Source organism: Hyperolius riggenbachi, chromosome 1 (assembly GCF_040937935.1).
Source record: "Hyperolius riggenbachi isolate aHypRig1 chromosome 1, aHypRig1.pri, whole genome shotgun sequence".
Classification (NCBI taxonomy): domain Eukaryota; kingdom Metazoa; phylum Chordata; class Amphibia; order Anura; family Hyperoliidae; genus Hyperolius; species Hyperolius riggenbachi.
Genome location: NC_090646.1, coordinates 593,566,042 through 593,626,989, shown reverse-complemented (window position 1 = coordinate 593,626,989; position 60,948 = coordinate 593,566,042). Strand labels below are relative to the sequence as shown.

General features: G+C 45.6%; 1 protein-coding gene across 2 annotated transcripts; it reads left to right on the top strand.

Moving 5' to 3' along the window:
- Positions 1-9,631: 9,631 nt before the first annotated feature.
- Positions 9,632-45,106, top strand: LOC137528037 (granzyme A-like). Of its 2 annotated transcripts, none has more exons than XM_068249274.1 (5): positions 9,632-9,959; positions 20,753-20,906; positions 32,745-32,886; positions 35,271-35,534; positions 44,734-45,106. In XM_068249274.1, the coding sequence occupies exons 2-5, from the start codon at positions 20,809-20,811 to the stop codon at positions 44,917-44,919; spliced, it is 690 nt and encodes a 229-aa protein (XP_068105375.1). In that variant the 5' UTR covers positions 9,632-9,959; positions 20,753-20,808; the 3' UTR covers positions 44,920-45,106. The 2 variants fall into 2 exon arrangements, with proteins under 2 accessions (XP_068105375.1, XP_068105367.1); XM_068249266.1 differs by lacking the exon at positions 9,632-9,959 and adding an exon at positions 17,904-17,985.
- The last annotated feature ends 15,842 nt before the right edge of the window (positions 45,107-60,948 follow it).

The window sequence follows — 60,948 nt, the reverse complement described above, 5'->3', positions numbered from 1 at the left end:
AGCCTGCGATTTGCTTCTGATCGCAAATCGCAAGGTACATTAAACTAATGGAAACTGCAACAGCAATTTCCATTAGTGCGATCCGATTGCGATGCGATTTTGGTCAAAGCGCAATCGTTGTCCTGCCGCGTTTTTTATGCGATTGAGCTGGACTATAATGAGTATAGTAGCTCAATCGCATGGTGGAAATTGAAACGCGATTGCGATCGGAATCGCGATCGCAATCGCGATCGCATTTCATAGTGGAAAAGAGCCCTAAGACTTTAAATGGGGCCCTCTCCTCTCCCCTCCTTTTCTGCACAGGTAAACCATTGTTATTCAACTGACTAGTGCACACTTCAATGTGTTTTCTCCATGCAGATAAAGTCTGAAAGCAGTGAACCACTGCAGGCATTTTCTCTATCAGCTTCTGTGATAAGCGTGCATGTTCACACATACAGACACACATGGGGTTTGATTCACTTAACCGTGATAACTGATATCACTGTTGCGCTAGCATTTTGCGCACGTTATAACACGTGTAACAAATTTGCGTGCAAATACGAATTTTTGCACAAAAATGTGCGTATGCGTGTGAAAAGCCCATGGTGTGCAGAAAAACGCATAAAGAAAATGCACACAGGAAAACGACAGAGGAGTCTTCTCCCAGCCACAGCTTCTTATTACACTCACTATGTCCTCCTCTGGTGGAGCATAACTGGCTCTGCAGATTTCTCCAGCATCACTACAGTACACAGCACTTGGGGAGTGGTAGAGAGGTTGGTACATAAGACACACAAGACTCTGCTGCACATTGAGTAGGGACTGTATACAATTTTTTGTCTACAAAACTTTGTATGATTTCTTATCAGTGACTGAGCAGATGCAGTCATTAGAACAATTGTGCAGAAAGAAGAGAGTTTTTTTCTCTCTGCGTCCTTAGTTGTCAGTCTCTCAGGACAGGGAGAAGAAATGTCTCATTCCATAGGACCTCCTGAGGCTTCTAGCCCCCCCCCCCCCCCTTTTCCCCGCGGCTGCATCCCTTGCAGGGTCTATTGTTATGCCCCTGGTGTCTCTTATTTGGAATTTGCCTCTAAACAATGCAGATTGCCTCTAATACTTTTAGCCATAGACCCAGTACAAGCATGCAGATCAGGTGCTGTGAAGTCTGACTGCACTAAGCACAAGCTTGTTCCAGGTGTGTTATTCAGACACTACTGATGCCAGAGAAATAAGCAGGACAACCAGGCAACTGGCATCACTATTCTACCTGTGCATTAGGTGAGGTTGCCTACAAAACATGCACCGTTGGGGAGTCACAAGGACAGGTTTGAAAAACACTGCCCTAGATGAAAACTCAGGTGAAAAAATGAATTGCATATGGACCTTAACCACTTGCCAACCGCCCACAGCCGATGGGCGGCAGCAAAGTGGTGCGCAGAACGACCGCAATACGCCCATCGGCGGCGGCTCGTTCTGCGCTCTCTGGCCGAGGATCGCGCACTCGTTGCGCGCGCATCCGCCGGCAATAGGCTCCGCCCACCCATGACGTCAACCCGCCGACCGTTCGGAAGTGCCGGCGGGTTGTTAACCGCCGCACAGTAAGCGTATAATACGCTTTGTAATGTATACAAAGCGTATTATACAGGCTGCCTCCTGCCCTGGTGGTCCCAGTGATCGAGGGACCACCAGGGCAGGCTGCAGCCCTCCCTGTCTGCACCCAAGCACCCCCCTAATCACCCATCAATCACTCCCTGTCACTATCTGTCAACGCTATTTTTTAGGTTAGGTCCTAAACTGCCCCCTGGGGGCTCCTGATCACCCCCCAAACCCTCAGATCCTCCCCAGACCCCCCAGACCCCTCCCCCTGTGTACTGTATACATCTATTCTTCCCTGTAATCACCCACTGATCACCTGTCAATCACCTGTCAATCACCCATCAATCACCCCCTGTCACCACCTGTCACTAACACCCATCAGATCAGACCCTAACCTGCCCCTTGCGGGCGCCTGATCACCCGCCCGCACCCTCAGATCGGCCGCAGACCGCCCTCAGATCGCCTCCAAAGTGCATTGTTTACATCTGTTCTCCCCTCTAATCACCCACTAATCACCCATCAATCACCCATCAATCACCCCGTCACCACCTGTCACTGCTACCCATCAGATCAGGCCCTAATCTGCCCCTTGCGGGCACCCAATCACCCGCCCACACCCTCAGATTGCCCTCAGACCCCCCCCCCGTATCAATTTGCCAGTGCATTGCTTGCATATATTCTCCGCTGTATTCACCTACTGATCACCTATCAATCACCCCATCATCCCCTGTCACCACCTGTCACTGCTACCCATCAGATCAGACCCTCATCTGCCCCTTGCGGGCACCCAATCACCCACCCACACCCTCTGAACGCCCTCAGACCCCAGCCCTGATCACCTCGCCAGTGCATTTCTTGCATCTATTCTCCCCTCTAATCACACCCTGATTACCTATCAATCACCCCGTCATCCCCTGTCACCACCTGTCACTGCTACCCATCAGATCAGACCCTAAACTGCCCCCTGCGGGCACCCAAACACCCGCCCACACCCTCAGATCACCCTCAGACCCCGCCTGAACACCTCTCCAGTGCATTATTTGCATCTGTTCTCCCCTCTATTCACCCATCAATCACCCATCAATCACCCCCTGTCACTGCTACCCATCATACCCATCAGATCAGACCCTCATCTGCCCCTTTGCGGCCACCCAATTACCTGCCCACTCCCTCGGATAGCCCTTAGACCCCCCCCCCCCTCGATCACATCCCCAGTGCATTGCTTGCATCTATTCACCCCTCTAATCACACCTTGAGACACCCATCAATCACCTCCTGTCACCACCTGTCACCCCCTAGCACACCTACCCATCAGATCAGGCCCTAATTTGCCCCGTGTGGGCTCCTGATCACTCGGTCAAACCCTCAGATCCCCCTCAGACCCCCTTCCGATCACCTCCCCAGTGCATTGATTGCATCTATTCTCCCCTCTAATCACCCCCTGAGACACCCATCACCCCACCAAGTGACCCAATTTTAGAAAGAAGACACCCCAAGGTATTCCATTAGGTGTATGATGAGTTCATAGAAGATTTTATTTTTGTCACAAGTTAGTGGAAAATGACACTTTGTGAAAAAAAAAACAATAAAAATCAATTTCCGCTAACTTGTGACAAAAAATAAAATCTTCTATGAACTCACCATACTCCTAATGGAATAACTTGGGGTGTCTTCTTTCTAAAATGGGGCCACTTGTGGGGTTCCTATACTGCCCTGGCATTTTAGGGGCCCAAAACCATGAGGAGTAGTCTAGAAACCAAATGCCTCAAAATGACCTGTGAATAGGACCTTGCGGCCCGTTAGCGCACCTAGGCTGCAAAAAAGTGTCACACGTGTGGTATCGCCGTACTCAGGAGAAGTAGTATAATGTGTTTTGGGGTGTATTTTTACACATACCCATGCTGGGTGGGAGAAATATCTCTGTAAATGACAATTGTTTGATTTTTTTTTTTACACACAATTGTCCATTTACAGATTTATTTCTCCCACCCAGCATGGGTATGTGTAAAAATACACCCAAAACACATTATACTATTTCTCCTGAGTACGGCGATACCACATGTGTGACACTTTTTTGCAGCCTAGGTGCGCTAAGGGGCCCAACGTCCTATTCACAGGTCATTTTAAGGCATTTGGTTTCTAGACTACTCCTCACGGTTTAGGGCCCCTAAAATGCCAGGGCAGTATAGGAACCCCACAAGTGACCCCATTTTAGAAAGAAGACACCCCAAGGTATTCTGTTAGTAGGATGGTGAGTTTAATCTTCTATGAACTCACCATACACCTAACGGAATACCTTGGGGTGTCTTCTTTCTAAAATGGGGTCACTCGTAGGGTTCCTATACTGCCCTGGCATTTTAGGGGCCCTAAAGCGTGAGGAGTAGTCTAGAAACAAAATGCCTGAAAATGACCTGTGAAATCCTCATAGGACGTTGGGCCCCTTAGCGCACCTAGGCTGCAAAAAAGTGTCACACATGTGGTATTGCCGTACTCAGGAGAAGTAGTATAATGTGTTTCGGGGTGTATTTTTACACATACCCATGCTGGGTGGGAGGAATCTCTCTGTAAATGGACAATTGTGTGTGAAAAAAATAAAAAAAATCTCATTTACAGAGATATTTCTCCCACCCAGCATGAGCATGTATAAAAATACACCCCAAAACACATTATACTATTTCTCTAGAGTACGGGGATACCACATGTGTGACCCCTTTTTGCAGCCTAGGTGCGCTAAGGGGCTCAAAGTCCTATGAGCACCTTTAGGCTTTACAGGAGTGTGTGATGATCCGCTCAGATGGCTGCACTGGCAGACAGCTGTTTGACCATTCCTCTAGTCTGTGGGCTGCAGGTCTCTGGAAGAGAGACCTGTCTTTCCATTGCAAATTTCTGGTCTGTTCTGCTGCTAAGGAATTTGCATACATTCGTTATGCAAATCCCCTACCTGCCTCCTTTGATGACTGGCAGTATAAACCGCATACCGCGCCACGAACAAACGCTGCCACAGGGGGAGGAGGGCAGGTGCCCGAGTGAGACTCAAGAAGAAGGGCCTACGCTCTCCCATCCCTGCTATCCTCCTGGCGAATGTGTGCTCACTCCCGAACAAGATAGACAAACTGCTCCTCCTACTCGGCAGCAAGCCCTCGATCAGCGGGAACATCCCGGTCCTCTGCTTTACTGAAACCTGGCTGAATGACAGTATCCCTGACAACTCCCTGCAGGTGCCAGGTCACGTCATCTTTCGAGCAGATCGGGACCAGGCCCTCTCCGGAAAAGAACGAGGAGGAGGCATATGCTTTTACATAAACACTGCCTGGTGCACCAACAATACTGTCCTCAGCAAGACCTGCTCCCCTGACGTCAAGCTACTAGCGATCAACTGCAGGCCTCGGTACCTACCCAGGGAGTTCCCCTCCCTTGTTATCATCGGAGTCTACATCCCCCCGATGCAAACACCAAGAATGCCCTGCAGACTCTCACAGACAGCATCTCGCAGTGGGAAACGGCTCTCCCTGAAGCCCTCCTCATCATCCTGGGGGACTTCAACAGCGCTAACCTTCGCCAGGAACTGCCTCGGTACAAGCAACATATCACCTGCCCCACCAGGAATCAAAACACACTGGACCACTGCTACACAGTCCAAAAGAACGCATACAAGGCCATCCAGGGAGCTGCTCTGGGTAACTCCGACCACTGCTTAATTCACCTGATTCCCACCTACAGGAGGATCCTTGAAACCACCAAGCCTGTCATCAAAACTGTAAAAAAGTGGACAGATGATGCGAAGCTGACACTGCAGGCATGCTTGGACTGCACGGACTGGTCGGCCCTAGAGGCACCCTCCTTGGAAGAATGGACAGAGAAAGTAACCTCCTATGCCAGCTTCTGTGAGGAGTCGTGCATCCCTACTAAGACCTTTAACCCTCCTGGCGTTATAAAAAAATTCGCCAGGAGGGAGCGCAGCAGTTTTTAAAAAAAAAATGTTTTCCTATATCGTGTAGCAAGCCCAGGGCTCGCTACATGATAGCCGCTGCTCAGCGGCATCCCCCCGCCCTCTTCGATCGCCTTCGGCGATCTCCGAACAGGAAATCCCGTTCAAAGAACGGGATTTCCTGGAGGGCTTCCCCCGTCGCCATGGTGACGGGGCGGGATGACGTCACCGACATCACTGACGTCAGGACGTCATTGGGAGTCCCGGGCAACCCCTCGGCGCTGCCTGGCACTGATTGGCCAGGCAGCGCACGGGGTCTGGGGGGGGGGGCCGTGCGGCGCGACGGATAGCGGCGATCGTGCACGGTGCAACGACGATCAGGGTGCTGGCGCAGCTAGCAAAGTGCTAGCTGCGTCCAGCAAAAAAAAAAAAATTAAACAAAACTACGTTTTGGGGTTACCGCCAAGGAGGTTAAGGCCTTCCCCAACAATAAGCCCTGGTTCACCAGCAAGCTGCATCGGCTCCGCGAGCTCAAAGAGGAGGCACACAAGTCCAGCACTCCTGCTGAGTTCAGGGAGGCCAGAAACACCCTGAACCGTGAACTAAGAGCAGCAAAGAGAGCCTACTCCGATAAGCTGAGCCTCTGTTTCCAGTCCAACAACTCCCGAGAAGCTTTAAAAGGCCTCAGGGCAGTCACCAACTTCAAACCCACCCACTACCAGGTGACCCCTAGCATCCATCTGGCTGAGGAACTTAACAAGTTTTATTGCAGATTCGAACACCTCCCCTCACCGACGGACATTCCCCCCCTTCCACCCCTCCTTAAGGGGCACGAAGCGCCGATGGTTATCCAGGAGGGGGATGTACTGTGCCAACTCCGTAAACTCAACAACAGGAAAGCTGCAGGCCCAGATGGAGTGTCATCGAGCTGCCTCAAAACCTGTGCGGCACAGCTAGCTCCCATCCTCACCTCAATTTACAACAGGTCCTTAAAGGAATGCAGGGTCCCCCCCTGTCTCAAAAAGTCTACAATCATCCCAGTCCCCAAGAAACTGGGAAACGCTGAACACAATAACTTCAGACCTGTAGCCCTCACTCCCATCATCATGAAGGTCTTTGAGCGACTGGTCCTTGCATTCCTCAAGAGCTCCACAAATGCCCTCCTCGACCCCCATCAATTTGCATATAGAGCAAATAGGTCAGTCGAGGATGCCATCAATATCAGCTTGGCATACATCACGGAGCATCTCGACAACCCTGACTCCTACGCCAGGCTCCTGTTCTTGGACTTTAGCTCGGCCTTCAATACAATTCGGCCAGACATTCTGCTCGGCAACCTCACGCAACTCGGGATCGATCCATCCCTCTGCAGGTGGGTGGGGGACTTCCTCTCAAACAGGACACAACGGTTCAAGCTCAGGGACTGCTCCTCCAGCGTGAGAATCACCAACACAGGGGCACCACAGGGGTGTGTTCTGTCCCCACTCTTGTTCTCCCTCTACACCAACAACTGTATCTCAAATTCTGACTCCGTTAAGGTCATCAAGTTTGCGGACGACACAACCATCATCGGCCTCATTAGCAAGAAGGAGGAGCAGGCCTACCGCAGCGAGATAGAGAGGATCTGTAACTGGTGCAAAGACAACAACCTTGTCCTCAATGCGGCCAAGACTGTCGAACTGATTGTGGATTACAGGAAACTCCCTCATGCCCTCCCACCAGTCTGCATTGGGGAGACCGAAGTCACCAAGGTACCGTGCGTTCGGTTTCTAGGCACCACCATAACCAGCGACCTCAGGTGGGGGCAAAATACCACCAAAACCCAGAAGAGTGCCCAGCAAAGACTATTTTTCCTGCGCCAGCTGAAGAAATTCAGCATCCCACGGGAGCTGCTCACTAGTTTCTACTCTGCCACAATTGAGTCCATCCTGTGCTCCTCCATTATTGCCTGGTATGCAGGGGCAACAGCTAGCGACAAGTATAAACTACAGAGGGTAATAAGCGCTGCAGAAAAGATCATCGGCATGCCCCTGCCCCCCTTGACCTTATTCACACCGCCAGATTGAGGAAAAGAGCCTGCAAGATCGCACAAGATCCTTCCCACCCAGGTAGTCGCTTCTTTGAGCCACTCCCACTAGGCCGCCGTTTCAGAACAATCCACACCAGAACCACAAGGCGCAGGAACACCTTCTTTCCTCAAGCTGTTCTCCTGCTGAACACTTGTCCATCGGAGCCCCTATGGTTTTTGTTCACGGTCCACCCAGCTCCCTTTTCTGTCTCTTGAATCACTGAAATGCTCTGTCTATTGTAACTATTGAATGTCTCAAATGTCTTAATGTCTTGAATGCCTTAAATGTCTCACGCTCTCCTGCCTTTGCCATGTGTACCACAACCAATTCCGGGTATGTCTACAGCATACTCGGCGAATAAACGGATTCTGATTCTGATTCTGATTCTATGTTTCCCAGAATGCTTGGCTGGTCATTCCTTCAGGGTTTGTAGTAAACACTCCTAGAGTGTCAGCCATGCTACTTCTTGTTAAAGTTATCTTAGAGTAATTCTTTGGACTGCACTAGGCAGTTTCCCTAGTGCAGTTAGGATTGCATATCTGTTTGTTTGTCTGTTGCGATCGTCCTGTCCCAGCGGTGGTCGACAGGAAATCGTTCTGTTTGTCTGGGGTGCTAACCGGCACTGCGGTAGTTACTGGTAGCCCCTTCTGATCTGTCTTGTCTGGATCGCAGTAGCCTCTAGCGGTAGTGGCTGTGGATCCTTCTGATCTAGTTTCTGGAGTGTAAGCTGGAGCTGTGGTCGCTTCTAGCTACCTCGTCTAATCTGTCTTGCCTGGATCACAATAGCCTCTAGCGTTAGTGGCTATGGATCCTTCTGATCTAGTTTCTGGAGTGTAAGCTGGAGCTGCGGTTGCTTCCGGCTACCTCATCTGCAGTGGCGTAGCTAAGGAGCTGTGGGCCCCGATGCAAGTTTTACAACGGGGCCCCCCAAGCACTCTATACATAACAATTGATATGGTGCACCAAAACCTGCCAATGGCAACTACAGTGTCAGAGATGCAAGAAGGGGATGGGGAGCTGTTTGTTAATGATTACCACTATTCAAAGTATCTATAGAAGTGATTATTATGATCACAGGGCTAGTAGAGAGCTAATAATGTAGTTAAGGAAGGGCCCTTTGGGGCCCCTCTGGCCCAAGGGCCCCGATGCGGTCGCAACCCCTATTGCTACGCCCCTGCTCATCTGATCTGTCTTGTTTAGATCGCGCTAGCCGCTAGCGTTAGCGGCTGTGGATCTTTCTGATCTGTGTTCCTGCTTGGATCACACTTGCTCTGGCGGAAGAGCGGTGGATCCTTTCTGCCTAGTTCCTGTTTCTCGTTTGTCTGTCTTGTCTGATACGGGCGCTTGCTGTAGGCTCGGTGAGGTAACCATTAAGCAAGTGTTCATGTTCTTTGTTTCGCGTTTGTCTGTCGATGGTTAGTTAGACGTGCTTGTCTCTGTTGTGCTTAACACGCGGAGACCGCGTTATAAATGCGTTCGCTGTTGCGAATGAGTGCGGTGTTCGCGTTTAGTTAGCGTTTGTTATTTTCTTTATCATTCTCATTGTATTATTTGCTGTGCCTTTGCTCCTCTTGTGTTCTGTTCTAGTCTGTCTTGTGTCACTTCTGGCGATCGCCTTTCTCGCGATCGCATTCCTACTTTTGTTTCTGCTCATGTGTGTTCACCATCGCAGGGTAGCGACTAGATTGGTGAACACACATTCGTCCTGTCACTGTGCTCTTTCTCTTTATGGGCTGTTCAGCCCCGCATTGTCTTGATCTGTACAATCCCCATCTGGCATCTGTGGCCGTGCAGCGATTGTACTCGTCTGCACTTCACAGCGCCATCTGCCAGTGGGAATTGCCCTCTGCTGGTGCATTGCACCTAGCCTGGGTTCACCCAATTATACGCTTGTGGAAGGTTTTCGCTGTGTCAGTGCGCATCTCGTGCGCTGACCACGAAAACGATTCCGCAAACGTTACAGAGTGCTTACAATTTAGCACCCCTGGGGGGGGCGTGGCTTCCGCGCTGGAAGAGACAGACATGGAGTAGTTAAGCTCCTGCTAGAAGGCAGACAAAGCGTCCCAAACCAACAGTGCCCGGCGATCAAAAAATGTCCCAAACAGAGGAGGAGATGGTGCTGGAGACTGATGTCTCAAAAAAAAAGGAAGCAAGCCCCACCACAACCTCGTAAATTAACAGACTTCTTCCACCCCCGGCAGATGGAGCAGCTCCAAGATGGCGACGGACGAGTAGCAGATGCACAGCTCATTCAGGTAAACAGCTCCCACAGCGAAAACAACAGCTACTCACAGGAGGCTGAGCAGAGCAACACGCAGAGCGAGACCTCCTCTCCTTCAGGCAGCCCAGCTAAATCAAGACCGATGAGAGAATCTCCAGACCTGGTAAGCGAGGCAGCACAACCCTCCCCCATCACAGACAGCTCATCCATCTCAATAGAATCCTTCCCAGCAGCAGACACAGCAGCTACGCAAGCCTTTATCAAGGACATTCTACTAACATTCCGTTCCTCCCTCATGGCAGACTTTGCCTCACTTACTGCTAATATGCAAACAGAACTGGCTTCTCTGGGGAACAGAGTTAACATGATAGAAGATAAAATGGGAGAAGTGATCACTGAACATAACACTATGGTAGAAGCTTCAGCTGCCAATACCTCAGATATACAATGGCTGAAAGCCAAATCGGCTGACTTAGAGGACAGAAGTCGCCGAAATAATCTAAAATTCAGGGGCATCTCTGAACAAATTCAAACAGCAGAACTGAAACAATACCTGCAAAACCTTACTAAATCTGTCCTGCCTGACACCGCAGAAATCGAACTTACTATTGACAGAGCCCATCGGCTCCCTAAACCCCCTCATCTAGCTGACTCTGTGCCTAGAGATGTGATTGCACGCTTTCTGTTCTTTCATGTAAAAGAGGGTCTTGTGATGGAAACTTGCAAAGCAGGCGGGCTGCCAGAGCCATACAATCATATCCACTTATATGCCGATCTGTCTGCTACTACTTTAAACCTTAGAAGAGACCTGCAATCTTTCACTAAGGCGCTCCAACATCTGAAGATTCCATATAAATGGGGATTCCCCACGAAGCTCCTTTTCTCCTTTAAAAACAAACATTATTCGGTGACCAACACAGAATCAGGATTTAAACTGTTTAAACAACTACAGATCCAAGCACAACAAGCCCAGACACCACCTCACCCTTCAACTAGAGCCAGCAAACTGACACCGGATTGGCGCAAACAAGGAAAACGCTGAGTAGCTTATGTCAGGGCCACTGGACTTTAAGAGTCAATCTGCAGTCTGCTTTCCTTTGCTGCCAGCAGAATTCTTTCTTTCTCCCCCCACCACTGCATGTGGGCCTGGAACTATGTCTCACATTACTTACTGAAGGCGTCTAAGATGTCATTTGTGTTAAATCACTTGAGTTTTATTCTGTTATTAATGTTAAGGTTAATGTTATCTAGCTCTTCTATAACAAGTTCACTAGTACAAGTTGTTATACTTCTGAGTGTTCTACTTGCCCTCAAGAGGTTCAGACTCATGTATGCTTACCGTAGCTTTAATGTATGCTCAGTTCAATACCTAAATCCTATTAATGCACTTCCTAACTTGATATGCCTTTAAAAATTACTTCTTTGAATGTTCGGGGCCTAAACTCCCTATACAAGAGACATCTATTGTGGAATGAAATCACAACACAGAAATCGCAAATTCTGTTTATTCAAGAGACCCACTTATTAGGGAAAGACACTCACCTCTGCTCTAACGGTAACTTCCCGCTAATTTACCACAGCACTTTTACGAAAAAGAAAAGAGGTGTGATGATGGCATTCCACAAAGATATAAAAGTAACACCTGAGTCAGTTAATATTGATCCCAATGGCAGATTTATTATATTTGTTGGGCAGATTAATGACATTCCCTATACGCTAGTTGCAATATACAGCCCTAACTCCTCGCAAAAAGCCTTCCTGCAAAAGCTGTGCACAAAAATCAAATCATTACAGAAGGGTCATATACTCCTAGGCGGAGATTTCAACGCTTGCCCATCCAAAATGGACTATTCGTCCAGCTCTAATCACCAACTAATCGATAAACAACTACATTGGAACGAGCTATTCGACGCTTGGCGAGTGTTTCACCCTTTTGAACGTGATTACTCCTTTTTCTCCCAGGTCCACCAATCCTACTCCAGGATTGACCTTTTTCTCACTGATAAATTGCTTTTGCAGAAAGTCCTAGACACCTCTATCGGTACAAAGGTGTGGTCTGACCACGCTCCAGTCCACATTATATTAGAAGACAGTATAATGGTAGATAAACCGTTTATGTGGAAACTCAATTCATCTCTACTAACGAACAGATCATTTACAGACAAATTTATATCTGAGGTCCAAGAGTTTATAAAATCTAACTCCACCCCCAATATGAAAGCTTCCACCATATGGTCAACACTAAAGGCCTTCTCAAGGGGCATTCTGATCAGGCAAGGCTCCTTTATTAAAAAAGATAGAACTGCAAAGATAAATGCATTACTAGAACAAATTAAGAGCCGGGAAATTCTTCACAAACAATCCCCAACCCAAGAATTAGGAAAAGAGCTCTTCCTTCTAAGACAGGAGCTCTCTGCCATACTCCAGGCTCGGTACGACTTCATTCTCCAAAAAGCTAAAATGAACATCTACTCCCAAAACAACAAAGCGGGTGCATATTTAGCAAAGCTACTAAAACACAAGCAGATGAAAACCAAAATCCACTCGATAATCCATCCTACTACAAAACAAACAACCTATAACCCAAAGTCGATTGCTGATGCATTTTGCGATTATTACACTCAGCTTTATAACTTAAAAAATGACGATCCCCTAGTTCAACCTACAGACGAGACTATTTCCACCTTCCTAGACACAATTAAGCTCCCTAAACTTAACCAATCTCAACTAGAGCGATTGAACGCCCCCTTTAGTATGGCAGAGATATTCAAGACAATCCAATCCCTTAAAAGAAACAAGCCCCCCGGCCCTGATGGGTTCTGCAACGAGTTCCTACTAACATTAAATTCGACTATATCACCTCTCCTTGAAGAAGTGTTTAATGAGTTTGCCCTCTCTGGCCAGATCCCGGCAGAATATCTGGAAGCGACTATCACTGTCATCCCCAAACCAGGGAAAGATCCCAACCTCACCTCTAATTACAGACCCATCTCACTACTAAATGGGGATGTAAAATTATATGCTAAACTTTTAGCCAATAGACTTATGGTAATCACCCCATTACTCTTAGCCCATGACCAGGTAGGCTTTACTAAAGGCCGTCAAGCATCTGATGCCACTAGACGAATGACAACTATTTTGAGACACATTGAGCTCTGTCGGACGCCTTCACTGCTTCTCACTTTGGATGCGGAGAAGGCGTTCGACAGAGTTTACTGGCGATTTCTCAAGGCCACTTTGGCTAAATTTGGCTTCTCTGGTACAATTATTACTGCCATTATGGCGCTATACGCTGCCCCATCTGCTCGAGTGAATGCTGCAGGGTTCATCTCCAAATCCTTTGCCATAACCAACGGCACCCGCCAAGGATGCCCCCTATCCCCAATAATTTTTGTCCTACTAATGGAAACAATAGCACAAAAAATAAGATCCAACCCTAATATCTCTGGAATTAAGATAAAAGATACAACACATGTAATCAGCATGTTCGCTGACGATGTAGCATTACTAATAACCAACCCTGAAACATCACTCCCATCTCTACTATTAGACCTTCAAAACTTCTCTGAAGTTTCTTTATACAAATTGAACCAACACAAATCGTATATCCTAGCACTAAATATCCCCCCTGCTACTGAAATATACCTAAAGTCACAATATACATTCTCTTGGGCAGATGGGGCAGTGACATACTTAGGTGTGCAACTGACAAAACGGGCCACTGAACTATTTAAACTTAATTTTGTCAACTTATTATCGGATATTCGGAAAGAATGTGAAACTTTTAACAACTTCTGGCTGTCCTGGTCAGGCCGAATAGCGGCTTTCAAACTATTTTTGTTGCCTAAAATTCTGTATTTGCTCCGCACCTTACACATATTGATACCTAAATCATGGTTCTGTGACCTTAAAAAATGTATTAGCAACTTTGTGTGGAAGGGGAAAAAAATTAGGACTGCATATCAAGTTATGACTCTAGCCAAAGCTTTAGGGGGCATGGGACTCCCTAACATTGAAATATATTACCAAGCTTCCATATTAGAAATGGTGAGAAGTTGGTGGAATCCTACTTCAGATAAACCCTGGGTAAAACTGGAATCCCAGATTCTGGGCGTAAAGCTTAGGAACTTATTGTTAAGCATTGCCATGGGTGCAAGAATCCCGTCCAATAACTATCCCTCAATCCAATCCTCTATAAAAGCATGGGAATATTTTTTAAAACACCCCCCACCCACAACAGATGTCATTTCTATCCCAACTCCAATAGAGGTCCTCGAACATTTTACTCCTAACCTTGATCTGAGAACTTGGAGAGATGCTGGTATTGAACACCTGCAAGACATTATAGACGAGACACAAATCAAGACCTTTGCAAAACTAACCAGCCAATTCCTGCTACCACAATCTCAACTGTATACATACCATAGAATCTTCCATCTGTTTAAATCTCTAAAAATTACCACTCCGACTCTCCCCCCCTCCATCATAACAATGTTAAATTGCAAAGGCCCATTTTCAGGCGGCATCTCTATATGGTATAACTATCTCTGCCTAGAACAAACCTCCCCGCTGAACAAATACGCCCTAATATGGTCTGCAGATTTAGGCTGCAATATTACAGTCAATAACTTAACTATAGCAAACAGAGTAGTCTCCAAAATATCCAAATGCAACACTCATTGGGAAATCTCCAGGAAAATTTTATTTAGATGGCACAGGACCCCAAGACAAATAGCGTCATTCTCACCCAACACACCTCCAATATGCTGGAAATGTAATAGAGGCCTCGGAACTTATATGCATATGCTATGGGAGTGCCCAATAGTTGGCCGATTATGGAACACAGTAGAATGGTTTATTCAAAAAGCTTTTCGACATAACTTTAAACTCCACCGTAAATTAGCTTTGCTATTTATAGGCGCTTCAGAGCTACCAAGCTCTTGCAAACACCTCATAGGCCACATAATTCTCAGCGCATTACACATGATCTTAACTAACTGGAAATCCACAGATGAGTTCAATACCAATCAACTATTAGCCACCACTAGACTGAACATACTCATGGAAAGTAAAATCAGACCTAGACTAGGGCTCAAGGGAGATATATATACTATACCACCCGAGTGGCTTGGTTAAAACGTGCATTACGGGTTCTCAGATCAAGGCACCAATTCTTCCCATATAAAGGAAAACACTGATTCCTGCATACACCGCTCCCCTCTTACCTCCATCTGAGTATTAGGTATAAACAACTGTAAGTTAATATCTGATAGTTTTAGAGGGTTAAAATTCTGATTAATATCAGCTGTTTTATGATATTATGGTTTATTGTTCGAAAACTGGATTTTCTTGGCGGTATCACCCATTTACACATGTCTTAATAATAGTCTTCGATTTGTTTACTCTTCTGGCTCTCTATATTGCTCTACCTTCCTTTAAGATATCTGATAGAGGCCTGCTGGCCAACTGGTTCTATCAGGTATTCACCTGAGTACTTGCTTTCTGGTTACCCATGAGGTCGAGAAAACACCAGAATTGATAAGTAAACGTATAAGTTGACATGTAGACAAGTTAGATGGTTCAGTCCTTTTGCTACCTGTTTACTCATGACTATGTATCACCAAGTATCGTTCCGCCTGTTTATATGTTAATATGTATATCAATCTTTTTTAATCTCAATAAAAATGTATTGATGAAAAAAAAAACAATTTAGCACCCCTCAAAATGCCAGGACAGTAAACACTCCCCACAAATGACCCCATTTTGGAAAGTAGACACCCCAAAGTATTCAGAGAGGGGCATGGTGAGTCCGTGGCAGATTTCATTTTTTTTTGTCGCAAGTTAGCAGAAATGGAAACTTTTTTTTTGTCACAAAGTGTCATTTTCCGCTGACTTGTGACAAAAAATAAAATCTTCTATGAACTGACCATGCATCTTAGTGAATACTTTGGGATGTCTTCTTTCCAAAATGGGGTCATTTGGGGGGTATTTATACTATCCTGGAATTTTAGCACCTCATGAAACATGACAGGTGCTCAGAAAAGTCAGAGATGCTTCAAAATGGGAAAATTCACTTTTGGCACCATAGTTTGTAAATGCTATAACTTTTACCCAAACCAATAAATATACACTGAATGTTTTTTTTTTTAATCAAAGACATGTAGCAGAATAACTTTGGACAAAAATGTATATAGAAATTTTACTTTATTTGAAAAATGTCAGCACAGAAAGTTAAAAAAAATCTTTTTTTGACAAAATTCATGTCTTTTTTGATGAATATAATAGAAACTAAAAATCGCAGCAGCAATAAAATAGCACCAAAAGAAAGCTGTATTAGTGACAAGAAAAGGAGGTAAAATTCATTTAGATAGTAGGTTGTATGACCGAGCAATAAACCGTTAAAGCTGCAGTGGTCTGAATAGAAAAAAAAGCTCTGGTCCTTAAGGGGTGAAAAGACTGCGGTCCTCAAGTGGTTAAGGTGCCCATACTTTGGAGGCCAATCGACCAACCAATTAGATTATTATTATTGAATTGATTGAAAATTGGTGCCACCAAGTGCAGGACTGATCGACAATGCAACCAATTTTGTTCAGAAATTGGTCGCTTAGTCGATTGCACCTGATGCAAGATGATGTGCCAAAGTTGGTTGATCGGGTGTGTGGTGGTACAGCGGCTAATTTCGGAACGAGCAACAAAAACCCCACCGCTGCCACTATAATGTATAAATGTGCTCCTCCCATTTATACATTACCTGTCCTGCATCAGCCTCCACGTGGTGTCAATAACCTCCATGCGGCCTCCATAAATGTCACTGGCCCATATTGTCTAAAAGTCAGCACATAGCATCTGACACCAGACGCTATGCGCCAGACAGTGGCGTGTATGGAGAGCCGCCTGGAGGTTACCAACACTGCCACCTTAAAGGGGCCCATACACCTAACGATTTTCCTGCCGATATACGGCCGATTCGATCACAGTGATTGAATCGGCTGTGAAATTGCCGCGCACACCGCTGACAGAATGATCGATTTCCATCCGAAATCGATCGTTCCCGTCGATTCCTGTCGATCCGTCCGTGCGGAAGATTTCTCTCGATCGCCGGCGGGTCGGGAGTGCATCACTAGCGGTGTTCGAATGCCCGACGACCGACGCAATACAGCGGGTATACATTACCTGTTCTGCCGGCGCAACTACCCTGGTCCCCGCTGTCTTCTTTCCGTGCTGGGTTCCGGACCGGCTGCAACTACACAGAACTTCCTGTCCCGGCATGAAGTTTAAACAGTAGAGCGCCCTCTACTGTTTAAACATCCCCTGGACAAGAAGTTCAGTAGCTGCACAAACGGTCTGGAGCCCAGAGCAGAGAAGAAGCTGCCGGGACCAGGGGACTCGCGCCGGCCGGAGCAGGTAATGGATGCGGGGGGGGGAGGGGGCGGCGGTTGCAGCGGCAGCTCCACAGATTGTGATCGGTTTCAGGCTGAAATCGATTCACAATCTGTTTGCAGTAAAGGTGGCCATACGATCCCTCTCTGATCTGTTGGTCGAATCTGATGGCAAATTGACCAGTGTATGGCCACCTAGTGTCTCCACGCCAATACCCTCTAGATTGTAAGTTCACAAGGGTGGGGCCCCCTAGTGTTTCTTATCTATATTATTAAATGAACATGTACCTGTACTGCTGGATGGTTTTAAACCATGCATAAACTGTAAAATGTATCTTTGTACTGGTGTGGCTGGCTTCCCTATTGTACTATGCAGAAACTATGTTTGCAGTTATGGTCCTCACTACTTACTGTTTATTACTCTGTACAGCGCCATGGAAGATGTTGTCACTTTATAAATAAAAAACAAGATATAGTAAGTTGTCTTCCAGCATTCTGTCAGTGTGTGGACGATATTTCATGACTAGTAACTGGAAAGACCAGGAAGGTGTTACACAAGAGGATGATTGAGAAGTGTGTGATGGAAGTTAGGGGGCAGAGCTTAGGGTGTTTCTACTACAGTGACCAGACCAACACTCCACCAATCAGACTTCTACAGCTTTCAGCTATGATTCTGCTTCAACAATATAAAAGCTGCTCTAACTTCCCACTGTATTGTGCATTGACCACACAAGTGACAACACTCTGCAGCCACCATGAGGGTTTTCTTGCCACTATTTGCTGCAACATTCACATTATTCATCCATCAATGTAAGTATAAACACACACGGACACACAAACAGACACACACACACACACACACTCCCGTATAAATTGTTGGTTGTTACGATAAAAAATGTTAGTCCTTTTTTTAGAATTATAATTGCGTTCATTATCATTTTGACGTGTAATTTAATATTTTTATTATTTTTCTATTCTTTTTGAGATTTTTCATTGTGGGGCCTTAGGGTTAGGCACCACCAGGGGGGTATTAGGGTTAGGCACCACTAGTCAGGTCTTAGGGTTAGGCCCCACCAGGGGGGTCTTTGGGTTAGGCACCACCAGGGAGGTCTTAGGGTTAGGCACCAACAGGGGGGTCTTCGGATTAGGCACCAACAGGGGGGTGGTTAGGCACCAACAGGGGGGTGGTTAGGGTTAGGCACCACAAGGGGGGGTTTAGGTTTGGGCACAAACAGAGGGGTGGTAAGGGTTAGGCACCACCAGGGGGGTCTTAGGTTTAGGCACCACCAGGGGAGTCATAGGTTAAGGAACCACCAGGGGGGTCTAAGGGTTAGGGATAGGTAGAGGGAGGGTTATATGTGAGAGTAGGGTTAGGTTTAGTAGTAATAAAACAAACTTAAAGTGGATCCCAGATGAACTTTTACTCATTGCATAATTTTGTTCCTTTCCTATTGTTTATAGGGCATTCCTCAAGCCAAATACTTTTTTTGTTTTTGTCTTAATACTCTAATTCCCTATAAACTAAACAAGCCACGCCCACAGGTTTTCAGACAGCCAAGGCACTTTCAGACAGTAGCAAGGGCTCATGGGAGCTCAGTCTGGGCAGGAGGAGGGGGAGGTATTACTAGCCAGAGATTTCAGAGGCAGAGGGGAGGAGGGAGGAGGAGGGAGGATTAGGGGTTTTTTGCTCAAGATGCAGATAAGCCTGCTTCTGTGTAATGTTTACAAACAACATGGCTGCTTTCATTGTAGCAATAGGGGTTGCAGACGTTGCGACCGCATCGGGGCCCTTGGGCCAGAGGGACCCCGAAGGGCCCTCCCTCAACTACAGTATTAGCTCTCTATTGGTCCTGTGCTCATAATAATCACTTCATAGATACTTTGAATTGTGGTAATTATTAACAAACTGTTTCCCATCCCCATCTTGTACCTCTGACACTGTAGTTGCCATTGGCAGATTTTGGTGCGCCGTATCATTTGTTATGTATAGAGTGCTTGGGGAGGGGGGGGGCATTGTAAAACTTGCATCGGGGCCCACAGCTCCTTAGCTACACCACTGCACAGGAATAATCAATCATATTCTATTAAAGCTGTTTGCAGCTAGATTTGCTGTGTGAACTATCTAAACTTTAGATAAGACTTGTTATAGTTAGTTTTACATCTCGGATCCGCTTTAAACTCTATTTTTTTCGATCACCTAAATCAGTAACAGTAAAATACCGTTTGATTTATGGTAAGTGTTATATTGAACTTAAAAATTAGCCTGTAACATTTTTCAGAAATGAAAATATAAGATTAAGATTACAACTAATGTTTTTTACCGTTTAATTTATACTGTATATGTATTTTTCTGGTAACGTGTTATTGATAGTTTCTGCTAAATGTCAGATGGAAACATGATTAAACATAAACTATGTGTATCTGGAATAATAGCAATCGTTAAAAATGAATTTCACACAAAGTGATTATTTAAAACGAAATTTATTTGTAAACCAATATTTTTGTGCTTATTATTGTAAAATAAAAAAAAATCAGCTATATCCTGCACCCTTTTTTTCATAGTACCTCTATTTCATGCACGCCTCAGCGCCGGGCGCTGGACCCAGACGGCGACTTACAGGAGATCAGCCTGGAGAGGGCTGGTGGAAGCCCTAGGTATGTATACAGTTTCTCTCCCTTGAAAACTCAGGTTACCTTTAAAAGGCATTTTATTTATAAAATGGGAAATATCACCTAGGAAAAAACTTGAAGAAAAACTGAATTGGATTGGGCCCACTTTGTCTATTTATCACTATAGTAGTGCTCTCTCTTTCCCCTTATAGGGCTCAGCTGTGTAGTGTGTAGGCTTGTAGCAAACGGTCCTGAGCAGCTGGGTTGTGCCTGAGTGTCTACTGGATATGCTTGGACCAGACTTGCACATGCCCAGTGGGGATGTGTGAGTCTTCAGAACTACTCCGGGACTAGGGATGGATGGAAATGCTGATTTCCAATTCTGCAGAAATTCCGATTTCTGCTAATGCCGATTTCCGAGGTGTCTTTTTAGTCATCTTTGGAATTCTCTGATTGGCTAAATACTTCTGAGAACTATTGGACCAATCAGAGAATGTCGAATTTAATGGTATAAGAATCAGAATATAACAGAAATTTTAGGCCAATCACAAGACTCAGGGATACTCAGTAGCCTTGTGATTGACCTAAAATTACCAAGATAATCCGCTTTTCACTGAAAAATTCTGCATTCTCTGATTGATCCAATGCTTCTGAGTTCTCCGCAAGTGCAGTTATGGACTTCACAAATGGCAGTGTGATCAGGGGGTGTGCGTGGCCCAGGATTGTGCATGCGCAGTAGCCCATGACTGAGCTGAGTTGAAGACTTTATGGACCTGACAGAGGCATAGTGGATGAGACCAGGAGAACATCGAGGGAGCTGATGGACTATAGGAAGCTGAAAAAAGCCCCAGGTAAGTACAAATCCTTCTCTCCCAATCATCTCTGGTATACTTTAACGTTACCTATTTCTTTCTATTGTTCCACATTACAGGGTTTTTATATTTCCTTCTATGTCAATTATTTTCAGATGTGTGCACGGAAATCATCGGAGGGAAGGAGGTCATACCTCATTCGAGGCCATACATGGCTTTTTTAGCTACACCAGTAGGAACTAAAATAAAGATGTGTGGCGGAACCTTGATTGATTCAAGCTGGGTGCTGACTGCCGCTCATTGTACTATGTAAGTATTTGGATCACAGAGGTGTTTACTACACTTTGAGGGTTTGTTCACATCTAGGGCATTTTCCGCCTTTTTTCAAAATGCTTGTGCAATGAATCTCTATGAGAAGGTTCATATCAGCGCATTTCATCCACTTTGCACTCCGCAAATTGGTGCCTGTACCATTTTTGGTGCGATTGTGGTCTAATAGAAGGTATAGGAAGAGCGCTAAACGCTCTCAAAATCGCTTTGTACAGCAATTGTGTTCGCAATTTTAAGAATAAATACAAGGGGCACTAGCATTTTGCACACGCTATAACCCGTGTAACATTTTTCGTGTGCCAACGCGAATTTGCACACAAAATCGCAGCTGTTTGAACACGAAAATTAGCGATTTTGTGTGAAAATGGCCGCAATTTTGTGCGCAAATTTACAATTGCATGCGGAAAATGTTACACGTGCTATAACGCTAGCGTGACCGTGATAAGAGTTATCACGGCTTTGTGAATCAACCCCATTGTATTTATTATTTTCAGGGTCAAAGAGTTAACTTCCTGACTTCAGGGAGTGAAATAAAAAATTGCTGTGCAAAAGCGCTTTAAAAAAGCATTTCAAAAAAATGCAGCGCGCAGGCAAGCACCAGGAGGCGCTGATAAAAATTGTGCACAAAATCACAAAATGCTTTTAGATGTGAACAAGGACTTAGGGCTGATTTATAAAAGTGCACAGTGTTATTTAAGTTGCATATGAATATGGTTGGTTAATAATTAGTATGGCCAGTGTAACTCCCACTAGTGGAAAGGGGTCACCAAACCACAGTGGAGTAGCTAAGAAGGTGTGGGCCATAGTGCAAGTTTTACCTTGCCCCACCCCTCAAGCACACGATACAAAACAGCTATAGTGACTGCTATGATGGTGTTATTGCCTGAAGGTATTAGGCACGCTTCGCACTGCAAATTGGTGGTGGGGTGCGGCCAACGCACTGGCACTGCCAAAAACAGGCCTTTGGGGATTACCGCATTAGTATAGTATAGTATAGTATAGTACGGCCAAGCAGGATGTGACGCTCACTCCCTGTTGAGCAATTGATAACGTGCACGGAAGCACTTTGCTAAAATACGCTTCAACGCATGCGCAATGCTGAAAACTGTGGTAGGTGAAAGGGCCCTTAAGAGGTCTACATAACCAGTGTCACGTGACAAAAACAAAATCTATTTTCCAGTGTATGTGCAGCTATTAGTTAAATATTCAATGCGAAAAATGCTTTAGTATGTGGAGAATAAAATTGCGTAGATAATGCGAAGGTAATTTTGCATGATTTACACTAACATGCGTAATTATGGTCAGCGATTACACTACATTGTGATTTTTTCTTTTTTTTTACGTGTAATCCACAAATTTTGCATTACGGTTACAATGCATAATTGCAAATTACGATGCAGATTAATTATGCATAAGGGGCCATTTCTGCCCACCACTAATGCCCACCCTCTTTGCATCCCCTGTGTGCCTACTTTCTGTGTGTCCCCACCTTGCCCATTTTTTTTTTTTTTAAGTAGCTAAACATTGTAGCTCTAATACTGCCGGTATACCAAGATCAGGACAGGTAGCTGGTAGGTATGTGCTCTCAGAGCACTAACCTGTACTGCGGCACCTATACTTGCTAACCTCTAATGTGATACCTATACTGGCTAACCTGTACTGTGGCACCTATATTGGCTAACCTGTACTGCGAGAGCTATACTGGCTAACCTGTACTGCAACACCTATACTGGCTAACCTGTACTTCGGAACCTATACTAGCTAATCTGTACTGCAACACCTATACTGGCTAACCTGTACTGGGTCACTTATACTATCTAACCTGTACTGGGGCACCTATATCTGGCTTACCTATACTGGGCCATCTATAGCTAGCTGTCTTTACTGGGGCACCTATAGCTAGCTAAACTATACTGGGGGCACCTATACTTGGCTAGCTAGCTATACTGGGAGCACTTATACTCACCATCGTTGATCCATCGTTGTGTATTGAAAATTGTGAATCCAATAGAAATTGCAATTTCTGACAGAAATCGAGCAATTCAATATTTTCCTAAAATTGTTCAGTCCTACTGGCTGGCTTGTTTAAAATGGCGGCACCACGGTGCCGGCTGGTAGCGTTCTGTCAACTGATTTTACAGATCAGATGTGGCAAGCACAGCAGCCAGTAGGTGGGCCTAAGGAGGGGCCCAGGCCTGATGATGTGTGAGGGGTCCCAAAATGTCTAATGGTGGCCCTGGAGATTAGTAGAAACATTGTAAAAGTAATTGTGAAAAGACCATGAAGTTTTTGAGAATATCAGTTTCAAAGTTCCAAAGTGAAATGTTTTTTAAACTGGGTTTTAATCACATTTGCTATGTTACACTGTACTGCATACCAAGTCCTGAGTTCTGTATATGCATGGTATACAGTAGATTTAATGAAATCAGTTTGGAGTCCCCCCTCACAAGCCTCTTTAACCCCTTGTCCTCCATGCAGGCTATTAAAGACAGAATGTGGAGCAAGGACCATGTAGGCTCCACAACCTGAGCTATACCAGCCCACATAGTCCATGGTATGGGGGAGCTCTCCCCCAGAACCCGTGTCCAATCCTTGGAAAAGGGGCTAAACCCCTCTTCTGGGATCCAGGAGGAGGGTGGGAGTAAGTACTCCCACACATGTGGGTGTAGGCACTAGGGAATCATGGAAACATGATCTGGGGTCCCCTTTGAAAAGGGGACATGCATATTCCCATCCCCTCCACAAGTAAAATTAGTATAGAGGTACCGATGTACCCCTTACCCATATTTCCAAACAGGAAAAAGGAAATAAATACATAACCACAAAAAAGTCCTTAATTGATCTAAATTAACCATAAATACATACCTTTCATTAATGATCCAATGCCAGTTTGCCACCCCTCTCTTCCAGAGCTCCACCAAACCGTGGGCCATGCAGGATGGTATAGCTCAGGCTGCATAGCCCCACGCTACCGGCTCGGAAATCTGGCTATAGCAGCCTGCATAGATGACAAGAGGTTAAAGAAGTTTAGAAGGGTGGCATCCATGCCGTTTGTTTTCATGAAATGCATACAATGTGCCTACATAACTTGGAACTCAGTAAACTGTACAGTGTACTGCAGCAAATGTCCTTTTACCCAGTTAAAAAAAAAATTCTTAAAGAAATTTTAAATTTTCTCAAAAGCTACATGGTCATTTCACATTTATTTTACCATATTCCTACTAATCTCCCTAACACTACTGGTGGTACATTTGGTGACAATAGCATTTTTGGGGACTTTGTTATTAACCGTGAAATTTGGTGCTATTGACTTTAATGAAAAAATTGGCACTCACAGGTGGAACTCAGAATTCCAACAAATGCAGAATTTAACTATTCCGACTATCCTTAGTTGCTGGCAGAGCAGGGTAGGCAAGTTCAAGGTCATAGGTTGAGTTTAGGGCAGGTGATGGGAAAGGTGAGGTCAGGATCAAGAGATATAGTTACATACCGTATATACTCGCATGCAAGCCGAATTTTTGACCCCCCCAAAAGTGGGCCAAAAGTTGGGGGGTCGGCTTGCTTGCGAGTCTCGTTGGTCGTAGGCCGCCCCCCGCCCCGCGTCCGCCGCTGCTATTAGCTTAAAATGTGCGGCTTCCAATAATCCCCTCTCCGTCTCCCGGGCATGATGACAGGAAGCTGTAGGCAGAGCGGTTTCCATAGTAACGGCCATACACATCACCGTTACAGGAAACCGCTCTGCCTACAGCTTCCTGTCATCACACAGCAGCCGCCGTGGAGCGAGCTGCTGTGAACTATTTACATGCCCGGGAGACGGAGAGGGGACTATTTGGGGTGTTGGGTGAGGCGGGGGGCACTGTACTAGCTATACCGAGCACTATACTAGCTATACTTGGGCACTAAACTAGCTATACCGAGCACTATATTAGCTAATACTGAGCACTATACTAGCTATACTGAGCACTATACTAGCTATACTTGGGCACTATACTAGCTATACCTGGCACTATACTGAGCACTATACTAGCTATACTGGGCACTATACTAGCTATACCTGGCACTATACTACCTATACTGAGCACTATACTAGCTATACTGGGCACTATACTAGCTATACTGGGCACTATACTAGCTATACTGAGCACTATACTAGCTATACTGGGCACTATACTAGCTATACTGGGCACTATACAAGCTATACCTGGCACTATACTACATATACTGAGCACTATACTAGCTATACTGAGCACTATACTAGCTATACTTGGGCACTATACTAGCTATACCGAGCACTATACTACCTATACTGGGCACTCTACTAGCTATACTGGGCACTTTACTAGCTGTACTGGGCGCTATACTGGGCACTATATTAGCTATACTGGGCACTTCACTAGCTATACTGGGCACTATACTAACTATACTGGGACACACTGGGGGGGATCACACGGCCAGCATTTTCTACCCCCGGCTTATATGAGGGTCAATCATTTTTCCTGGTTTTTCAGGAAAAAGTTGGGGGGTCGGCTTATATGCGGGTCGGCTTGCTTGCGAGTATATACGGTAGTTAGTTTGGTTGAAAAAAGACATTCGCCCATCATGTCCAACAGAAAAAAAATGAATAAATAAGTAAGCATTAGGTACTGTAAGGAATAGCAGAGATGCAGCCGCTGAGCCAAGCAGCATGGCGGCTATCTCCGCGTATCAACCGGTGGCCTCTGCCGCGCGGGTACATGCTCAGGGTCCTTTCAATGCTTACAGGTTAAGGGCTACGCGCGCGTGAGCAGAGCGAAAGGGACCTTTATGCAGCTAAGAGAGAAGTCAGCTGATCATGCGGTCAGCTGACTCCAGCTAGCATCCGGATTGGCTGAGTGACTGGGGCGGCGCTATGGAGCATGTTGACCATATATAGAGCAGGTCTGTCAGTAGCTCCGCGTCTGCTGTTGCGAATGCAATAGTGTGTTAGCGCTCAGACCCTAGTCAGATCCCAAAGTGTGCTAGAACAAGCCGGAGCTGGGGATCCACACTTAGTCAGATTCTGTTGATAGCTTTAAAGTACTATTGCATTGTTTATCTGTTAATGACCTTTTGCTTGCTCTGACTATTCTTCCGTTTGTTGATTCTGTACCTCAGCCTATCTGATTCACGTTGCCAACCCTGCTTGTCCTTGACGTTGAATCAGTCTTCCGTTTTTGTACTGTATCTGTCCGCTCGTTGCCAACTCTGTCTGTCTGACCTCGCCACCCGCATCAGTGGGCCCTGCCACTGGTGAGGGAAACTAGTTTCCTACACCAACCTCTCAGGTGTAGGATACGGCTGCTTAGTTGTGATACCTGCCCTTCAGGTGTTCATAGGCTGCAGTACTGTCTGTATCACTCGCTCTTAGGCGGCAGTACTACATATGTCATTTAGGTTGCAGCACCAACTGTATCAACTACACCTAGGCTGCAATACAGTTTGTACCACCTGTACTTCAGGGGGTCCTTAGTCCAGTATCACTAGGATTGTTCCTCCTTGTTCTGTGCACCAAACACTACCCGGTTGCAGTACAGTCTGAATCACTTGGTCCACAGGTGGTCAGCTGTACAGCATTATTGTGTTCCTTCTCATTGTCGTGATATTCATATGCCCTTAGGCTGTAGTACGGTCTGTCTCATCCACTCATAAGGTGAGCACCGGCTGCAGTACACTCTGAGTCACCCACTCCTCGGGTGAACTCCCTCATCCGTATTACTGTTACACTAAACACTATTCCTCTTCTGTTGTCCAGTGTCAGGCTATACTAGTATTATTGGTGATTCTGCAGATCACCACATAATCAGGTATACCATCTGTATTATTGGTGATACTGCAGATCATCAATAATCAGAGTTCTCTGTGTGCTGACACCAATCGTTACAGAACAGCAGACCAAACATTATGGACGCACTACGCAGCCAGGCTGAAGTCCTGATCACCGCGGTGAACAATCTCACCGGGGTGATTAATAACCAACAGACTCCGATCACTCAACTGTCTGGGACAGTCAGGACACTTCAAACAGCTGTCGATACAGTGCGATGCCCTCCAGTCACACATTTACATATTGATGTGCCCAAGAAGTTCTCAGGGCATAGATCAGACTTTCAGAATTTCAGGAATCGGGTGATATCCTATTTTGAGTTGAGGCCTAACCTATCTGGATCAGAAAACCAGAGGATAACGTTTATTAAGACTCTGTTGTCAGGAGATTCTCAGACATGGGCATATGGTCTCCCTGCAGAGCACAAGGCATTATCTCCGGTTCAGGAATTCTTTGAGGCTGTGGCCGTGATATATGACGATCTGGACGTGGCGATCACTGCTGAGAGGAAGCTAAAAGCTCTCAGACAGGGTCGTAATCCGGTGGAGGTTTATGCTGCGGAATTTAGGAAGTGGGCTGTGTCGGCTAGATGGGGGACGTATGCATTACTAGACTGTTTCCTGTCAGGATTATCCGATGCAGTCTCCGATTTAATGTTGGGACATCCCGAACCCATATCTATTGATGAGGCAATCTCTTTGGCAGTGCGAGTAGCTCGTCGCCTGCGTTATCAGAGACATACCCGTGGGAAAGTTACTGTAAGGTCTGTCTCTTATGCCTCCTCTCCACCCCCGTCATCTCCAGACGATGCAAATCGGACATTCTGGATTGACGCAAGTGGAAAAGAATCGCAGAAGGTCAGAAGGGTTGTGTCTATACTGTGCGGAGCAGGGTTACGTTGGCCAGAACTGTCCTAAGAAGTCGGGAAACACTGCCGCCTAGGTGTAGTCAGAGGTAATACCCTAGGCGAGCAGTCAATACCTCTAAACAATAATCGTTTACTCCTTCCCTGCTCCATAACTTGGGAAGGACAGACCGTGTCTACAGAGTTCTTTGTAGACTCTGGCTCTGCAGCCAATTTTATAGATTTAGATTTCGTTAAAAGATTGGGGATTCCTTTACTCCCTTTAGATCGGCAGATTGTGGTCACAGCAGTAAATGACTCTCCGCTACAGTGTAGACAACCTCTTTCCCAGACTCCATTACTGACATGTAATACAGGGGTACTACATAAAGAGGAATTACAGTTCTTTGTCCTGCACATGGCTACTTCTACCATCATACTGGGTATGCCCTGGTTGCAACTCCACTCCCCTCAGATCGACTGGGCATCAGGTCAGCTACAAAGCTGGTCTACCCATTGTCATCATCATTGTTTAGAGAGAGTTACGGTTTGCGCCACCAAGATTCAGGTTAAAGGTGTGCCAGTGCAGTACGCAGAGTTTGCAGATGTGTTCTGTCCTAAGTCTGCGGATAAACTTCCGACCCCCCCGGAGTTATGATTGTCCTATAGAGTTAAGGGCTGGTTGTATGCCCCCAAGAGGCCATCTTTATAGTCTGTCTGGGCCTGAGAAACTGGCAATGCAAGAATACATTAAAGAAAACTTGGCTAAAGGCTTTATCCGTCCTTCCCGGTCACCCGCTGGGGCTGGGTTCTTTTTTGTACAGAAGAAGGACGGAGGGCTTAGGCCCTGTATTGACTACAGAGGTCTAAATAAGATCACAGTGAAAAATCGGTACCCGTTGCCTTTGATAGACGATTTGTTCACACAGGTGACCAATGCCAGTGTCTTCTCCAAATTAGACCTGCGAGGGGCATACAACCTGGTGCGCATTAGGGACAGTGACGAATGGAAGACGGCGTTCAACACGCCTGACGGGCATTACGAATATCTGGTTATGCCCTTCGGGTTGTGTAATGCCCCTACCGTCTTCCAGGAGTTAATTAATGAGGTTTTCCAAGAGGTCTTGGGAAAATTTGTTCTTGTATATCTTGATGATATACTAATTTTCTCAGCTAACCTGACAGAGCATCGTAAGCATGTTAAATTTGTTCTTCAGAAACTAAGACAGAATTCACTTTATGCGAAGTTGGAGAAGTGCCTCTTTGAGGTCACAGAAGTACCATTCCTGGGATACATCATCTCCACGTCTGTATTTTTACAGGCGCCCTTTTCATATAAACCCCAGACTCAGCTATAATGATTCTTGAGTAGAGCCAGAAGGGGGCAGGCTTGGGCTTGAAAAGACATCAGAGAAGACAGACTCAGCTATAATGATTCCTGAGCAAAGCCAGACTGAATGCTCAGTCAGGGATTTTATCAGGGCTGATAACAAGCAAGCTGAGTGAAGAATGAAACAGAGAGCAGTGTAGGTGTTTCCTCTAATGTTCCCACTGAAATATATGGTAAATACATGAGGTGCTTCATCTCTGGTTCACTTTAAAGGATACCCAAACTGACATGTGACATGATGACATGTGTATGTACAGTGCCTAGCACATAAATAACTATGGCAAGGAAATGAACAGCGCTACTTAAAAACAGACAAGTGCTTACCTGCAAAAGAGTGCAAGCCCCACTTGTGGGATAAAATACACACCTAGCATACACATGACCTGTCTACCACTGGAGGATGTTGGTTTCCGTAACAGCTTGCATGCAACCTATTAAGTACTCGTCCCTCCCACTGCGAAGAAGTCAATCCTCCATGGGAAGGGACATAACACTAACTAAATCCTAACCTATGTATATGCATAGCCTGGGTGTGGCTAATCAAGTAAATTCAAAAATTGAAAATTGCGCAAAAGGTGGATCAGCGCATCACCAGGCCGCCTCCGAATGGCCTCGAATCAGAGGTGCGCTGAGCCCCCCCAGAAACTGCAAACGCACCTTGAACCCAAACGGAAGCTCTGCATGTACACCAAAAGCAAAGCTGTTAAGTGGGAGCAGCTGACCAAAAATGAATTAAATTAGTACATGGCAAGGAAATGAACAGCGCTACTTAAAAACAGACAAGTGCCTACCTGCAAAAGAGTGCAAGCCCCACTTGTGGGATAAAATACACACCGAGCATACACGTGACCTGTCTACCACTGGAGGATGTTGGTTTCCGTAACAGCTTGCATGCAACCTATTAAGTACTCGTCCCTCCCACTGCGAAGAAGTCAATCCTCCATGGGAGGAACACTAACTAAATCCTAACCTATGTATATGCATAGCCTGGGTGCGGCTAATCAAGTAAATTCAAAAATTGAAAATTGCGCAAAGGGTGGATCAGCGCATCACCAGGCCGCCTCCGAATGGCCTTGAATCAGAGTACTTAATAGGTTGCATGCAAGCTGTTACGGAAACCAACATCCTCCAGTGGTAGACAGGTCATGTGTATGCTAGGTGTGTATTTTATCCCACAAGTGGGGCTTGCACTCTTTTGCAGGTAGGCACTTGTCTGTTTTTAAGTAGCGCTGTTCATTTCCTTGCCATGTACTAATTTAATTCATTTTTGGTCAGCTGCTCCCACTTAACAGCTTTGCTTTTGGTGTATATGCAGAGCTTCCGTTTGGGTTCAAGGTGCATTTGCAGTTACTGGGGGGGCTCTTTTACCTCTTTCTTGCTCTCAGAATGCATTTTCTGCTAGGAAAGTGTTTCATAGTTGGGATTTCTTATCAGTAAGGGTTACACTGTAGTCACTTCCTGTCTGAGTCAGGACTGAGTCAGCCACTTACATACCTGATGTTTAACTATTTCAAGCAGAGAAAGAAAAAAAGGAACACAGCACAGTTATTTGTGTGCTAGGCACTGTACATACACATGTCTATCTCATCATGTCACATGTCAGTTCGGGTATCCTTTAAGTTCAGAAGTAATATATTACTTAATGCAAAAGTCTGGGAAAATATCTGCCATATTGTAGAAAGAGAAGCACAAGGTGCATAGTAAGTGGCCGCCCACAAAACTATGTGTGGGATGGCAGCAGTTTTGTGTAAAGCTCAAACAGGAGGAAAAGTTAATCAGTTTACGTAGCCCCATGGACTTACGACAAGGATTCAACCCATGACATCGCCATGGCTTCATCAGGCTTTTCAAAAAATCTAACATGCTCTCCATCTTTGATTTATTTTTCTCTCTCTTGTCCTTCTGCACCTTAGACATTTTCTGTGACTACATTAGGGTGCTTCGTCTCTGGTAAACTTTAAACTAAATCCTTCATGAACTTTGACGTTATAAAGATACTGGAACGAGTGATAGGTTGTGATGATCAAAATCTATTCATTACAATTACATACTGTAACGATGGGCGTCAACACACAGAGAGAATCTGATTATTAGTGATCTGCAGAATCACCAGTAATGCAGATATACACCAGATTATGGATGATCTGCAGTATCACCTATAATCCAGGTATGTCTAACCTCTGGACACCTGAGATATGAGTGTTTGGTGTAACAGTAGTACTTTGAGTGAAAACCACCAGAGGAGCTGGAGGTAAGATGAAGAAGGGTATTCACCCCAGACTGTGGGTGAATCCCTATAGGCTAAAGGCTCCCTAGGAGATGGGCCTAAGCCTGGTTGCAGGATGCCCTGCTGCTAATATAAACAAGCTTGCCCTAACTAGATGTGAGATCCTAGCTCTCTACACCCTTCTAAGGTAATGCAAGTACACAGTGCTAGTCTTGGGTGTGAGATCCGTATTCACAACACCCTGGAACTAGTCTAGCTCATAACATAGAATGATACAGTATCCTAGGCTTGGGTGAGAGGTCCGTAGTCACAACACCCTGGAACTAGTCTAAAGCATAACATAGCATTGAGACAGTATCCTAGGCTTGGGTGTGAGGTCCGTAGTCACAACACCCTGGAACTAGTCTAAAGCATAACATAGCATTGAGACAGTAATCTAGCTCAGTGTGAATTCCCAGGTCCTTCCCGGTTCTAACACACTGTAGGATCTGACTAAGGTCTGTGTGCTAACACATAAAGCATTCGCAATGGCAGACCACCAGCAACTGACATGTACCTAAATATATAGCTGCTGGAGTCTGCCACCCCGCCCAAGCCACTCAGCCAATCATGAGTCCAGCAGGAATCAGCTGATCCTCCTGATCAGCTGACACTTCCCCTACTGGTATAAAGGTCCTGACATCTGGGCCGCGTGCGCGTAGCTCTCCATGTTGTCCATGTGAACTAACAGACCCAGCCACACCAACCACACGGCGCTGCGTACAAACCGCCGCGTTGGACGCGGAAACAGCCACCTTGCTGTCAGTACCAGCGGCGGCTTTTCCGTGTTCCCTTGTGGTGCCAGGCGCACGTCTCCGCATGCCAGCCGCTGTGCTGGACGCGGACTCAGCCGTCCTGCCGTAAGTACACGCTGCGGCTTTTCCGCGTTTCCTCACACATACAATTTTGCATTAAATTTAAATTTCTCAATTGCAGCCACATGTAATAACTATTTAATTAAATTCAATTGATGTCACATAATCTATTTGTAATTTTGTGTAATTTCATGTAGGTAGAAAAAAACTAAGTTTGTAATAAATAATACCTTTTAATCGCTAACTGATAGAGTTAAATTATGCAAGCTTTCTGGGATGTAATCCCCTTCTTCAGGCATATTTCCAGATGTTTTTGCGTAATTTCATGTAATTTTGTGTAATTACCTGCTGAATTTAGCAGTTAATAGCAAAGCCATCTACATGCTATTGTCACTAAAACTGCTACATATGTTAAAGGGAATAGTGGGAACAAGTCGAACATTTGAAAAAAAAAAAAAGAAAGAAAATTGATATTAAAAATGCAAAGGACTTTTTTTTTCCATGTGTGAATTACAGCTATAGCAGTGCTCAGTCAGTCATTTGGGCACCATGAAAAGACATGCGCGTGCTGAGAGGAAGTTTCAAGGGGCGTAGATACAATGCCGTCGCTCCGACAACTTACTAAAGACATCAATGTATTTTACTTTCCTTTTGTTCTAGTAATTCTGACACAATAATCAAATTGGGGCTCCACTCCTGGAGGGAAGAAGATCAATATGTACAGAGGTTCCAGGTGTCAAAGTGGCGTCCTCATCCTCGCTATAAAGCAGAAACACTTGATAACGATGTCCAGCTTGTACAGGTAAGTACACTAGTCTCAAATAGGGCTAGACACTTAAGTGCTCTGCAATACTTCTCCTGAAACTGCTGCTGCCCTGGGATCTCTGTGTTTGGAGTGAGCAAAGGTATCCCTATCTGATTAAAAATCGTAAAGTGTGCCTTAACCACTTAACGACCAGCTAACGCCGATAGGCGGCGCCTGGTCGTTTGTAGTTTTGCATGGAAACGGCCACTCGTTCGAGCGGCCTTTCTATGCTAGTTCACGGAGGGTGTCTCCATGAACAGTGTGCGAGCCGCCGATCGCGGCTCGCACGCATAATGTAAACACGCGGGGAAGAAATCCCAGCTGTTTACATCAATACGCCGCTACTGCGCAGCAGCGCCGTGACGGAGATCGGTGATCCCCGGCCTCTGATTGGCCGGGGATCGCCGGCATCTGATAGGCTAAAGCCTATCCTATCCAGCGCAGGACGGATATCCATCCTGCGCAGCCCATAGCGTGCGGGAGAAGCAGGTATGGGCAGAAATCACTGCGGAGGGGGGCTTTGAAGAGCCCCCCCACCCCCCCACAAAGCGCAGAGAGCCGGCGGCGATCAGACCCCCCCAGCAGGACATCCCCCTAGTGGGGAAAAAGGGGGGAAGTCTGATCGCCTAGGCTCAATCCTGATCGGTGCTGCGGGCTGGAGAGCCCACGCAGCACCGATATCTGCAAAAAGTATCATAAATTTCAGGGCAAACTTTCCCAGGGCTGGTTGCCTCATCTGATGCTTCAGGACAAGCTTCTGATAGAAATCAGTTCCTCATTTTAATATATTGTATGGCAACTGGGAGTTTTTCATCCCCTGGCAATACACCTGATACCTCATTTTTCTGACAGTTAGCCCATAACATTTTGATTGGTTCTACATTTACATGACGCCACGGCATGTGACTTGAAACTGCATATATTGTATAAAGATCACCAAGCGGGGACACAGAATCGCAATATTACCATACATGGGGAAAAGAGAGTGTACTAACTAAAGCAGGTCCTCTTCTCTCTTTTTCCTCTTGGCACAAGTCCTCCGGTGCTCCATAGCAATGAATGGAGCATCATCTGATATCTAAAAGCCCTGACAGGAAAACTACAGTAGTCTGCTGCACTCAGGGTTTAATCTCAGTGCAGAGAGTGGGCTCATCGTCATGATAGTGAACTGATGTATGTTTAGTATGGCAGTTTCAAGATTCCAGCTGATACCCTCCTTCCCATCAATATTATATTGCCTGTAGCCCCCGCTACTCTTCATCAGAATAGGGTTTCCTGACAGCTCTCAACCTTCATGTCAGTATAAGGTTGCTGGCACCTCCCCCACACCCAAAAAAATATCCAGCAGCAGCAAGCAGAAGGTTGTCTTATCTGTCCTGCCACTGCACTCCCTTCTCTGACAGCACATCTACTCCTGTCTCTCATGGAACATTACAGCATGCTGGCAAGTCACAGGAACACTGGCGCTGTGGGTAGCTATGGTGACAGGGACACAACATTGAACAGTTGAGTTAACACCTTTTACTCCATTGCATGCTCTGCATTTGTGGAAGCTTACTCTGCCACCTCTCTAACTGCTTTCACCCCAGACAGTCACTAAATTTGCCACCCGAATCCTCCTTATTCTCTCCTCCAAATACCTTTATCTTTCAAATCACATGACCTTACCATTCATCCAGATGATCCATGGGGCAGAATCACACCCAAAGCCCCTTTGGCTTCAATTGGTGCTTCCACACTGTACACCACCTTTGCCCAAGACCCATGGCATTCTTTCCCGAGAATCTCAATTTTGCTGTTACATTACCACACCTCCAATGCAGCTCATCACACTCCCCTTATCCATAACTTTTACTATACTGGTAGGAATGCTTAGTTCCAGCCATGTCTCCCTTCCAATCAGAGTCAAAGACAAGAGATTTGACACTCATATGAGGCTATGCCACTGCAGTTGCGCTGCACCACGCACGCACGCACGCACGCACGCACGCACACACACACACACACACACAAACACGCACGCACGCACGCACACACATACACCTTTCTACGGAGAAGCTTTGAGTTTGTTGGAGGGTTGGAGGAGAAGGCAAACTTGCTCAACCCTGGAGATGGGCTTTAGCACACTAATACATTACATGGCATTGACTTCCAAAATAATAGCAATGTTTGAATATAACTAATATATGTTCATTAAAACTAGTTCCAAGCTAATACAGCACAGGCCCTACTATAATTCCAAAATAGAATGTATACTTTGGGAACTGAGCAAGTTCTCCAACTTTTCCATAACTGTGATGTTTAAATGGATAGATTGAGAGTTATTAGAGCGATTTTGACTTGTTGCCTGAGCCAGGTCTTTACAAAACTTCTTCTTTCAGCTCTCTGGTAAAGCAACGTTAAACTGTGCTGTGAAACCTCTGAATTTGCCAACAACATTCAGTGATGTGGAAGAGGAGACCATTTGTGAATCAGCAGGATGGGGCAGAACCAGGAATGAGCAAGGCAGCACTTCAGACAAGCTATTGGAAGTCAGTCTGCCTGCTATAAGTAGAGACGAATGTGCTAAAAAGTGGGATCCTATTAAAATCACAGAAAATATGATGTGCACTCTGGATGCCGCAGGAGGAAAAGATACTTGCAGAGTAAGTATATAATACTTCTGTTTATGTGGGAATATTCCTATAACTAGATTTGTATTATAATAACCACCAGGGATGCTTATTACAACCTCGTAATTACAGCTCTGCCGTAATTACAGGCTGATTTCTGCAATTACAACCTCAATTAAGGATGGTGAGTTCAAATGCATCCGTAGTTGCATTTGCATCCGACCCGTAATTCCGTGTTACGAGCAGTAATTGTGAGCCGTAATTGTAACCAAGGAAATGCTATTTTGTATTTGTTCTGAGTGTGGGAATTTTTGTTTTTAAATTGATGTGGTGTCCCCCTTCCAAGCCTCTTTAACCCCTTGTCCTTCCTGCAGGCTGAGATAGCCAGAATGTGGAGCCCCCAGAGCCCTTGTCCAATTCATGGACAAGGGTCTCTTTCCCACCTCTGGTGCCCCTGGAGGAGGTGGGGTGACAACATCCTGGGGGGTCATGGAGGCATCTGGGAGTCCAGTTTAAGGAGAAATGAGTACAGAGGTAAATAGTACCCCTTACCCATTTTCACAAAGGGTTAAAGAAATAAAAATGTAATCACGAGAAAAGTCCTTTAATATTCTTAATTAACCATGAATACTGGAGGATTTAGGGGGCCTTGGAAATTAAAAGATGCTTTGGCTCTAGCCATACTTAGTATAGCTAGAGCTGTGCGGGGGAGCAGCGGTGTATGGCGGTGGGTGCACAGAGATCTTAGGATATAGGCGTGGCACCATCTCCGAGGATATTGGCATGGGAACAATTTTTTAAAGGTAATTACTCATTTTTAATTACGAATACAGTATAGATCTATACTAGGGGTGGGACGACAAATCCTGCGAATCCACGAATCCCTCGAATATTAGGAAATATTCGAGATTCGTGGATTCGAATCCCGACGCCATTTTCCACTATACGAATCCGCCAAATCCCGACGCCGCATCGCCGCGCATCCGCCGCTCGCACTCGTCCTCCTCTGACCTCCCCCCTGACCCCCCCCCCCCCCCGCACCTCCTCCGCTCGCCCCCCCCCCCGCCCGCATAGTTAGCATCCACTCACCTATCCATAGCGGAAATCTATTAACCCTTCGCACACTCACATGCAAATGTTCAAACAATTGCATTCACAGATTCACTCATCCAGGCACAACTGTTATCCCTACAGCTAAATTAAAAGCCAGGGTTTTAGTTCACAGAAGAATGCATTCTTATGCTTAATCACCTATACTGCGCAGAAGTACCCAGGTAAACATAGGTGTCCTAACTCTGGCCCTGTAACATGCATAGTGCAGACATGCAAACACATTCATTGCATCAAACCTATCAATGGATTAGGAGCACACATCCTAACTTCCTCTCCTGGGAAAGACAGTGCATCTTACCAATCGCACAAGGGAGCTAATGTTATGTGTCCATGTGCACCATGCGCATACACCAGCATAAGCTGTCTGCATGCTGACAAACATACAGGGGAAGGGGGGAGTGCACCGAATTGGACCCTAGCCACAGGGGTCAATGATAAGAATAAACATACATATATCCAGGCACATCGCCTCTAGTTAGGACATTAAATAAATTATTAGGGAAAGGGAGGTGCTGAAGGGGGTGTGGCTAGAAAACAGCAAAAATCTATTAACCCTTCGCACACTCACATGCAAATGTTCAAACAATTGCATTCACAGATTCACTCATCCAGGCACAACTGTTATCCCTACAGCTAAATTAAAAGCCAGGGTTTTAGTTCACAGAAGAATGCATTCTTATGCTTAATCACCTATACTGCGCAGAAGTACCCAGGTAAACATAGGTGTCCTAACTCTGGCCCTGTAACATGCATAGTGCAGACATGCAAACACATTCATTGCATCAAACCTATCAATGGATTAGGAGCACACATCCTAACTTCCTCTCCTGGGAAAGACAGTGCATCTTACCAATCGCACAAGGGAGCTAATGTTATGTGTCCATGTGCACCATGCGCATACACCAGCATAAGCTGTCTGCATGCTGACAAACATACAGGGGAAGGGGGGAGTGCACCGAATTGGACCCTAGCCACAGGGGTCAATGATAAGAATAAACATACATATATCCAGGCACATCGCCATTTGCATGTGAGTGTGCGAAGGGTTAATAGATTTTTGCTGTTTTCTAGCCACACCCCCTTCAGCACCTCCCTTTCCCTAATAATTTATTTAATGTCCTAACTAGAGGCGATGTGCCTGGATATATGTATGTTTATTCTTATCATTGACCCCTGTGGCTAGGGTCCAATTCGGTGCACTCCCCCCTTCCCCTGTATGTTTGTCAGCATGCAGACAGCTTATGCTGGTGTATGCGCATGGTGCACATGGACACATAACATTAGCTCCCTTGTGCGATTGGTAAGATGCACTGTCTTTCCCAGGAGAGGAAGTTAGGATGTGTGCTCCTAATCCATTGATAGGTTTGATGCAATGAATGTGTTTGCATGTCTGCACTATGCATGTTACAGGGCCAGAGTTAGGACACCTATGTTTACCTGGGTACTTCTGCGCAGTATAGGTGATTAAGCATAAGAATGCATTCTTCTGTGAACTAAAACCCTGGCTTTTAATTTAGCTGTAGGGATAACAGTTGTGCCTGGATGAGTGAATCTGTGAATGCAATTGTTTGAACATTTGCATGTGAGTGTGCGAAGGGTTAATAGATTTTTGCTGTTTTCTAGCCACACCCCCTTCAGCACCTCCCTTTCCCTAATAATTTATTTAATGTCCTAACTAGAGGCGATGTGCCTGGATATATGTATGTTTATTCTTATCATTGACCCCTGTGGCTAGGGTCCAATTCGGTGCACTCCCCCCTTCCCCTGTATGTTTGTCAGCATGCAGACAGCTTATGCTGGTGTATGCGCATGGTGCACATGGACACATAACATTAGCTCCCTTGTGCGATTGGTAAGATGCACTGTCTTTCCCAGGAGAGGAAGTTAGGATGTGTGCTCCTAATCCATTGATAGGTTTGATGCAATGAATGTGTTTGCATGTCTGCACTATGCATGTTACAGGGCCAGAGTTAGGACACCTATGTTTACCTGGGTACTTCTGCGCAGTATAGGTGATTAAGCATAAGAATGCATTCTTCTGTGAACTAAAACCCTGGCTTTTAATTTAGCTGTAGGGATAACAGTTGTGCCTGGATGAGTGAATCTGTGAATGCAATTGTTTGAACATTTGCATGTGAGTGTGCGAAGGGTTAATAGATTTTTGCTGTTTTCTAGCCACACCCCCTTCAGCACCTCCCTTTCCCTAATAATTTATTTAATGTCCTAACTAGAGGCGATGTGCCTGGATATATGTATGTTTATTCTTATCATTGACCCCTGTGGCTAGGGTCCAATTCGGTGCACTCCCCCCTTCCCCTGTATGTTTGTCAGCATGCAGACAGCTTATGCTGGTGTATGCGCATGGTGCACATGGACACATAACATTAGCTCCCTTGTGCGATTGGTAAGATGCACTGTCTTTCCCAGGAGAGGAAGTTAGGATGTGTGCTCCTAATCCATTGATAGGTTTGATGCAATGAATGTGTTTGCATGTCTGCACTATGCATGTTACAGGGCCAGAGTTAGGACACCTATGTTTACCTGGGTACTTCTGCGCAGTATAGGTGATTAAGCATAAGAATGCATTCTTCTGTGAACTAAAACCCTGGCTTTTAATTTAGCTGTAGGGATAACAGTTGTGCCTGGATGAGTGAATCTGTGAATGCAATTGTTTGAACATTTGCATGTGAGTGTGCGAAGGGTTAATAGATTTTTGCTGTTTTCTAGCCACACCCCCTTCAGCACCTCCCTTTCCCTAATAATTTATTTAATGTCCTAACTAGAGGCGATGTGCCTGGATATATGTATGTTTATTCCTATCCATAGCGGAGCGCAGAGCGACAGACCTTTCGCTGACTTCCTGGTTCCCCCTAGTGACCGGCTCTTACAATGACGTCATCAGTAATAGCCGGTCCGGCCACTAGAGGGAACAAGGAAGTAACGAAGAGGTCTGCCGCTCTGCGCTCCACGGGAAAGGTGAGTAGATTCTTATGCAGGGGTGAGCGGAGGAGGCACAGGGGACGGAGGGGGCCGTGGGGGGGGGGGGTTGGCGGTGAGCGGAGGAGGCACGGGGGGGGGGGGGTTCTACCTACCTACCTACCTACCTACCGGACACTATCCTTACCTACCTACCTACAGGCCGCTATACCTACCTACCTACAGGCCCCTATACCTACCTAAAGGCCCCCTATACCTACCTAAAGGCCCCTATACCTACCTACCCACCTAAAGGCCCCTATACCTACCTACCTACCTACCTAAAGGCCCCTATACCTACCTACCTACCTAAAGGCCCCTATACCTACCTACCTACCTACAGGCCACTATACCTACCTACAGGCCTCAATACCTACCTACCTACCCACCTACCTACAGGCCCCCTATACGTACCTACCTACCTGAGGGCACCTATACCTACCTAGCTACCGGACACTATACCTACCTACCTACAGGCAACTATACCTACCTACAGGCCACTATACCTACCTACCTGCCGGCCACTATCCTTACCTACCTACCTACAGGCCGCTATACCTACCTACCTACAGGCCGCTATACCCACCTACCTAAAGGCCCCCTATACCTACCTAAAGGCCCCTATACCTACCTAAAGGCCCCTATACCTACCTAAAGGCCCCTATACCTACCTACCTACCTACCTACAGGCCACTATACCTACCTACAGGCCTCAATACCTACCTACCTACCCACCTACCTACAGGCCCCCTATACGTACCTACCTACCTAAAGGCACCTATACCTGCCTACCTACATACCTACCTATACTTAAGGCCCTATACCCTGCTACCTATACTGAAGGTCTCTTTACCTACCTACCTACCTACCTACCTAAAGGCTCCTATACCTACCTACCTACATACCTACCTATACTTAAGGCCCTATACCCTGCTACCTATACTGAAGGTCCCTTTACCTACCTACCTAAAGGCCCCTATACCTACCTACCTACCTATACTTAAGGCCCTATACCCTGCTACCTATACTGAAGGTCCCTTTACCTACCTACCTACCTACACTGAAGGCACATGTACCTTACTACCTATACTGAAGGCCCCTATACCTAGCTACCTACCTATACTGAAGGCACATATACCCTGCTACCTATACTGAAGGCACATATACCCTGCTACCTATACTGAAGGCCCCTATACCTAGTTACCTACCAATACTGAAAGCACATGTACTGTGCTACCTATACTGAAGGCCCCTATACCTTGCTACTGATACTGAAGGCACATGTACCTTGCTACCGATACTGAAGGCCTCTATACCCTGCTACCTACCTATACTGAAGGCACATATACCCTGCTACCTATACTGAAGGCCCATATACCCTGCTACCTATACTGGAGGCCCATATACCCTGCTACCTATACTGAAGGCCCATATACCCTGCTACCTATACTGAAGGCCCATATTCCCTGACACCTATACTGAAGGCCCATATACCCTGCTACCTATACTGAAGGCCCATATACCCTGCTACCTATACTGAAGGCCCATATATCTTGCTACCTATACTGCAGGCCCCTATACCCTGCTACCTATACTGAAGGCCCATATACCGTGCTACCTATACTGAAGGCCCATATACTCTGCTACCTATACTGAAGGCCCATATACCCTGCTACCTATACTGAAGGCCCATATACCCTGCTACCTATGCTTAGGGCCCCTATACCTTGCTACCTATACTGCAGGCCCCTATACCTTGCTACCTATACTGAAAGCTACCAATATTGAAGGCACCCATACCTAGCTAGCTATACTGAAGGCACCTTTACCTCGCTACCTATGCTTGGGTACCTATACTGCGGGCAACTATACCACGGATCGCACAATTTTTATGTGCAGGATTCGTTAGATTCGGGATTCGAAAGGTTCGAGATATTCGAGAACCTTTTTAGATTCGGATCCGGATTCGGATTTGAAGAAATTGTGGATTTGTCCCATCCCTAATCTATACATTACACCATAACTAATGCTCAGGTTGAAAAGGACTATAAGCAAGCTGGTATTTACAAAACCTCATCAGTAACCCGCTAATGTACTGTCTAGGAGAAATTCTTCTAACGGATCCAGTGGGTCTTTATGCCCCCCGTTAGATATTACTATAGTCTACTTAGAGTAAATTAGAATGGTGGTAATGCAGTCAAGTTTCTTATCTATTGATATATATGTATGAATCTATGTTGTTCATAACATTAGTGATGCAAACCTATACAATATATAGCTTTGTAGTCTAGGATTTTACTGAATATAATGAGAATAAGGAAATAAAGAACAAAGGAGAACCAAACTTTAAACTTGATGTGAAGGATTGCGGAATGGCCGCATGCTCGGACGGCGTGGCGGCTAGTTCCGCGTCCAGCCCGGTGGTTTACGTGCGGCGACATGTGTCTGATGTAGTACAGCCTTCCTGTGCACATAGGCTGAGGAATACACGCGCGCGCGCGGAGAGACAGAAGCTTTATGGAAAACAGAGAGGGATCAGCTGACTCCCTTGGTCAGCTGATCCCAGGATGTATGCGGATTGGCTGGAGGGGCTGGGGCGGCGCTGATCAGCGCTACACTATATAACCACTCGCCTCTCAGTCTCATGTTGTCTGCCGTTGCAAATGCTTTACATGTTAGCACACAGACCTCCGTTAGATCTAGAGATGAGCGTAATTACTTAATTACGATTTCGTGAAATTTCGCGTAATTAGTGTAATTACGATTATGGCCGTAAGTACATAATCATAATGAAGAAGGATTTTGCGAAATTCCGCGTAAGCGTAATTTTCGCGTAATCTTCGCATTACAGTGGGTATCGCGAAATTACGTTTGCCTTGCATGCAACTGTTTGTAAGCATAGTTTACACCCTTGAACTGCGCATGCTTAGTTTTTACATTATTTAATGCGAAAAAGCGTTTATATGCGAAAATTTGTTAGCGTTCGTCTGACTACCGCTGATTCGCTTCTGATTGGCTAATGCGAACAAGTAATTTTTTATAGCTAACAACAAGTAATTGCGAAATTCGCGAAATTACAAAGAAATGCGAAATTACGGTATGGTTTAACGCGAAATTACGTCATGAACGAAACGCGAAATTACGCGTTGAAAATTACGCTTACGGTATTTTCAATTACGATTTTAATGGCAATTACGCTACCATAATTTCGCATTGTAATAGCAAATTTCGCATGCGTAATTATAGTAACGCGAAATTTCGAAAATTTCGGCTCACCCTAGTCAGATCCTACAGTGTGTTAGAACCAGGAGGACCTGGGAATTCACACTGAGCTAGATTACTCTCGCATACTGTGTCAATGCTATGTTATGCTATAGACTAGTTCCAGGGTGTTGTGACTACGGACCTCACGCCCAAGCCTAGGAAACTGTGTCAATGCTATGTTATGCTATATACTAGTTTCAGGGTGTTGTGACTACGGACCTCACACCCAAGCCTAGGAAACAGTGTCAATGCTATGTTATGCTATAGACTAGTTCCAGGGTGTTGTGACTACGGACCTCACACCCAAGCCTAGGATACTGTGTCAATGCTATGTTATGCTACATGCTAGTTCCAGGGTGTGGTGACTACGGACTGCACACCCAAGACTAGCATTGTGTACTTGTATTTCATTAGCCCGGTTCCAGGGTGTAGAGAGCTAGGATCTCACACCCAGTTAGGGCAAGACTGTTCTCCTTAGCAGCAGGGCATCCTGCAACCTAGCCTAGGTTCCTCTCCTAGGGAGCTTTGGCTACAGGGATTCACCCACAGTCTGGGGTGAATTCCCTTCATTATTACCTCCAGCCCCTCTGGTGGTTCTTACTCAAAGTGGTACTGTTACATCATACACTCATATCTCAGGTGTCCAGAGGTTAGACGTACCTGGATTATTGGTGATGCTGCAGATCATCCATAATCTGGTGTATATCTGTATTACTGGTGATTCTGCAGATCACCAATAATCGTATTCTCTCTGCGTGTTGACACCAATTGTTACACTTGAACTGCATTATAATGTTGGGGAAGATTATGAATAGGTTGTTAGATGGGACCATGTAGTATGTGGAAGAGTGTATTGTGCAGCCTACAGATTCCATATTGTCCGAGAGCATGGAAGTGCATCCTGCATACCATCCTCATTTTACCCACATTGTAATTGTAATATAATTTTCATTTCTATTCATAATTACGATTATGAACGTAATTATGGAAATTATTGTCAAATAGGATCACCACTTAATCTGCATTGTTTAATATGAAAAAAACATGTCAGCCTCCATAGCCTTCTCAGTTCAGGTGTGCTTTAAGGTGGAACTGAAGAGCGATAAAAAGCAAAGTGTTTCACTTACCAGGGGCTTCTGCCAGCTCCTTGCAAACTCCTGTCCCACACCGGTACTCCACGATCCTCCGTTCTCCTGCCTCTTTGTGTTCCAGCCCGCAATAGCGTCCTGATCTAATAGCGCAGGGCGCTACAGCGGGAGAGAAGGCAAAGAAAGCAACGCAAGGCCTGGGGTGCACAGGCGCAGTTGCTGTCGACTTGCAAGTCGATGGTAATGAAACTAGCTGGCGGCAGGAGAACGGAGGATCTTGGAGGACTGGCGCGGGACAGGAAGGCTGCATGGGTCTGGCAGAAACACCCAGGTAAGTTAAACACTTTGTTTTTTATAGTTCTAAAGTTCTGCTTTAAAACCTCTTTCTGTTAGTGAAGGCTTCATTCACAGTATGTATTGTATAACGTATGTTTTAAAATGTGTGTGAACTACAATGGAAACTAGACATAGACATTAATTCAGAGCTTGCACGCAGCGAGTTAGAATAACGGGACATATCACAACAAAGAGATGTGAACAGGCCCATAGAATTGTAAGGGCAGTGATCTGACATGAAGAATTATTATGCCATGCATCTGAACACTGTGAACCTAGCCTTACTATAAAAATCATCTACTGTATGTTGGCCAATGTCTTTTTGCTATGGGAGCCTTTTACTTTATACTGTGTTAATTACCGTGTAAACAGAAAACATATCACTTCACTGCAAACATATGGCCAACAATCAGTACAATCAATTTGATTTGTCTGTTTTTTTTTTTTTGCCTAAGGGTGATTCTGGAGGACCTCTAATTTGCGAGGGGGAGCTCCGAGGAGTTGTTTCTTTTGGCCCAGAAAACTGTGCATATCCTGAATATCCGTCGGGATACGCTTTCCTCAATGAAAATATTGTCAACTGGATTAAAAGAGAAATCAAAATTGTCAACTGGATTAAAAGAGAAATTGAAAAGAAATAAAAATGAGCAGCTTTTGCTGACTGTTTGCTTTCATTGCTTGCTTGTGCATTTATTTGCTACCAATAATGGAATATTATTAGCTGTCTAGGAAGAGGAGGAGAAAAAACAGTTAGATTGCAGCAACAATTAAATACATAAAAAAACGAAGACCTCTTATTAGGTGAGAATAAGTCCAATTTCTGGACCATTTATTTTATAATACAACTGCAATTTTCTGCCTTGCTTTTTCTAGCATTATGTGCAAATAAATAAAGTATTTTATTCATTTTAGTCACCTTGTGGCTGTGCTTGTTTTGTTTTTTTGTTTTGTTTTGTATTAATTTTACAGGAAAATGACTTAATCATTCAGTAAGTGAAAGATTTATGAGGCCAGTAATCGACAGCAAGCAACGGGCATCCATCTCCCCCTCACCCTGCTACAGCATAACTAGACATGGGCACAGAAGATAACAAGGGGGGTTTCAGTTCATGCCAGGCTTCTGCCTCATTCTAATTTACTATTTAGGTGGTCAAACCTAGCAGTAGGTCCACACAATAGCAAAGCACTGGGGATGTGGGCCCACATGCTGCAAGATTGGAATGTTTACAGTGGGGATGATGTACTGTATAGCAGGATGCCTGCACTTGTCACACATGAAAGGGGGTGTCATGGTGGCATTTATACATGGAAATATAATGGTGGAATTTGTTATATAGGGGAACATAATAGTAGCACATGCAGATGCTCATTTACAGGGGTGCATGCATGGCATGCTTCATGGGCAACTCCTCCTTCAAGCCACTAGGGGGTGCAGTGATGCTGTGTCCATAATCTCTCTCTTCCTCCTCCCCATGCCTGCAGAAAATACAAGGGCAGCTGGGATATCGAGTCTGCTCAGTATCATATGGCTCAGGGGGTGGAGCAGAGAAGACAGCTGGTGCACCATGGGAGACCCAATGCTAGGTATGCACAAAGACTCCATATTTGACAATAGGGAGTGAGTACCTGGTGCCTGTCTCTCTCACTGCTCTGTACAGGGGAATTCTGCAGCTCTCTGTTCATCTGCTGTGCACAATGACTTCTGACCCCTGGTGGCTGGATAGTGTACTGGTGGCTGGATAGTGTACTAGTGGCTGGATAATGTACTGGTTAAGGAGACCAAGGTTCGAATCTCGGCTCTGCCTGTTCAGTAAGCCAGCCCCTATTCAGTAGGAGACCTTAGGCAAGTCTTCCTAACACTGTTACTGCCTATAGAGCACGTCCTAGTGGCTTCAGCTTTGACGCTTCGAGTCTGCCAGGAGAAAAGCGTGATATAAGTGTTATTTGTCTTGTCTTGTCTGTGTGCTGCACTTAACTCTCAGCTGACTTGCTAACTCAACAGAAACATCCCCCACCTTTTCTCTTGGCTGTTTAAACAAGTAGCCCATTCCAAGGATAGTAGAAGCAGACATTTTGGAGCTGCCAGGGCCAGATCAACCTATCTGTGCCCTCCTCTCCCCCAACTCTTCCTTTTCTCTCTCTTCTCTTTCCCCCCTTATTCTCTCTCTCTTCTTCCCTCTTTTTCCTCCTTCTCCCTCCCTCACTCTATCTGTATCCAAAGCAGATAATTTTGACGCGATTTGTGGCCCAGAAATTGGGCACCAACATAGGCTCCAAGGTTAATTTCTTAAATTACCAGAGGTGCTAGAGTTCAATAGCGAGTGTTCAGTTCAGGTACTGGGTCACCAAACTCTGGCCAGTGGCAGGGATAGCAAAGATGGAGTTTGGCTACTCCAAGTAGTGGTGGAGTTTGACTCTGGGCAGTGGGATTGACTGTGGTTATCTGTATTTGATAACGGCGGTGTTAAGGGTTAATAAAAGGTAGGGGAGTAGATTAGTATTAGGCATAGGTAGAGTACAGGTCAGTGTTAGGCATAGCTGGAGAAAGTTTGTGTGAGGATACGGTAAGATAGGCCAATAGTAATCTACCATGTTTGCTCAAAAATAAGACACTGTCTTATATTAATTTTTGCTCTAAAACATGTGCTAGGGCTTATTTTCAGGGGATGTCTTATTTTTGGGAAACACGGTAAGCATACTTGTTACATTTATTGTGATTGACCCAAGAAAAACTATGGTAGAGCGTGCTGCACACAGAAGGACCAGCACAGACTGAAGAGACAGAGTCCTCCCGCCCACACACTAGTCAGTGCGGATTCATGGCAGCCGAGGAGGGGGATCCAGCTGTGTGGCTATACGGAGGGAGGCATAGCTGTGTGGTAGTGACTGTGAGGTTGCGGCTTGGTGTGATACAGACACCGCATTGTACAGCACACAGCAGCAGTGCTGCTATCTCCAGCCGAGCAGGCAATTTAATCTCCATTACGCTGGGCCCCCCTCAACTCACATGGAACCCTTGGTATAATGCGGTGATTAAGTTCAGTCCACTCCGTTACCGGCAGAAGCTTAACAGAGTCTCCTTCAACGTAGCTGTTTCTCACTGGCTCTCAACGTTCTGAAACAAATAACAGATGACAGCAGCCACCCATCACATCAATCACCAGGGGAACTTGCAGAGGGGAGGGGAGAGAGTGACAGTACTGATGGATGGGAAGAGAAGGAGGCAGCCAAGGCCGGCAGTGACAAGGATTTGTCTACTCACAGCTTCCTCGGTTCCTCTTTGCACTGCACTGTGGTGTCCCAACCTCTTCCTCCTCTCTGCTGCTAGGTCTTATTTGCAGGGAGGGCTTATATTTCAAGCATGCTCAAAATATACGCTAGGGCTTACTTTGGGAAGCGGTCTTATTTTAGGGGAAACACGGTATCAGCAATGAATATCAGTGACATAACTGATATTGTACTATTGCCAAATTAATATCCTTAGCCCAAATAAACATGTAGCACTTTTAAATGTTTGCCTCACTCTCCCCCAGTCCCTCGGCTTCCTCCTTCTCCTCTCTCTCTTCCCATCCCCCTCTTTCCTCCTTCTCCCTCACCCTCCCCATCCCCCTCTTTCCTCCTTCTCCCTCACCCTCCCCATCCCCCTCTTTCCTCCTTCACCCTCATTCCCTCTCACCCATCCAGAGGCGTAACTACAGGGGAGTAGCCCCTGTGACTGCAGGGGGGCCCAGAGCTGTAAGGGGCAACAAATACTATTACACTACCTCCAATAAAGGGGTCTATCCTTCAGATGAGGTGTTTTCATGGTCATACTAGTTATAGGTGTGAAGATTAAAATGTCCATACATGTTTTATGACCCTTGAAAGATGGGCCCCCAGGCTGTGAGGCCCACCAGGTTTAGGACAGGGAAAAGGTGTGAACATTGGGGGAGCATCATCAAAGTTTTGCTTGGGGGGACCCATGATTTGTAGATACGCCCTTGCCCCATCCCCTCTTATGTCCTACATCCTCTCCAGTATCTCTCTTTCTTCCTACTCCCCCACTCACAAGAAACGGAGTAGAATAGCTTTTTACAGATACATGTGAGCCAGTGCACAGCAACACTCAATCTATAAGAGCTTTTTCAATTTGGAAGCACCTGGTAGGAATTGTTGTAGTAACTGAATTCTTAAAACAATGTACTGTATTTTTTGGACTATAAGACTCACTTTTTCTCCCCCAAAAGTGAGGGAAAAAGGTTACTGCATCTTATAGTCCAAATGCAGGGAGTTCCTGACTTTTGAACACCTGCCAATACCAACCTCAAACCCGCTGCAATGTCAGGGACTCCCTGTACTGTGCTCATGCAGAGGAGGACACAGGGAAACAAACAGGGGACATGGGGACACAAAGGGGCATAGAGGAGGACACAAGAGGGACACAAAGGGGCATAAAGGAGGACACAAGGAAAATAGAGATGAACACATGGGGGACACAGGGGGGACAGAGCACAGGGAAACACAAGAAGTACGAGGGGGCATGAGGTACTAAGGGGGCATAGTTCACAAGATGCACCAGGTTTAGTATATATTTTTTTCCCTGGATTTGTCCTCTAAACCTAGGTGCATCTTATGGTCAGGAGTGTCGTATAGTCCGAAAAATATGGTTATTCCAGTTTTCCAAGTGGAATTCTGAATTTCCCAAGCTATACAGATATTACAGCCTTTATGTGATGATGTATTTTAACACTTTTATGAGAAATGAATATGCGACTTGGTGGGTGCAGTACGAAACAGATTTATTCTGAAGGTTTGATGATAGTTTTTGTTAGTCATTTTTAGCTGATCCTAAACATCCTAAAAATCTTTACACAGCATGCCGTGCACACACCACTCTCCCTCTACCCCCTCGTGTTTCCTCGAAAGGGGCATAGTTTTAGTTCTTGCCTAAGGTGCCATGTTCCTTAGGTAAGCCACTGGGCACTTGTTACATAGATGGACATAATGGAGGCACCTGCTATACAGAACAATGTAAAGGATACTGAGGCGCCAGAAAAATAAAAAATGTCTAAAAAGTTTAACATTTGTGGAGACAGTGGTGGACTTACCTCCTCCAAACAGACACAAGATATGTCAACAAAGTTTAGCAGAACAAATTTATTTACATACTCCAAAAAAAAAATGCAATGGTTTTCACAGGTAAGACCCCGCTTCATCAAGCAATAGGTAGGAGTAGGTACAGTGCAGGTCTGTAGCTGGGCCAAGTGCCTCTGCTATACAGAAGGACATAATGCTGGCCCTGCTTATACATGGGGTTTATAATAAGCCACCAGCTTTCACTTGCTAGTATGTCTTCCACTTTCAGAATATTAAAGGACTTTGTTTGTGGTTCTGTTTTTATGTAATTTAATTATTTGTGGAAGTTAGTAAGGTTTACTTTGTACCCTTTTGTACCCCTATACTCAACTCTGGTGCCCCCACCTCCTCCTGGGGCACCAGAGTTGGGGAAGAGCCCCTTGTCCATGAATTGGACAAGGGCTCTGGGGAAGAGGGGGAGGCTTGGCCGCACCCTTCCCCCAGCGCCCTCCCATACCATGGACCATGCAGGCTGGTATAGCTCATGGTGCAAAGCTCCACGCGGCCAGGGCTCCACATTCTGGGTATCCCAGCTCGCATGGGGTACAAGGGGTTAACCATTGTCTGGCATCTGTAACTTTGCTACTTTTTTCCTCTAACTTTTTCTCAAAAACTATAAGGTCTTTTTGATTTTTTTCCTCTTGTACCCACTGTCCTTATTCATAAACCTTGAAAATTTGGTGTTTCCAGCAGGTAAGGGGGCTTTTCTGAAAAACACTAAACTCGGTGGCCCTGGAAACATTTCCCACACTTAGAGCAAGAATTATAAAATCGATTTTCTTAACAACTATAAGGTCTTTTTGATTTTTTTTCCTGTTGTACCCATTGTCCTCCTTCACATACCCTGACAATTTGGTGTTTCTAGCACGTAAGGGAGCCTTGAAATTAACCGCTAAAATCGCCAGCCCTGGAAACATTTCCCACACTCAGAACAAGAAATGTGACCCTCCTGGCGGTCTATTAAAAACCGCCAGGGGGCAGCGCAGCAGTTTTTTTATTTTTTTTTAAATCATGTAGCTAGCTTAGCGCTAGCTACATGACAGCCGCTGTGCAGCGGCATCCTCCCACCCTCTTCGATTGCCTCCGGCGATCAAGCCCGCCCAGAAATTCTGTTCAGAATGGGATTTCCATTAGGGCTCCCGTCGCCATGGCGACGAGCGGGATGACATCACCGACGTCATCGACGTTGTGACGTCAAAGGGAGTCCCGATCCACCCCTCAGTGCTGCCTGGCACTGATTGGCCAGGCAGCGCATGGGGTCTGGGGGGGCGGCGCGGCAGGTAGCAGCGAATCGGCGCGGAGCGGCGGCGATCGGTGTGCACAAACAGCTAGCAAAGTGCAAAAAAAAAAATTATGCAAATCGCCCAGCAGGGCCTGAGAAATCCTCCTGCACGGCTTACCCCGAACTACGTTCAGGGTTACCGCCAGGAGGGTTAACTATTTCAGCTGCTCACGTTCACAGCTGGTGCCACTGCAGCCACAGGGATGTGACACTCACATCCATTCAGTTTGCAGGGCTGTGCATACGATCATGTGGGTGGAAGCCCGCAATCGCGATGGTCACAGTGACAGGGGGGATTGGTGGCAGGGTATGCCCTCTAAATCCCTGTGATCCCGGGCATCAATGAGATGCCTGCATCACTTATGAAGTACCACAGGCATGTATTACTTCCTATTTGCGTAGTTATTGTAGGACATAGAAAATAATTTGCAAAGACATCTTGTTGCCAAATCGTAAAAATACACCTATATGTACAGGGAATACATTTTTTTTATATTTATGTCAAGAGGGTATAATACTATTAAATTATGTGCTTAAAATTAGCGATGATGTAAAACTGAAAAAAATGCACCTTTATTTCACAATAAAATACTGTCACCATACATTGTACTAGGGATATAATTTAAACATTGCAACAACCGAGACAAATGGACAAATAAAATGCGTGGCTTTTATCCACAGTTTTACATTTTATTTTAAAACTATAATGGTCAAAAACTTTGAGAAAAACTGGTCAAAAATTTAGAAATAAGGATTTTTTTTCACCATTATTCCCATGAAAATGCATTTAGAATCAAATAATACTTAGCATAATGTACCACCCAAACAAAGCCTAATTAGTGGCAAAAAAACAAGGTATAGATTTTGTTATGATAAGTAGTAATAAAGTTATTTAGGGAATGAAAGGAAGAAGTGCTGAAATTGAAAGCTAAAATTTTTGTCGTCCATAAGGTGCAAACTGAAGGCTGAAGTAGTTAAAATCGCGAAAATCGATTTCCTCAAAAACTATAAGGTCCATTTTTTAAAAAAAAAATCTTTTACCCACTGTCCTCCTTCACATGCCCTGTAAATTTGGTGTTTCTAGCACATAAGGGGGCTTTGTTATTAACCTCTAAAAGTCAGAAGCCCTGGAAACAGCCCAAGCATTTTAAAATCAATTTTTTCAAAAACTATAAGGTCTTTTTTTTTTTTATCCACTGTCCTTCTTCACATACCCTGCAAATTTTCCATACCCTGCAAAGTTTCTAGCACTTGAAGGAGTCATGAGGCAGAACATGCTGCTCTCTGACATACTTATGGGCAGCACGGTGGCATAGTGGTTAGCGTTCTTGCCTTGCAAGGCTGGGTCCCCATTTCAAATCCCAGCCAGGTCAACATCTGCAAGGAGTTTATATGTTCACCCTGTGTCTGTGTGGGTTTCCTCCCGGTACTCCAGTTTCCTCCCACACCCCAAAAACATACAGATAAGTTAATTGGCTTCCCCCTAAATTGGCCCTAGACTACGATACAATACACAATACATACATACATAGACCTATGATAATAGTAGGGACTAGATTGTGAGCTCCTCTGAGGGACAGTTAGTAACAAGACTATATACCCTGTACAGGGCTGCGGAAGATGTCGGCGCTATATAAATAATAATACTTACCTGATGGCTTCCTCCATCCCCTTGCAGCTGATATGTCCGACGCTGCATCTCCATTCGTAGCTGCCGGCCCAGGGTGCAGAAGGCAACCTCCTTTAGTGCGCCTGCGTGAGCACCGCTGTCAATCAAGCCCACATTGTCCACGGTGTACTAACATTGATTGACAGCAGCACTCGCACAGACGCAGTAAGGATGACCTTGAGGTTGGCCTCTGCACCGGCGGAGACACCGGGTCACCGTCTGCGAGTGGAGAAGCGGCGTGGGACGTGTTAGGTGCAAGGGGCTGGAGGAAGCCCTTGGTAAGTATATCAGAGGGCAGCATTTTTAGCCTCATGACTCCTTTAAGGGGGCTTTGTTATTAACCACTAAAATCGGCGGCCCTCGACTTCAATGTAAAATGTGAAAACACATTTTTTAAAAAAAATAGTGTTACATGCTAATGCCGAACAGCCATCTGTACTTACAATTGGATAAGGCTTAATCAGTAACTGATGAGTTAAACACACTTTATACACTAAACGTGGATATTCTTGCTACTTCATGGATCTACTATTTATTGTATCTATACAAATTCAACAAAAAATGTGAACTGTTTGAACTGTGCTGTTTTTCAGATTTTCCACTTTATTGCTAAATGATACATGAGGTGAAAATAATTATAGCACATTTACTTACCTGAGGCCTCCTCCAGCCCCTTGCAGCCTTTATGTCCCTCGACGCAGTTCTTCCTTCAGCCACTCTTCTTGGGTCATCTCCGTAGCAACCACCGAACCGGCTATTTCAGCAGCTTCTTCGCATGTGCAATCACATGGATGCGCCCGTTGTGCTCCCATGGCCTGGAGTGTTCTGCGCAGGCATAGAAGTACTACACTGTACAGAATGCTCCTGGTCAAGGGAGCGCAACCGTGAGCGGCTATAATTATTTTCACCTCATGCATTCTTTAATTGAATGGTTTTCAGTTTGAATAACATTTTTCATATACTCATTTGGTTTCTCATCTGACTTTTCTAATCACACTGGGATCTAATCTCAGATCTGATATCGATCATGTTTAGAAGAAAGTTTTTTTACATACTCAGGCAAATTAATGTATATAGATAGATAGATAAATAGATAGATAGATAGATAGATAGATAGATAGATAGATAGATACAGTGCTGCCCATAATTATGCATACCTTAGGGCAAAAATACCTGTGGAGACATGCAAAAAGCTGGTCTGCAATTATAGGAAACGTTTGATTGCTGTAATAGCCAATAAAGGCTTTTATATTGATTATTAATAATTTTGCACTGGACACTTTTTGCTCAAATAAAAGGTGAGAAATGTTTTTCCCACAATAATCTATATATATAATAGACTAAGTGCCTCAACCTTCAAACAAGAAGAAGAAGTACTTTGCATGAGAAAATTTATGCGTGCTCAAACACCAAGTTTAAGGCCTCTTTTCCACGGACTGTTGAGCTGTGTGCTCAGCAAGCAGTTACCAGGCAGCAGTGAGCAGTGAGAAGATACCAGGCAGCAACAAGCAGTTACCAGGCAGCAACAAGCAGTTACCAGGCAGCAGCAAGCAGTTATCAGGCAGCAGTGAGCAGATACCAGGCAGCAACAAGCAGTTACCAGGCAGCAGCAAGCAGTTACCAGGCAGCAGTGAGCAGATACCAGGCAGCAACAAGCAGTTACCAGGCAGCAGTGAGCAGATACCAGGAAGCAACAAGCAGTTACCAGGCAGCAGCAAGCAGTTACCAGGCAGCAGCAAGCAGTTACCAGGCAGCAGCAAGCAGTTACCAGGCAGCAACAAGCAGTTACCAGGCAGCAGCGAGCAGTTACCAGGCAGCAGCAAGCAGTTACCAGGCAGCAGCAAGCAGTTACCAGGCAGCAGCAAGCAGTTACCAGGCAGCAGTGAGCAGTTACCAGGCAGCAGTGAGCAGTTGTGAGAGTTTGCGAGCCATTTCACTGCCTATTCACAGTCCATGGAAAAGAGGCCTTACCCTAGCAAGTCTGACATTGCAAATCTGGCCTAATTGGCTATTCATGAGGCAATACTCATGCAAATGCATGCACAAACCAATACCACAAAGCATTCACCCTGCTACATGCTACATTAGCACTATCCGGCTTAGTGCACTGCACACCAGAGCGGTTCGGCAGCGTTTTGCGATCCACTTGCGGCTGCGGATACGCTTGGGTAATGTATTTCAATGGGCTGGTGCACACCAGAGCGGGAGGCGTTTTGCTGAAATGCATACTCCCGAGGTGAGGCATTTTTTGGATTGCGGAGGCGTTTCTGCCTCCAATGTAAAGTATAGGAAAAACGCAAACCGCTTTGAAAAACGGCAGTTCAGAGCGGTTTTGCAGGCGTTTTTGTTACAGAAGCTGTTCAGTAACAGCTTTACTGTAACAATATATGAAATCTACTACACCAAAAACGCTTTACAAAACCGCAAAATGCTAGGTGAAATGCTACAGAAAAATAAGAAAAAGCGTTTCAAAATCTGCTAGCATTTTGCGGATCTGCTAGCAGTTTTTGGTGTGCTCCAGGCCTCCAGGAGCGCCATGGGGAGGATTCCCAATGCCCCCTTTTTATACAACTGGGGGGACCGCAGGGTCCCAGGCTCTGTCACTGCCTGGAAACCACAGTGGCACCCCGGAGGGGGAGGCTGGGTGGCGTGGACGACCCCCCCCAAGTGTGGCCAGCGCCGGGGAGAGCCGTCTGCACCCACCTCCCAATATTAAAAACAGGCACTTACCTTAACGTCCATTGCGTTCTGCTACATGCGCATTAATTTGGGGGCACCACATGAGAAAGGAGAGAAGCATGGGTCACCCTGAGCTTTAGAGCTCAGGGCTGGCTCACATACAGCACTCCAGAGAGGGGGGGGGAGGACAGGCGCACTCACTCCAGGGTTCACACCACCGGAGCAAGCCATCCACCACCTGCCTCCAAAGGATACAAACTGCACAAAATGCTTTCCATGCGAAAATTAATGCGCATGTAGCAGAACCCAATGGACGTTAAGGTAAGTGGCTGTTTTTAATATTAGGAGGTGGGTGCGGACGGCTCTCCCCAGCGCTGGCCGCGCTTGGGGGGGGGGGGGGGCGGCTGCGCCACCCAGCCTCCCACTCCGGGGTGCCGCTGTGGTTCCCAGGCAGCGAGAGAGCACTTTGCAGTATTGGTTTTTTGACCCTGCATAGTTTGGCATGCGAAAGCAAATGCATATTTGCATGAGTATTGCCTCATGAATAGCCAATTAGGCCAGATTTGGAAAGCCAGACTTGCTAGGTTTAAACTTGGTGTTTGAGCACGCAAAATTTTTCTCATGGAAAGCATTTTTTGCAGTTGTATCCTTTGGAGGCAGGTGGTGGATGGCTTGCTCTGGTGGTGTGAGCCCTGGAGTGAGTTGTCTGCGCCTGTCCTTCCCCCACCCCGGAGTGTTGTATGTGAGCCAGCCCTGAGCTCTAAAGCTCGGGGTGACCCATGCTTCACTCCTTTCTCATGTGGTGCCCCCAAGTTAATGTGCATGTTGCAGAATGGACGTTAAGGTAAGTGCCTGTTTTTAATATTGGGAGGTGGGTGCGGATGGCTCTCCCCGGCGCTGACCACACTTGGGGGGCAGGGTGCAGCTGCACCACCCAGCCTCCCCCTCCGGGGTGCCGCTGTGGTTCCCAGGCAGTTAGAGAGCCTGGGACCCCGCAGTCCCCCGGTTGTATGGGGGCATTCGGAATCCTCCCCGTGGCGCTCCTGGATAGTGCTAATGTAGCATGAACTAATACCAGCAGGGCGATCGCTTTGCGGTATTGGTTTTTGGACCCTGCATAGTTTGGCATGCGAAAGCAAATGCATATTTGCATGAGCATTGCCTCATGAATAGCCAATTAGGCCGGATTTGCAAAGCCAGACTTGCTAGGGTTAAACTTGGTGTTTGAGCATGCATACATTTTCTCATGGAAAGCCTACTTCTTCTTGCTTCAAGGTTGAGGCACGTACTCTATAAGGGCTGGAACCCACAAGAGCGTTTTTTTGAGCATTTTGGCAGCGCTGCGATACGCTAGCGTTTTGCCAAAACGCTCAGCTGATGTTAATGGATGGGGCAACTTTCACAGGAGCGTTTGCGTTTCCCAGAAGCGCAAACGCAGGACATGCAGCATTTTGGGAGCGTTAGCGCTTCAATGTAAAGTATTGAAACGCTAGCAGAAACGCTCAGCAAAACCTAAACTGAGCGGTTTTGCTAGCGTTTTGCGGTTCAGCACACTGTAACAAAATTAAAAATAATTCACAAGACCAATCAGGATAAAAATGCAAAACGCAAAACGCTACACAACCGCTGAGCAAAAAAATACAAAGTTGCAAAACGCGACTGCAAACGCGAATGAATCCGCTTGCAAACCGCTCAGACAAAACTCTAGCGGTAGCGTTTTGCGTTTGCTGATTTCAGTGGGTTCCAGGCCTTAGATAGATGCGGCGTATGCTACGACGCGGGTTGGCTAGTTCCTCTTATTCCTCCATCGTCTTATTATCTTTTGGGAGACATCTATGTCATTTCCTGTCAAAAAATTACTTGTTGGTTGAATAAAAGTCACTTTAAGTCAAAATGTGTCATGGGCTATGAATATATATATATATATATTATGATCATTTTTAAGAATGGATTTTAGAAAATGATACCAGACTCTGACATACACACAAAATGATGGTAGAAATCAATATTTTCCAGCCTGTCCAATCTATTTCTGATCAAGAAAGACATTTTTTTTGATTTTGGATTTGAGTTTGGGATTGGTCTCTGGCAATTATAGGCTGTATGTATTATTACTTGAACCAGTCAGTTGATTGATTGTAAGTAGGATATTAGGTGAAAATTGCATGTGGTGTACCGGGCTTTAGACTCCCAGACAGCAACACCTTTAAGAGACACTTTAGGGTTCATATGAACGTCATAATGACTATAGCCATGCATGAGTGAAGCTTCACTAGGGTGAAAGCCGTGCATGCCTGATAGGCACATGCTCTCATGCACGTGTCTTTTTTTCAGTCATGAAGTAAACCAAATTTATCCACAAATACTTCTGCCCACTAGACATATTTTTTTCTCTTACTTTTTCTTTTAAAATTGGAATTGGATAAGGTTCAATCAGCCACTGTATGCACTAAAGGTGGATATCCTTTCTACTTCTTATGTCTACTATTTCTTGTTTGTATATGTACTTTATTTATTTATTTATTTATTTTTTCCAGATTTCCCATTTTATTGTTAAAGGCTACATGAGGTGAAAATAATTATAGCACATTTACTTACCTGCGGCCTCCTCCAGCCCCTGACAGCCTCTGGCTCATATGCAATTAACTTTTTCTCCTGAATTTTCTCCTAGGAGATAATTTTTCATCTTCTTTTTACAATAGCTCTTCAACATTGTGCAATTGAAAATGTACTAAAATGTAGGTGAAAACGTTCTATCAAAATTATTTTAAATCTTTTCTTACTTGCTGGTGGTTTTAAAAGCATTTTATTTACAAGGTTTGAACATATCACCTATGAGAAAACACAGCAGAAAAGGTGAATTGCATAGAGGCCTCTGTGTCCCTTGCCACAGTTCCACCTTCATCCACTCTTCTGGGGTCCTCTCCATAGCAGCCGCCAACCTGGCCAGGTCGGCAGCTTCCGTGCATGCGCAAGCGTGTAGTCGCACTATTTGCGGTCATTCTCCCATGTGTTCATGGCTGGGAGCATTCTGCACAGGCGTAGAAGTAGCACCTGCACAGAATGCTCCTGGCCATGGGAGTGCAACTGTGAGTAGCTATAATTGTTTTTACCTCATGTATCCTTTAACTGAATGGTTTTCAGTTTGAATAAACATTTTCATAAACTCATTTGGTTTTTCCTCTGACTTTTCCAATCTCATTGGCAGCGGTGTTTTTAGGCATAGGCAGTACAGGCCACTGCCTGGAGTGCCATTGGTCCTGGGAGGGCACCATGCCCCTGATTAAGCCCTGTCCCTTGAACTTAGCCCCACCCCCAAATGAAGCCACGCTCCAGAAGGAGGTGTTTGTACCTCCTTCTGTCCCTTTGTGTCTCCTTCTGTCTCCTTGTGCCACCTTTAATCCCCTTGTGCCACCTCTGCTCCCCTGTACATCCAGAGATGGATTAAAGTGAAATGGTGCCCTAGGAAAGCAACAACTTTGGACCCACACTTCATGGCAACCTAGGTTTTTTGGCATGATTTGTTTGGGATTAGCAAAAACTGGACTCCTAGACTCTCTCTAGGCCCTTTGCACCTGCCTAAGTTGCCTTGTGGATGATCCAGCTCTGTGTGAATCCATCTTTGCCTATCTCTGTCCCACAGTGAATCCTTCTGTCCCCTTTTGTGCCTCCCTCTGTCCCCTTGTCCCACTATCTGTTACTGTCCCTCTCCTGTGCTGCCCAAGTCCAGTGTGTAAAGGCAGAGTATAGCACAGCAGAAACTCTATCCTCCCCTCTGGAGTTCAGTGCTGTGCCTGTGTGACCACTATTCTGCCTGTTTTCTGCTCCCTCTAGTGCTGGCTTTCCTCATTTTAATGTGTAATCACGCTACATGTGGTAGGAGATTCTGGGCACTAGGGTGAGTAATGAGTGGACAGAGGGAAGCACAGCACTGGACTCCAGCATAGAGGTGAGAGCACAGGTTCTGCTGCACTATACTCTGCATTCACACACTAAGCTGAGGTAGTACAGGAACCAGGTGTGCAACCAAATGTGACAGTATCGGTGGGTTGTTTGTATCTCAGGGACTCCCTGTATTATGCATACACCCTATACGGCACATGGTTTATATTCTCTAGTGTGTATTTTTTTTCGGGGTGGGGGATTACTTACACAGGACTTGCCTGGAGTGACAAAAAGGCTAAAATTGACCCTGCTCTATTGGGGTCTGATCTCAGATTTGGCATCCATCATGTTTAAAAGAAAGAGGTTTTTTTTTTAAATGTACATGCAATATATATATATATTTATATATATATATATATATATATATATATATACCGTATTTTTTGGACTATAAGACGCACTTTTTCTTCCCCAAAGGTGGGGGGAAAAAGTCACTGCGTCTTATAGTCCGAATGTGCCCTTTTCAAGCTGATGCACATTGCGCAATGGAAGGTCTTACCATCCTGTGCGCTGTTTACTCCTCCTCCAGCTGATCTTCCTGCGATCCCTGCATCTCCCCCTCTTAAATCTCTGCTACCTGCGGCGGGGGAAGACAGCCTCATGCGATCGGGCATCTTCTTCTTCTTTAACCCCCAGTACAGTACTAGCGGTGGTGGGGGCAGTGTCAGCGTGATTTCTACATCTTCTCCCCTAACCACCGGCACTTGTATCAGGCAGGCAGCCTAAGTGCGATCCCGGCATCTGGTCCCTTAACTGCGGTGGTGGGGGCATCTTCAGCGTGATCCGGCGACATGTCCCTTAACCCCCGGCACTTTCCACAGGCATCCTCAGCATGATCGCGGCATCTCCCCTTACTGGTACTGCGGTGGGCAGAACAGAGGGAATCCCAGCGCTAGCCGCAGCCACTGTCAGTCCCGATGACGGTGTACTTCCGGTAATTGCGTCTTACGTCATGAGGGGGCGCCGGTAAACAAAGGAAGTACACCGGCATCGGGACTGACAGTGGCTGCGGCTAGCGCTGGGATTCCCTCTGTTCTGCCCACCGCAGTACCAGTAAGGGGAGATGCCGCGATCATGCTGAGGATGCCTGTGGAAAGTGCCGGGGGTTAAGGGACATGTCGCCGGATCACGCTGAAGATGCCCCCACCGCCGCAGTTAAGGGACCAGATGCCGGGATCGCACTTTTGCTGCCTGCCTGATACAAGTGCCGGTCGTTAGGGGAGAAGATGTAGAAATCACACAGAGACTGCCCCCACCACCGCTAGTACTGTACTGGGGGTTAAAGAAGAACAAGATGCCAGGATCGCGCTGAGGCTTCTCTTTACAGCAAGTACCGGGGATTAAGGGAGAAGATGCGATGATCACACTGCTTCTGCCCTGCCGTGGAGTGGTCTGCACCCAGAAGAACAATTCATCAGGATCACCCACTCCCACATGGACATCTGGATAGGTGAGATCATCCACCCTTAAGATGTATAGTGTTTAGTTAGTTTTTGCTGATGGGAGAAGCAAGAGTTGGTTTAATGTATTGTAGTGTTACTTGTGGGGGAAGCAGGAGTTAGTTAATTGTTGCGTTACTGGGGGAGGGGAGCAGGGGTTAGTTTAATGTAGTGTAGTGATACTCATGTAGTGTAGTAACTGGTGGGGGCATCAGGGGTTAGCATAGGGTATTTAATCTAGCTAGTGAGGACAGCAGGGGTTATTGTAGCTTGGACAGAGGCAGCTTTGGGAAAAGAAATGTCTATAAAACGCCCCTGTAATATAGACGCACCAGGTTTAGCATATTATTTTTTTTCCTGGTTTTTGCCCTCTAAACCTTGGTGCGTCTTATAGTCCGGAGCGTCTTATAGTCCGAAAAATACGGTATATATATTTTATTTTTTTTTATTTTTTTTTTCACTTCGATCATTTTTAAGATCGGATATCAGAAAATGATACCAGACTTGAAAATACACATTAAATGATGGTAGAAGTTTTGAT

What these genes read in the sequence shown, in the direction of transcription:
- LOC137528037 (XM_068249266.1), top strand. Translation starts at nt 17,931, where the DNA reads ATGAGGGTTTTCTTGCCACTATTTGCTGCAACATTCACATTATTCATC. An exon ending in ACTGCCGCTCATTGTACTAT is followed by an intron (nt 20,907 to 32,744) that starts GTAAGTATTTGG and finishes CTTTTGTTCTAG; the next exon opens with TAATTCTGACACAATAATCA. An exon ending in ACGATGTCCAGCTTGTACAG is followed by an intron (nt 32,887 to 35,270) that starts GTAAGTACACTA and finishes TTCTTCTTTCAG; the next exon opens with CTCTCTGGTAAAGCAACGTT.